Source organism: Chelonoidis abingdonii, chromosome 2 (assembly GCF_003597395.2).
Source record: "Chelonoidis abingdonii isolate Lonesome George chromosome 2, CheloAbing_2.0, whole genome shotgun sequence".
NCBI lineage: Eukaryota > Metazoa > Chordata > Testudines > Testudinidae > Chelonoidis > Chelonoidis abingdonii.
The window spans coordinates 300,519,946-300,590,905 of NC_133770.1; the positions used below are offsets into that span (position 1 = coordinate 300,519,946).

The following is a 70,960-nucleotide window of genomic DNA, read 5'->3' on the forward strand; positions in this document are numbered from 1 at the left end:
GTCTCCTCTGCCAAACTCAGAGTTGGATTCATTGTAAAAGTCCCTTGTAAAGGTGGCCTGCAAGGGTGGGGAAATGGAGCCTGTACCCTTATTTCTTGGCTACTTCAAACACTTTGGTGGGTTTTCTTAATATCAAAGGGAATCTGGAATATCCATTCCAAGCCGTGACACTAAATGGAGCAGGAACAACTAAGTCTTGTTAGCAGAGCTCCCAAAAGTCAGACTCCAGTGAGGAACCAGGTTTTGGAGGAAGGAAGCCCAACTCCTTCTGTTCATCGAGTCATAGACTCCACGGCCAGAAGGGACCACAGGGGTCATCCAGTGTGACCTCTTGTGTGACCCAGGCCAGAGACCTGCACCCAAATAACTCCTAGTGCAGAGCTTTAGAAGAACATCCCATCCTGATTTTAAAATGGTTGGTGATGGAGAATCCACCACCACTCTTGGTAAAACTGTTCCAATGTTTAATTACTCTCACTGGTAAAAATGTTACGCCTCCTTTCAAGTCTGAATGTGTCCAGTCTCAGCTTTGAGCCATTGGATTGGGTCAGACCTTTCTCTGCTAGATCGGAGAGCCCATCATCAAATATTTGTTCACCACGTAGGACTCATAGACAGTGATCAACTCACCCGTTAACCTTCTCTTTGGTAAGCTAAATAGATCGAGCTCCTTGAGTCTATCCCTGTAAGGGAGGTTTTCTAATCCTGGAATTATTCTCATGGCTCTTCTCTGACCCCTCTCCAATTTATCAACAGCCTTCCTGCATCTTGGGCACCAGAGCTGGACAAAGGGCTCCAGCAGCGCTCCCACCAGGGCCACATACAGAGGGGAAATAACCTCTCTGCTCCTCCTCGAGATTTCACTCTTTAGGCATCCCCAGATCACGTTCGCCCTTTTGGCCACAGCATAGCGCTGAGAGCTCACATTCAGCTGATTGTCCATCACCGCGGCTCCCAAATCTTTTTTCAGTGTCGCTGCTTCCCAGGATAGAGCCCCCCCTCCTGTAAGCATGGCTGACAGCCTTTGTTCCTAGATGTTCCTGTGACGTTGCTCTCCATATTCTTCATGGAAATACGCTCATGATATGGATGTGACATAACTGAGATGTACTTTATGCAAGATGGGTCTTGTAAGGTATCATTGGAAAGGTTCTGATTTACTGGATGTGATTATCCAATTTGTGTGCATGTGTCACTTCAGATCTAACGTTAGGCATGCGGACTATGTAACCATTACAATTGGATGCACATTGGGACGACACCCACCAGGACAGGCCATCAGATTTGATGGACCATTAGGAAGAAACAACAAGACCATGAGGATACTAATCTCTCTCCCTCCTGGGAGGAGTCCTGGGACCGACCTGTGACACTACTAGGACTTCTTGTAACTACACTAAAAGGGAAGAGGGGTCAAGATTGGGAAACAAAGGGATTTCCGCCTTGTGAAAATCTTATTTAAGGATGGGGAGGGAGGCAAAGGAGACTCCAGTCCATGGGCTGTCTGCCAAAGAAGAAAGACGGCTAAAGACACCTGAAGGGAAGGCGGGGGGAGAGTCCAGACTGAAAAGAAATATAACTGGAACTCTAAATCACAGAAACTTTGCAAGCTGCTTAAAACAACATGTAGGGTAAGAAATGACATTGTGTAACCTGTTTCTTAAGTATACTGAGCTTAGCTTGCGAGTTTTGTTTTATTTGCTCAGTAATCTGCTTTGTTCTGTCTGTTATCTCTTATACTCACTTAAAATTCACCTTTTGTACTTAATAAATTTATTTCTTGTTTATAATATAACCCCATTTGTACAACTCATAACTGGGGCTGGGGAAGGGAAGAGGCTGTGCATACCTTCCTCCACGTTGAGGAAGGAGGCAGATTTCATGATATACTAGGGCTGTCAAGTGATTAAAATAATTAATTGCGATTATTCGCACTCTTAATAATAGAATACCATTTATTTAAATATTTTGGGTTGTTTTCTACATTTTCAAATATATTGATTTCAATTACAACACAGAATACAAAGTGTACAATGCTAACTTTATATTTGTTTTTGATTACAAGTATTTGCACTGTAAAAAAACCAAAAGAAATAATATTTGTCAATTCACCTAGTACAAGTACTGTAGTGCAAGCCTCTTTATCATGAAAGCTTAACTTACAAATGCAAAATTATGTACAAAAAAAGCTGCATTCAAAAATAAACAATGTAAAATTTTAGAGCCTGCAAGTCCACTCAGTCCTACTTCTTGTTCAGCCAATTGCTCAGACGAACAAGTTTGTTTACATTTTCAGGAGATAATGCTGCCTGCTTTTTGTTTACAGTGTCACCTGAAAGAGAACAGGCATTCACATGGCACAGTTATAGCTGGTGTCGCAAGATATTTATGTGCCAGATGTGCTAAAGATTCATATGACCCTTCATGCTTCAACCACCATTCCAGGGGACATGCGTCCATGCTGATGACAGGTTCTGCTCAATAACAATCCAAAGCAGTATGGACCAACGCATGTTCATTTTCATTATCAGATGCTACCAGCACCAGGTTGATTTTCTTGTTTAGTGGTTCGGGTTCTGTAGTTTCCGCGTGAGAGTGTTGCTCTTTTATGACTTCTGAAAGCATGCTCCACACCTTGTCCCTCTCAGATTTTGGAAGGCACTTCAGATTTTTAAATGTTGCGTGGAGTTCTGTAGCTATCTTTAGAAATCTCACATTGGTACCTTCTTTGCGTTTTGTCAAATCTGCAGTGAAAGTGTTCTTAAAATGAACAGCATGTGCTGGGTCATCATCCAAGACTGCTATAACATGAAATATATGGCAGAATGCGGGTGAAACAGAACAGGAGATATATAGTTCTCCTCCCAAGGAGTTCAGTCGCAAATTTAATTAACACATTTTTTTAACGAGTGTCATCAGCTGATAACAGCAGTCACTGGCAATGCAGCCTTAGAGTGGGGGGAGGAATAGCTCAGTGGTTTGAGCATTGGCCTCCTAGATCCAGGGTTGTGAATTCAGTCCTTGAGGGGGCCACTTAGGGATCTGGGGCAAAAATCAGTACTTGGTCCTTCTAGTGAAGGCAGGGGGCTGGACTCAATGACCTTCCAGTTCTAGGAGATAGGTATATCTCCAATTATTATTTATTACAACTGCCTTTGGAATGGTGGCCAAAGCATGAAGGGACATACAAATATTAAGCATATCTGGCATGTAAATACATTGCAATACCAGCTACAAAAGTACCATGTGAATGTCTGTTCTTACTTACTGGTGACATTGTAAATAAGAAGCAGGCAGCGTTATCTCCTGAAAATGTAAATAAACTTGTTTGTCTTCGCAATTGGCTGAACAAGAAGTAGGACTGAGTGGACTTGTTGGCCTGAAGTTTTGCATTGTTTGGTTTTTGAGTGCAGTTATGTAACAAAAAAAATCTACATTTGTAAGTTGTACTTGCATGACAAAGATTGCACTACAGTACTTGTATGAGGTGAATTTCTATTTCTTTTATCATTTTTACAGTGGAAATATTTGTAATAAAAAATAATACACACTTTGATTTCAATTAGAACACAGAATACAATATACATGAAAATGTAGAACATCCAGAATGTTAAATTCATTTCAGTTGGTGTTCTATTGTTTAACAGTGAGTTAATTGCATGAGTTACCTGCGATTAATTGACAGCCCTATAATATCCCTTTGGGCTGCACTCCAAGGGAGGTAGACACCTGAGTGCTGGGGTGAGTCCCTTAAGCTGAGTCTTCCCAGAGCTGATCACAGTGTCTGTCTCATTCTGCAGTTGGGTGTGGCCCTGCCTGGGTGTATGTTGGAGGAAGCTTAATAGCCTGGCTCAGCAAGACTGGTAAAAAGGGGGCCCAGGCTGGCAGAACAGGCGGGCTCAGTGGTATCTCAGCACATCAGGTGGCATCCTAAGCCTGTCACAGCTCATTTACATTTCATCAGATTCAAGTGCATATTGTTTGCTTGCGCCCAATTTACCAAGTGATCCTGATCGTTCTATCTGTTCTGGAGGGAGGACTCCCACCATAACAGCCTCCAGACACCCTGCATTCCCCGTCCCCACACCCACTTGTATCCTTCAGCAAAACCAGGGGTAGACCTGATACACCTCTACCCTGATATAACATGACCTGATATAACACGAATTCAGATATAACGTGGTAAAGCAGCGCTCTGGGGGGGCAGGGCTGTGCACTCTGGGGGATCAAAGCAAGTTCAATATCATGCAGTTTCACCTATAACGCGGTAAGATTTTTTGGCTCCCGAGGACAGCGTTATATCGAGGTAGAATGTGTATTTCTAAAGGTAAAGAGAAAATATTAAAAAAAGAAATCCTTCAGACCATTTTCCTCCATTATAAAGAAAGGCAAAAGGTCAGTTTTAAAAATACTCTTTTGCTGGTCACTTTTTAACACAAAATATCATTCCAGGTCTTTGGGCAAAGACCACAGAACAGAGGAGATCCTTGGGCATCTTTCAGGGTTGGGGGCATTTCTTTCTTCTTTAGCAGGAGAACCAGGCCCTGGATGTCAGCCAGACGGATGATTACAGACTGAGAGGAGCTGGGAATGGTTGGAAAGTTAAAAGTAGCAACTCTGTGTTAATGCTGCAGGCCAGGAGAATGGCAATCATTTCTTGTTTGGTTCTGCGACTCTAGTATAAAACCAGCCCAATCCCAAATGGGATGGGGATTGCTGACCAGGAAAGTGTCATTAATATGCAAATTACTCTCCCTTTTTGTCTCAAGAATTCAACATCAAAGGAATATCATGTCCAAGCACAAGAGCACCCAAATGAGCCAGGAAAAACAGGCCGTTGTTCACACAGCTCCTGAAAGGCTCAAAGTGCTTCGGGTTAGACAGGTCGCTGCTATTTTGCAGCCAGTTGGTGATTTTTGTTTCTGGGTGTCCTTGCTCAAAGAAAGGTCACGCGGAAAACACTGGTCAGGCAGAAACAGCCATTATTCTTCCTGGGGCCCGAACAGCTTCTAACACGCCACATGTACCTGCCTGCCTACAGCTCATCGTGCACATATCCAGCATAGGCCGTGCAAAACCAAGGCGGGACATGTAGCAGCACACAAACGTCTGGCCCCTTACAGCCAGCAGGGCTGTTAGCCAAGGCCTTGTCTGCACTGGGGATTTTAGCCACCGGTGCAGTGCAGACCCCTAGGCTAGCCATTGCATTGCATTGCTGCACTGACTGGTGCAGGGGTCAGCAACCTTTCAGAAGTCCTGTGCCAAGTCTTCATTTATTCACTCTCATTTAAGGTTTCGTGTGCCAGTCATACATTTTAACATTTTTAGAAGGTCTCTTTCTATAAGTCTATAATATACAACTAAACTATTGTTGTATGTAAAGTAAATAAGGTTTTTAAAAGGTTTAAGAAGCTTCATTTAAAATTAAATTAAAATGCAGAGTCTCCCAGACTGGTCGGGGAAGGGGAAGTTACTTCTTAAGCTTCACAAACCAAACTGCCCTGTGAAACAAGATGCACCTAGGAGATGAGATACCCTAGCAGATCCTCAGAAGAGACCCACTCCAGTCCATCACTTAGGCGCCAGGGTTTGAACTGCAGCCTGGTAGCAGGTGCTGGTTGGACGTCTCTGCGGGCTCTAGCACTTACTGCAGAATTTAAGCTTTCCTTTGCAACCCCAAACTTTCTAATTGCTAGGATTGCAAGATCCACTTGCAAAAGTGACCCCCATGCATTGCTAACCCCAGAGTCTGCAGAATCCAGCCAGAGAAGAGCCTCCATCCATTTCGGGGAGGTGCAAACTCCCCCGCATAACCATGACCATTTAAGTGTCAGTACTGCTAGCCATTTCCTTGGGGTTCAGTTCAGAAGCGCCCAGCTAGACTGGGATAAGGCCAGTGCTTCAAGAGAGTCTGGCTTTATTGGGTTGGTCTGACTCCTGCTTTGTGCCTCTGGAACAACCAAGCTAATTCCAGGGACACCTTGCTGGGAAGCAGCTCACCCTAAAAATAAGTGTGTGCATGGCAGGTGGAGGCTTTATTCATGTCCTGTAGGAATCACTACCTGGGGGGGGTCCTTGCTTCCAGCCTTCTCTCGCTCACTAAGGACTGGATGGGATATTTTCCATTGACTTCAGGCTTTGGACAGCCAGTGTATGTGAGTCCAGGTGGAGGCTTTTGGGAGCCAGCAGGCCTGGCTGATTTCACAGCAGCTCCTCCTCCCAGCTTGGTGCTCAGTGGAAATGAAGGACATTCAGACGTGACCTTATCCCACCCAGCCAATGCCTTGCTCTCCGTGCAGGGGCCGGATGGGGGTGGCAGGGAGGGATCAGAAAGTGCATCTGGCTCCTTGCACGGAGTTCCAGTGACAGCATTTCTGAGCTGGCCTGGTTCCTCGCAGGCCCTGCAGGAGACCTCAGCTCTGGCAGAGCAGGAGCCAGGTGTGCGTTGTGCTGGGGAGAGCAGGCGAGGACAGTGACGCTTTCCCAGTCCACCTGCGTTTCTCATGGTCTCCCCACATCTTAATGAGGTTGGAAGCATCTCACAGAGTGGATCCTGCAGGCTCTCCAGTGTGGTGCTGCAGGGCCAGGCTCCCCCATCCCATCAGCTCAGCTCTCTGCTTAGTTCTTCCAGCCAGGAGGGCTTTGATCCCAGTAACCGAGTGGGGGTGAGCAGGCCCTGTGGCAAGTACCCATTTACAGTCAGCTGGGGGGCAGGGGGAGAGCAGGGAAAGGAGACAAAATACCATCCTGGAATCAGGCTTGATCAGGTTTCTGAAGTCAGTCTGGGAGGTTTTAGGCTGTTAAAAGTCCGGTTGGCGGTGCAACAGGGCTAAGGCAGGCTACCTACCTGCCCTGATTCCACGCAGCTCCTGGAAGCAACCGATACGTCTGGTTCCTAGGTGTACAGGTGGCAAGGGGGTCTCTGCGCACTGCCCCTGCCCTGAGCACCGACTCCGCAGCTCTCATTGGCTGGGAACTGTGGACAATGGGAGCTGTGGGGGCAGTGCCTGCAGGCAGGGGCAGCATGTGGAGCTGCCAGGCTGCCCCTGAGTCCAGGAGCTGGACATACCGGTTGCTTCCGGGACTTGCCGGAGGTAAGTGATGCCCGGCCAGAGTTTGCACCCCTCACCCCCTCTTACACCTCCTATACCCAAACTCCCTCCCAGAGCCTGTACCCCAAATCCCCTCCTGTACCCCTGCCCCAGCCCTGATCTCTCCTGCACCCAAACTCCCTTACAGAGCCTGCACCCTGCACCTCCTCCTGCACCGCAACCCCCTGTCCCAGCCCTGAGCCCCCTTCCACACACAAACTCCCTCTAAGAGCCTGCATCCCACACTCCTTCCTGCACCCCAGCCCCCTGCCCCAGGCTCAGCCCAGAGCCCCCTCCCACACTCTAAACCCCATGGACCCACCCCCAAGCCCAGAGCCCACACCTCCAGCTGGAGCCTTCACCCCACACCCCAACCCCAATCCCCTTCCCAGCCCGGTGAAAGTGAGTGGGGAGGGGGATGAAGTGAGTGGGGCTGACACCTTGGAAAAGGGGTGGGCCAGAGGCGAGGCCTCGGGGAGGGGGCGGAGCAAGGGTGTTTGGGTTTGTGTGATTCTACAGCTGGCAACCCTAGGGGTGGGATGTCTTCATCTGTGCTTTGCCATTGTCCTCCAGTCTCTGCTGTGCCTGCTGCAGGTCTGCAGCCCCTTCCCCCTCTCACTACACCTGCACCTGCACCACCTCCTGCTCCCAGTCCCTTCGCGCTCATCTCCAGCTGCACTCCAGCCTGTCTCCCTCGCCAGCCCTGCCCCTTCTTTTTAGCCCCTCCCTTCTCCATTAGCCCCTCCCGCTCCACCTCCTCTAGCTCCGCCCCTTCACTTTAGCCCCGCCTCTTCCCCTCTAGCCTCTCCCTTCTCTATTAGCCCCGCCTATTCAGCACCTTCCCTCTCTAGCCCCGCCCCCTCCCCATCTAGCCCCTCCCTCCAGCCTCTTCCCTTCCCCCGCCCTCTCTGCCATAACTCCTCCCCCTCCCCAGCCTCTTCCCGCTCTTAGCCCCGCCTCCCTAGAGATCCCTCTGCACTAGCCCCGCCCCATTCTGGTTCCCGCCCCGCTGTTTTGTTCTTCATTCGAGTTCGTGAAATTGTCATAAAAAAGCCAGTGGACGGCGGCGGGCCGCCCTAGGGGGCGGGGCGACGATTTGTGTTGTAGGTGGTGGCGCGGCGGGTCTAACGCCCTCAGCGCGCTGATTGGCCGGGCGTGGGGGGCTGGGCGGTCGCGTCGGCGGGGGGCGAGGAGGAGCAACAAACGAATGGGCCGGCGGCGGGTGCGGGGTGAAGACGGAGCGGCGGAGTCTGGGCCGGCGAGCGCGCGGGCGGGCGGCGCCAATGTTCCGGGCGGAGGAGCGGGAGCCCGGCGTGGGGCCCGGCCGCCTCCTCCTCCACGGGCCCCCTCCTCTCCGCGGGGCTGGGGGAGGCGGCGGGCCGGCGGCAGCGGGGCCCGATAGGAGCCGGGGCTGCTGCTCGGCGGGCGCCGGCCGCACGCGAGCCCGCCGCCGACCCGGTACGCGCGCCCAAGAAACGCTCAAGGTGGCGGGGGCGGCGGCGGCCGCGGGCAGCGTGAAGGCTGGAGGAGCGGCTGTACTCCGTGCTCTGTCTGCACGGTAGTGTGCTTGGACCTGCCCAAGGCCTCGGTCCAGGTCACGCACGGGGACCCCCCACAACCCCCGCACGGTGTGCCTGGACTGCCAAGGCCGGGTTACCAGGTACCCCCCGGGACGCCCCACAACCCCCCCACGGTGTCCTGGATGCCCAAGGCCTCGTGTACCAGGTACCCCCCGGACCCCCCACAGCCCCCCCACGGTGTGCTGGACCTGCCCAAGGCTCGGTGTACCAGTGGTACCCCCGCGGGAACCACCCCCAACCCCCACCACGGGTGCCTGGACCTGCCCAGCCTCGGTGTACCAGGTACCCCCACAACCCCCCCCGCAGGGGTTTTTGGGTGCCTGGCCGCCCAAGGCCTCGTGTACCAGGTACACCCGGGACCCCCCCACAACCCCCCCCGGCACGGTGGCCTGGACTGCCCAAGGCCTCGTGTACAGGTACCCCCACAACCCCCCGCCGTGTGCCTGGACCGGCCAAGGGGTCGGTGTACAGTACCTCCGGAGACGCCCCCCACATCACCCCCACGTGTGCTGGGACCTGCCCAAGGCCATCGGTACGCAGTACCCCGGGACCGCCCCCACATCCCCCGCAGGTGCCTGGACCTGCCCAAGGCCTCGGTGTACCAGGTACCCCCCCGGACCCCGCACAACCCCGCCACGGTGTGCCCTGGAACCTGCCCAAGGCCTCGGTGTAACAAGTACCTCCGCACCAACCCCCCCCCACGGTGTGCCTGGACCCTGCCCAGAGGCGTCGGTGTACAGTACCACCGCGGCCCCCACAACCCCCCACGGTGTGCTGGGACGCCCAAGGCCTCGGTGGTACAGGTACCCCCCGGGACGCCCCCACGGTGTGCCTGGACTTTGCCAAGGCTGGTGTACCAGGTACCCCACGACCCCCACCGGTGTGCCTGACCTGCCAAGGCCTCGGTGTTCCAGGTACCCCCACAACCCCGGTTGGCTGGACCTGCCCAAGGCCTCGGACCAAGGTACCGCCCGTGGCGACCCATCCACACCCCGTAGCCCCACCCACGGTGTGCCTTGGACCGCCCAAGGCCTCGGTGTACCAGGTACGCCCCCACAACCCCCCCTGCACGGTGTGCCTGGATCTGCCAAGGCCTCGTGTACCAGGTACCCCCCCACACGCCCCCAGGGTGTGCCTGGACCTGCCCAAGGCCTCGGTGTACCAGGTACCTCCCGGACCCCCCCACAACGCACCCGCACTGTGTGCCTGGAGACCGCCAAGGCCTCGGTGACCAAGTATCCCCACAACCCCCCCACGGGTGTGCTGGACCTGCCCAAGGCCTCGGTGTTACAGGTACCGCCCGGGACCGCCCCCACAGCCCCCCCGCACGTTGTGCCTGGACCTGCCCAGGCCATCGGTTGTACCAGGTACCCCCGGACCGCCCCCACATCAGCCCCCCCCCCGCAACGTTGTGCCCTGGACCTGCCAAGGCTTGTGGTACCAGGTACGCCCGGGACCCCCACACCCCCCCCGCACGTTTGACCTGGACTGCCAAGGCCTCGGTGTACCAGGTACCCCGGGACCCCCCCACAACCCCCCACGGTTGTGCCTGGACCTGCCCAAAGGCCTTGTGTACCAAGTACCCCCCCACAACCCCCCCTGCATCGGTGTGCGGACCTGTTCTAAGGCTCGGTGTACAAGTACCTCCCCCACAACCCCCCCCCCCGCACGGGTGTGCTGACCTGCGCCAAGGCCTTGGTGTACGCAGTACCCCACAACCCACCCACGTGTGGCCTGGACCCTGCCCCAAGGCCTCGGTGTACCAGTACCCCCCGGATCCCCACACCCCCCCCATGGTGTGTCTGGAACCTGCCAATAGGCCTCGGTGTACCAGGTACCCCCTGGGACCCACCCACAGCCCCCCCACGGTGTAGCCTGGACCTGCCCAAGGCCTTGGTGTAACAGTACCCCTGGGACCCGCCCCCACAGCCCCCCCCCACGGTGGCCTGGACTGCGCAAGGCCCTTGGTGTCGCAGGTACCCCCCAGGAACCCCCCATCAGCCCCCTGGGAAGCACCGCCCCACAGCCCCCCTCCACTGTGCCGGACTGCCACGGCCTTGGTCTACCATGTGTGCCCCCGGGACCCCCCACAGCCCTGGGACCGCCCCGCACAACCCACCCCCCGCATGGTGTGCCCTGGTTTTGCCCAAAGCCTCGGTCTACAGGCTCGGCCCCGCCTCAGTGTCCCCCCCCATGATGTGCCTGGACCTCCCCAAGGCCTCGGTCTACCAGGTACTACCCCCCTGGTAACCCCCACAGCCCTCCCCGCATGTTGTGCGTGAACCTGTCCAAGGCCTTGGTCTACCAGGTACTGCCCCCCCTGAAACCCACCACAGCCCCTTGGGCCCCCACCGGGAATCACCCGCCCTCCCTCGGAATCCCCCACAGCCCCCCGGGACCCCCCCCAACAGTGTGCCTGGACCTTCCCAAGGCCTCAGTCTACCAGGTACTGCCCCCCCTGGAAATCCCACAGCCCCCCCTACACTGTGTGTCTGGACCTGCCCAAGGCCTCGGTCTACCAAATACCACCCCCCTGGCCCCCACCTTGGTACTCCCTGCTCCCAGTACTCCCACAGCTCCCCCCTCCCCCCCCGCATGGTGTGCCTGGATCTGCCCATGGCCTTGGTCTACCAGATACTCCCCCAGCCCCCTGGGACACGCCCCCCCCGCACAGTGTGCCTGGACCTGCCCAAGGCCTCGGTCTACCAGGTACCCTCCCCGGGACCCCCACAGCTCCCTGGGACACCGCCCCACAGCCCTCCCTACCGTGTGCCTGGACCTTCCCAAGGCCTTGGTCTACCAGGTACCGCCCCCTGGCCCCCCCTTGGTACTCCCACAGCTCCCCTCCCCACCCCCCTGCATGGTGTGCCTTGGTCTACCAGGTACTGTCCCTACAGCCCCCTGGGACACTCCACAGCCTCGGGGATGCCTCCAAACCCCGCTGCCCTGCATGGTGTTCCTGGGCCATCCCAAGGCCTCGCTCTACCACGTACTGCCCCCCTGCACTGTTGGGACCCCTAAATCCCCCCCACGGTGCGCCTGCCCATGATCTTGTTCTACCAGGGACCCACCTTTGGGATCTCAGTCCTCTGTATACCTTCTTGGGACCTCTTCTCCATCTCCGCTGCCACTGCGTGGACCTGGCCATAGCCTTGTCTTCCTGCCCTCCCCCCCGGCGTCCTCTGGATGCTGTGCCTGGATCTAGACAAGCCTGTCTTCTGCAGAACCCCTCTGCCAAGGGCTGACCCCTCCTGTGCCCAGAAGACCTTATCTCCACCCCCTTGGTCTGCTAGTGTCCACTCTGCAGGGAACAGGACTGTCACACCGCAACCCTGCCTCTGGGGGGAAGAGAGTGTGCACTTGAGCCTGCCCAAGGCCTCTGTTTCACACGTGCGCTCAGCCTCCCTTTCCCCTTACCAAACCCAGCCTCCAGCTCTGTTCTGGGTTATCACTTCCTCTGAGACTTGAGGACTAGGCTCTGCTCCTGAGCAAAGTGATTGCCAAAGAGAAGATCAAGCAACTCATTTCTTCCTCAGCCTGATGATCACGAAGGGGGCAGGTGTTTTCCCCACGGTCACTCCCAAAGGGCCTTTCCCCAGACAGTATCTGAGATGTGCTCCGTGCTCTTTCTAGGTCACCTGGTTCCAAAGTCAAGGCAACCTCACTTCACCCTCCTGCAGGGCGTATTCCTCCCACCCCACGGCTCCCAGGCACCAGCTCCCAAAATACATCCCGTTCCTTCCCAGAATCTTCTTTGCAGAAGAAAACAGGGATCCAGTTGAACTCTGATTGAAAGGAGTGGGCTATGGTGCCTCTCCCTGGGAATTGTCAGCTGGTCAGGGTGTGTTTGCTTCCCCGGGAGACTTGTGTTCCCTGGAAGGAGGGGTGCCTTGTTTTAATCATGGAAGATCTCACCCTGTTTTGAATCTTTTTAGTGAAATAACTTGATCCCATTGAATGGCTCCAGTGACTGGTCCCTTCGCCTGAAGTAGGGCCAGGCCAGAGAGAGAGAAGACAAACCTCTATGAAATAGAAACAGAAGTACTACTCGTAAAAAAACCAAAACCCCATGTTACTGCCACCTGAGTGTGCCAGTGGGTGGGACTGGTAGAAAGCAGTGATTGTGGGCCAACTGCGTGTCTTACACAGACACTTGCATCACAGTGAGGGTTTCATTGGAACACCACAAGTGGAGGTGGCAGCAGCGCACGTTTGTTCTTGTTGACAAGACTCAGATCTGCTTTTTATTTTACCACCTCTTTTGCAAGCAGGCAGTTCTCTCTTTGCACTGCAAAGCGTCCACTTCTCCTTGTAATAGTGCTGCAGGAACGTGCTTTAGGCTGCAGACAGTCGTAAGTGGCCCTGGTATAGCCAGTGTCCATTTTGTGGGACACGGACCTCCTGGCGCAGTTGAGGCTTTGGCGAGTCGGGCAGGGCTACCCATCCCTTTCTAGATCTGAGGATCACTGAGAACTGAAAGAGTTGGATAGCCCTGTCATTTCATTCAAATCTATCTTTTAGCCGGGTTAGTTGGCTTTCCTGGGGTATGCTAACCATTCTGGCCTCTTCAGGCAAGCAAGAGGAAAAACAAAATGGACTTTGGCCTAGCCATTCCTCAGCTTACAGCTTCTATGCTGCACAGGCTGATTGTCTAGAGGAATTTTGATATAGGGTTGCCAATTTTGGACATATTCCTGGAGATTTCATCACATGACAGTCTTCAATTAAAGATTAATATTTAATTCTTGGAGACTCCAGGACGGTCCCAGAGGGTTAGCAACCCGGCAGGAAGGAGAATCGAAGAGATCTGGTGTTTGCAAGATTGACTCACAGTTAATTGTCACAGAGCTGAGCTGTGAAGCAGAATGTGAGCTGAAAGCCTTGAAATGGGAGGAGTATGTGACTTGAATTAGCCAAGAGCCTAAATGCAAAGGTCATTGCTTTTGTGATGTTACTTTGCTGATCAGGCCCTAATAATTTCGGCTGCAGACTGTTGCTGATGTGAGAGGGGCCTAAGATGGCACAGCTGTGCTGTCTCAGGGAAGGGGACTGTGTTCTGTGAGGTTTATTTCATGTGCCACTGTGTCTGTCATGGTAAGGGTTACAGGCTCAAGGGATCTTGTAAAATGGCTGCTTGCTCTCGAGAGAAGCAGTGTTCTTAGGAGCAGAAATGTCTGAGTATACAGTTAAACTGAATCCGAATGCATGGTGATAAACCCATGGCTCTTGCCTTTTGTATGTGTGCTTGCACTAAAACTGGCTTTCTTCTCTGAGCCTTTGTAGGTATTTGGCTTCATTGGGAGAAAAGGGTTGTGTGGGAATACAGGTCAGATGCCGATTCTAAAACTAACTGCCCCTTTTCCTCCTCTGGGCCCTCTTCCAGTCGTACTTGTCTGGTGCCCTAGAATTATTTTCCCTGAAAAAAGATGAAATACTTCAGTTTTAACTTCCTTCCCTGCAGAGAATAGGTAAAGCAGGACAAGCTGCTGCTGGCTGCCAGGCTGTGGGAGCTTTGGCAGCATCACACAATGCTCCCATTATTGATGAGGGCACTCAAGGTTTTGGATTGCCACAAAATTACTGCTGCTTTTACAGGCTAGCAAAGCAAGCATGATTATGAGTTTTTGGAAAGGCTGGTACAAACCAGTTCATGGCGCTTTGCTAGCTGTAGAATTCCCTGGGCATATTCAGTTAGGAACATTTAAAATGTTTTGGGAGAAACTAAACCAGCCATGAATAAACAGCAAGAGGTCTTCCTGTGTCTGCAGAGACCCACATGATGAAATCGGTGCTTGCTTGTACGTGTCTTCTGGAGTGGCTAGCGTTGTTTAGTTGCTGTTACTTGATTTGCTTGTGCTAGCTTTGTATGTACTGGGAAAAGCAGCTAAACAGTGCTACAGGGAGCATGTGTGGTTTCATTCCTCTTATATGCCCTCTTCTCTGAGGTGTCTCCTACGTCTCTAGCCCCCTGGCTGAATTTGAGGGGAAAGGTGGCTGTGTGGTTGAGACAACGCACTGGGCCTCCGGTGGAGGTGGGAATTGAACCCCTATCTCTGGATTTACTGTGACACCTTGGGCTGGCCCCTCACTCTCCATGCCTTGGTTTCCTCATCTCTAAACTAGGGGTCCCCATGTGGCAGTGTTGAGCATATGTTTATGAATACTTGCTAGGAGCACAGATGCTGCAGTTTACTTGGCTCACAGGAAAAAGTTGGAGCTTTCTGACATGGAATGCCCAGGTCTTGTCTAAGTGTGGGCTGTACTGGCAACTTACCAGAAGGAACAGATTGCAGCTATCCTCTGTTCTGAGACCTGCAGGTAGCTGCTTGGGATCAAGATGGTGCATTGTCTGTGATTATGGACTGCTCCTCTATTAAAGATGAAGGTTGACCTGAATGAGGAAGGAAGGTCTTGTGCTTAAAGCACAGGGCTGGGTCCGGGTCCTGGCAGTGCTACCAGCTTTCTGTATAATCCTGAGGAAATCCCTTCTTTGTGCTTCACTTTCTCCACCTGTAAAATGGGGATATCCACCTAGCATAGTGTTGAGACCTAATTCATAATTTTCAAAGAACATTGATGTCCTGGGTGGGAAGTGTTGTAGCTGGGTGTACTACGCAGTGTTGTGCAATTCTGTGGGTTCTCTTTGGCCACCCTTTGTTATGGTGTAGTGAACTCGAAATCCTTATTAAACCAACTAAACTTGGCAAAATGTTCTGCAAAGCAACTATTTTCCCATCCTATCTGGTCCAGTCTCTGCTTGCCTGGGGTGGCCACCCTTGTCTGTTGTAACTGAGGAGCAAGCTTGCCGTTTGTAATCCCTGTTTGGGAGGGAGGTGGAAGTGAAGGATAAATATGCTTTGTGCCGAGGCTGCTGTAAGGATTCTTATTGGGGCCCTAATACTAGTCCAGAGCTAAAGTGAGAAGCAGGAAAGCCAGTGCTAACCTTCTCGTGGAGTCACTATGATGTACACTTTAATGTCTGAAGCTTTTCATTTACAGTGCATCTTTGCTCAGGTACACCTCTACCTCGATATAACACAACCTGATGTAACATGAATTCAGAGATAATACGGTAAAGCAGTGCTCGGAGGGTTGGGGGGCTGCGCACTGTTGTGGATCAAAGCAAGTTCGATATAACGCAGTAACATTTTTGGCTCCCGAGGGCAGCATTATATCGAGGGAGAGGTGTATATAGATCAGGGGTCAGCAACCTTTCAGAAGTGCTGTGCTGAGTCTTCATTTTTTCACTCTAATTTAAGGTTTCGCGTGCCAGTGATACATGTTAACGTTTTTAGAAGGTCTCTTTCTATAAGTCCTATAATATATAACTAAACTATGTTGTATGTAAAGTCAATAAGGCTTTTTAAATGTTTAAGAAGCTTCATTTAAAATTAAATTAAAATGCAGAGCCCCCCCCGGACCAGTAGCCAGGACCCAGGCAGTGTGAGTGCCACTGAAAATCAGCTTGTGCGCTGCCTTTAGCACCTGTGCCATGGGTTGCTTCCCCTGATATAGATGCTGGTGAAACCCGATCAACAGGAGAATGAATGGAATCCCAGGTACCTTGCTCTTCAGTTTATCTGTATGTAAAGGCAGTTAGCCCAGGCAAGCAGGTAGGTGGGAGAGTAGATTTTTCCAAGGTTGCTTTGCAATCCATCACAGGAGAGGTCTGGAGGAGGGAGTAGTGCGGCTGCCTCGAGACAAACTAATTGTAAGCAATAGTAGCGTTAGCGCCGATAGGCAGTCATCCCATGTTCTGAGCGCTGCCTGTCCCTTTGCATGTTGTGGAAGGCTGGGATTCCTACCTACAGACGGGTGAGTGGCCTAGCAGGGTGAATAAGGTGGAGTGTGTGGTCTTTGTTTTTTCAGTAACGGTGGTCCTAGGATGGCTGATTTGCTGGTTGAAAGCAGGAAATAGATTATCCTGAGTATTTTAGCTGCTGGTAATTTGTTTAGTTCTCAAGGGTTTATCTACATGGGGATGATCAGGAAAGTACGGATGAATTAACTAAAAGTGTGAAGTTAAATCACTTAAATCTCTGTGTGGACCTTTCAGTCAGACATAAAAGGACTTGAGCTCACTCTAACTTAATTCCCTGAATGAAAGCATGCATACAGAGGTTAATGAGCTTTTACTCCACACCTTTAGTTAATTCACTTAACTTTCCTGTCTGTCCCTGTGTAGACAGCCCCAAGGATGCGGATGGGAAATGGTCCCTGCCCTGAAGGCCTTACAGTCTAATTCTAGACATGTAACAACAAGCTGTGTAACCGAGTAGGGAGGGACATCAATAAAATCATGTAATTACTGTGTAAGCATATGTGCAACTTGATGGTTCAGCAAGCTGGTTTTTCCATAATTATTGGGTCACTGTGAGCATCACAGAGGTGGTGTCTCAGGGAAGGAGTAGTACGGCTGCCTTTAAACAAACTAATTGTACACAGCTATTGTGTTTAGTGTTGATATGGAGTCATCACCATGTTCAGTCTCTTCTTAGCGATGACCGTCCCTTATGCTCATTAAGGAAGCCTGGGATTCCTATTACGTATCTAATCCGTAAATACACAACAAGCAGGAGTTTCCTTAGCACGCTGCCTCCATTATACCATATGGTGCATTTCTAGTGTCTCGGTAATATGTTCTAGTTCTCGCTCTCGCCCCCCTTTCCCTTGGTGGATCATCTGCTGTCAGTTGGACTTTTGAGGCCTAAAACGAAAATCCCCAATAAGCTGCTGCAGGCAGCTAGAATAGCTATGAACAGCTGTAATTGTACATCTGCAGAATGCAACTTTCTGTGTTTGTAGAATAATTTAGCTGTTTTGCCCACTCCTTTGGTTCAGTTACCAATTAGCCAGAGCTAGTTGGTATAACGATATTTTTAGTATAGCAGAATAAACTGGAAGCCATTTGGGGTAGCTGCTTCACCGCACGCTGTAGTCGCACTGGTGCGTTGTAAGTCAGCAGTGTTCACCTGTCCAGTCTCCATGTTTCCCTATACGCTAGGGGATCTGTACACTGCAGGCTTGAGGGTTTTTAATTAGCACACTAATCCAGGATTGTGGTCTTATAACTGAGATCCTAACATAAAACATCTAAAATCTTTCACACCTCTAAGAGCCATGGGTTGTATGAACACACATTAATATGCCCAGATAAAATCTTGAAGTTGCTCAAGAGATATGTGTAAAGGCAATATTTACTGCATAACCAGCATTACCATTAAAAAATCCCAAACTTAAGTATTAACTCTGAAAACATCCAGTTAACATTTATATAAATTACCTTATCTATAAATAAACCTTTTTTTATAGGTTGTCAACATGAGATGCTTAAAGTGAATGTTAATATTTGTTCAAGATGACCATACATACTCCAGCTTTTGAGATCATTACTCATGTACTTTATATGGTTGGATGTACTCCTAGATATGAGTTTATAAATAGGTATTACAGTTCAGTTAGGTCTTTCCAGGATGTCTGTAAGGTAATTGTAACAGTACTGGAAACTGAATGTACTGTTGAGTTGTATATGTGACTTTAATAGAGCATTTCTGTGCTTCAGTGCTTTGGTTTTTAATAGGGACTCTCATAGATACTTGATACCCAAGCAATCAAGCAGTCGCTTGAACAGTCTGAACTAAGTGAGTCTGGGGAGGGATTTCCAAGCTTTTTGAAGAAAAGGAAGTGTTAAGGCTTCTGCTCGGAGGAGCAAAGTAGCTTATAGCTGAGCTGGTTGCATGCTTAGACAATGTCTGTAAATGTTGGTGTTTAACTGGCTCAGCTGTTAAGCTGGCTTGGTTCTGGTTTTACAAACTCTGACCAGCTCAGTAAGGACCATGACCACCCTCCGTTTAGTGCACCCCATGTACTCGGCTCTCCTAACCCCAAGTGGTTTCATGCTTCCTCAGAGAACTTCACAGGCCAATGAGAACTAACAGGGTTGGGAACCCAATAGCGCCCCAAAGCACACGGGCAGCTGTACTCTGATTCAGCAGCTCCCGTCGAGTGGGGCTCGAAGGAAATGCTTCCCAGCTAAGGCAGTTTAGTGCATATGTTTAACCCTTTAAGTGCTTAGTGCCCTCTGTTGGCAGCTTCTGTAGTGGCAGAATGGTGAGTTAAAATCTAGTTGGACAAATGCAAACCACTGGATTTTCATAGTTGGAAAAACTGAAAAGTTAGGAAAATCCATCCCAGGGTTCCCACAGCCACTGACTAGGCTTTCCTGAGCTTACATGGTACACTGGGGTCCTGATCCTCATTTCAGCCTCTAGGTGTTAATGAACTACATGTGCGTAAAGTGTAATCTGAGATTTGTGGGTTCCCAAGCCAGAAGGGTCCACTGTGATCTCCCTGTGTAACACAGGCCGGAGCCCTACCTCCGAATCATTCCTAGAGCAGAGCTGTTAAAACTCGGCCCGTCTGGATTTAAAAATGGTCAGTGGTGGAGAATCCACCACCACCCTTGGGGAATTGTTTCCGTGGTTAATTACTCTTAAAACTCTTGTCTTTCCAGTCTGAATTTGTCTTCCAGCCATTGAAAGGTGATATACCCTTCTCTGCTACCTTTCTTACTATGCCCAGTAATGTACGCATTTACTAGATACGCGCTGGGGTTCAGTTAAGCTACTGCGGGAGCTCTGGCTTTTGAAATCTTAACACTCCCCACCTCTTACTGCATTTTTTGGCACTATAGACTAAAGCAGAAAATATTAGAACTTTTCGTGTGATCTTTTTCAGCTAAACATCTTGAGTGTAGGGAATACAGACTGGTAAGCAACACTTCAAATATAACCAAGGGCCTTGTCTCTTGAGACTAAGGGCTAGGTTTTCAAAGGTGGTTAGGCACCTAAAGATGCAGATACGCAGCTATATTTTCACATTAAGCACATAAATGCTGTTGGATTTCAGGCAGCCATTTGCTACTGTTTTGCTGATACTGAAGATGACTCTGTGCCTGCATTTAGGAGTTTACAACCTAGAGGCCTGACCCATCAGCATCCAGACCTTGCTGCAGTAGGTCTTGGATGGCCAGGGTTTTGGGGATCGGGCCACAAATTAGGTAAAGAAATGAGACCATGAGAGTAGAAGATTGGTGGAAAGGAGAGCCTTGTCCCAGAGAAGAGCGCTCTTCTTGGCGGCAGTGTATGTTTAATGTCCTCTGATTGGGTTTCATAGCAGTGTCGACTTATATGAAGGGTACATTTAAAAAGTTTAGATTGTCACTTATTGACCTTTTATAAACAGGTTTAGATCTTAGTATATTAGAGAATGTGTTGGACTCTTAATCTCTAACCATTTCTTTAAATATTAATAATTTATTAAGCCTTAACTGTAAATGTAGGCTTCATATAAAGTGACCAATTAATTTCCAGAGAGGAAATTAGTGGTGGAAAGATGTTTGGAGGAGAAGAGAGAATGGTGGTGGTTGCAGAAGACAACTGTCTATTTGTGACTTCTGTACGCTGCAGAGGTCTTTGATACATGGCTTTTTTTCAGATGTCGTCTTTAGGGCAAGAGTCTCATGTTTTACAACACTCTCCTTCTGCCATGCTGCCTGTGCTCTTGATCTACAGAAATATTTACAGCCTTTCAGGGTTGGGACAATTATTTAAGCAGATAAATCTCTGATCTTCACTATTGTGGGATCAATCAAGCCTTTCCAATCTCCCTTTCTGCTGCAGTGAAAGATTAAACTGCTTCCATAGCTCTGACGTGATTTGTTGTAGGCGAGAGCTTTAATTCCTCTGGGCTGACCTACTGGTTTGTCTTGTTGTTGGCTCTCTGGCTGAATCTTTAGAACTGCGTTTTTTACTCCTTGCTTTCGTCTTGAGAGCTTACCCTCACCTGCTGAGAATTGCTCTCCTGAGTAAGAGCGAAGGCAGTAGTGTAGCTAGGTGGGAGCGGCTGCTCCCCCACTGAGCTCAAGCGCTCCGTGTCTTCAGCGGCGCCTCAGCAGTGGGACCCTCACTCGCTTTGGATGTCTTCAGTGGCACTGAAGCTTCATTGCTGAAATGCTGCCGAAGACCTGCAGAGCGAGTGAAGATCCTGCTGTCGAGGTGCCACCAAAGACCTGGAGTGCTGCCCCGTCAGTAAAAGCGCCTCAGCAGGTGGTGCCTTTTTTCCACTCCCCCTCTTCCCTCCACCTGGCAACGCCACTGATTGAAGGTTGCCCAAACTCACTGCTGATGGCTCTCCTTGCGAGGCTGTTTGACAGCTGTGAATGTGAGGTCTGCTTCCACTTCCACTGTATTGTAGTCTCCAAAGTTTGGAGAGCACTTATGGTGAAGTGGGTACGCTTCTCCACGGGCTGCAGATGAGCTGGCAAGCTGCAGACCCACTCTTCACAGCATGTTTCTCTTGTCTCATGGATTCAGTAAGTGACTTGGTCTGTGCAGCTCTGAATAATTCACTGGTCTCACCAGGTGAGACAGCAGGACGAGTGAATGCTGTCCCTTGACTTTAAAGTGCTGCACAAGGATTTACTCTAAACAGTGGTTACCCAGCTACTTTAACAGACCTCTCCATAAATGAGCCCTTGTGAGCCACTTCTAATCCATATCCCGCTCCCAACTGCTCATCCTCAGTGTTTTCTCTTGCTGACCCTCAGGCAGGACTCTAGGGGTTACTAATCCATGGACCACAGGTTGGGAGCTACTGCTCTAAGACAGTCTTAGTGGTGTCTTCAGAGAGCTGCTCATGGCCCTGAGGCCTTCTTGAGCAGCAATGGTCTTATTTGCCTTTTGGGGGTGGTAGGGAGTGGGGGGAGGATGGTGCGTCTGTATTGGACTTCACATTTTGATGCAGATGTGTTCAGGGGCTTAGGCTGTAGGTGTGTACGTTACCGATCAAATCATAAATGCATCTTTCTCCACATTGGCAAAGGTCCCTGAATGAAATGAGGATAAAACAGAAAATGCAAAGCTATTTGCTCTGGTTGCACCTGAAGGCCTCGGTGAGGATCAGGTCCCACTTCTCCTGTTAATGAATGCTTTCAGACAAGCTGCCGTCCTTGGCAGATGGTAACTGAACTTGGGCTATGACAACTGTTTCAGAAGTTTGTAGATTCCAAGGTCAGAAGGGACCATTGTGATCATCCTGTCAGATCTGTCTAACACAGGCTGGAGACCTGTCCCCAGATCATTCCTAGAGCAGAGCTGTTGGAACACCCAGTCTTCAAGTTCAGGCCATTAGAATCCCATTCCCTGGACAATGGCATGACTCTCACAGCAGAGATGTTTCCTCACTTAGCCTGGGCCTAGGCACTTCACTCTGCATTTGGACTTTGTTGCACAAGGCTGGGTGTTTGTTCCAGCCTTACTGCATTTTGCTATGTCTGTTGCTCTTCCTTTGGTAGCGCTTGGCATTGGATGTGCAAACAAACTTGTTCCTACCCAAAGCCCAGAGAAATCTCCAGGTTTTTTCTCAACTTTCTCTTTTTCTGCTTATTTCTTGTACTGTGTGCCAGGTGGCGGCTGCCTTCCGCTCCCGAGAGGACTGCATTTCAAACAGGGTAAGTATATTGTGAGGGGCGATAGGCACCTGTGCTTGGGATTGAGATGCTTTACTGGACGGAGTCCATGGGTGAGATTTTCAGAACTGCCAGAGGGAATTAATGCCCAGCTTCCCCTGACTTCTGAAACATCTTACACATCAGCGTGGGGTCACAAGTTCAGAAGTGCCTACCAGATGTCCGGCTGAGTTCTTCCATGTAGACAAGGCCTGAATAACATGCTCTGCTCTGTGGTCTTGGAGCAGGCCTGTTGCATCTATACAAGTTCTCTCTGCGGTGACCGGTGTTACAGCCACCTTTTACTTTAGGCTTGCTGTGAGCAAGGATGAATGCCTTGTGGTCCTTCACTGTGCCAGTGCCTGTGTGCTTGGAGCTCACTGCTAATTGACCCAGAGGTGCAAATAGCCATCCTGCAGGGCCCTTGTTCCTTTCCAAACTCTGTTGACCTAAAGGGTCAGCTTGGCCAGAAGACCCCGATAACACCACATGCGTTGGAGCTCAGTTGCTAGCTTCACAGCAGCAAACATCTTGGTTTGTGACAAGACCCCACTGAGGGTATTGCAGGTTTGTCCTTGGAGTGCATTGCCTGCTGGCTCGGGTCAGACTCTCGTTTTCATCTTGGAGGAGGACAATGTTGAGGGCTAACTGAGTTCAGCCATATGCAGTACTTTGGTGCAGAGTCCTCAGCCTGTGGGTCTCAACCCAAAATTGGGTGGCAGAAGTGTCAAAGGGTCACAGGGGCTGGTTGGGCTTAGCTCCCTGCTCTGGGTGTCATAGTTTGGTGCATGGGTTGCAGTGCAGCCCAGGTTTGGCACAGCCTCCCTTGCATTGGTTGCAGAACCACTCACTCAAGTTTGGCCTGGCCTGTTTCCCTGCCCCCCATTAGCAGGGCCAGGACAAACCTGAGTGGCTCTGTGACCCTGTATGACACCCATCTTCTCTACATCCTGTCCTGCCCCCAGCCTGAGCCTGCAATGTAATGCCCCCTCTGGCATAACACCCATCCTGGCATCCCCCTAGATCTTTCTCCACGATATCCCCAGCCCCTTTTCTCCAACTCTTTCCGCCAGCCCCCACTTTACCCACAGAACTCACCACCCCTGCATCCCATGGACTGTGTTTTTTTAGGAGCCGTTGGCTCACTGCATCCACAAACTCCTCTGCCCCATATGCTGGGGGTGGCATTTTTCTTTGGGGGTGTCTTGGCTCATTGCCCTTCCCTCCAGTTGCTGGTGGAAAGTGTTCCCCAGATGGCCCATGTCTGGAATCCTAGCTCTGAGCCCCCATACAGGCCGCTGTGGGGTGGAGCTTTGGGTCTGGGGATCTCTGGGCTGCAACAGGCCAGCAAGGTTTAGAAATGGGTCCTGAATTAGAACCACTGCCGCAGTGTATGGCCAGAGAACTGAACAGCTAGCAGACATGGGAATTGCCAGGAGCAGCAGGCAGTGCTGCTGTTAAAAGGCAAATGGTCTTAAGGGTCCAATCTAGCTCACAGTGGGAAACTTGCTCATTGTACAATGAGCTGTACCAGATCTGGGACTGAAGCCTCTTCTGAGCCTGCTATGCCAATCCTTTTGGCCACTGTGTTGCACTAAGATCTCATGTTCAGCTGATTATCCACCCTCACCCCTGGTCTTTTTTCAGGATCACTGCTTCCCAGGATAGTCTGTCAGCCGGAAAGTGTGGCCTGCATTCTTGGTTCCTAGATGTTACTTTACACATGGCTGTTTTTAAAATGCATAATTTTTTTTGCACCCAGCTTACCAAGAGGTCCAGCTTGCTCTGTGTCTGTCCTGTTGTTTACTATTCACCTACTCTGTCATCTGCAAACTATCACTAATGATTTTAGGGACCTGGAATTAAAAAATGTTAAAACAGTGTAAGGCCAAGAACTGATCTCCTGGGTCCCTATAGAAACACACCTGCTTTATGACTTCCTGTTCATGATTACAGCCTGTTCTTAGGCCACTGAACTCAGATTCATGACAGAGATTGTTTTTAACCCAGTACAAAAAACAATGTCATGCAGCACCAAGCGAAATCCTTACGGAAGTCTAAATGTAAATGTCAATGCCATTCCCTTCTTATCACAATCTTCCTTCTGGCTTCAGCGTGAGGACACTGCTCAGGGAGTCTCTGTACACCAAGGCATGAGGAGATGGGGACTGGGAGAGGGTTGAGTGTTGGGATCTCTTTGGGGGGACCTAGAATCCTGAGATGGCAGCTGAGGTACTTAGGCTTGAGAAGGAACTTGGGGGACAAAACAGTTCTGCTGCAGGCCTGCAGCTTTTTATTGTGCAGCTGGGACTTTTCTGCCAGGGACCTGCACGATCTGGGCACATTCTGATGCATGTTGCCCCTGGTGTTTATAATAGGGCCAAAGTACCCACTTGTCCCTGTTCTGCTGTTCCTGCTGCGTGGCACAAGCAGGGTTGCAGAGCCTCTCCCCCCGCTACATTCCCTGCTCCTGGTTCTTGGGTTGCTCTTAGCAGTTAGAGTAGAAGTGCCAGACTCTTTCACAGGGCACCTGTCTGAGCTGTGTCATGTGGTCAGACTTCTGGTTAAGATGACCAGAAGCCATGGAAGAAACAAACCTCCACATCAGAAAATTACAGTGAGCACTAGGGGCAAAACATTGCTGCTACCTGGTGTACTTATTGGGCCATCTGCCTCCAAGGTGCACCTAGGGATCATGGTGCAATGTGTCTGTGTTTAATGAAGTGACCACCCTGTTCCCCACCCTTCCCCTTAATTGCCTCCTTCTTTACTAAACTAACACTCCACTCTCCCCTAAGTAGGTGTGAAGGATAAGGGATTCTAAGTAAGCAGGGGCAGGCAGTGCTGAACTGAAATTGCTTTGATCATATTCCCTGGTATTCCATGGGATTGATGGGATGTGGCTGTGACCAACTTCTCTTGTTTTAAGTTGTAGTCCTGCAGCCTGGACATCCCAGTGCAGGTACAGAGCGGAGGTGATGGCAATCCAGTTTTGGAACCACTTAAAAATATGAGCTGCAGGAAGAGGAAAATCTCACTGCTTAATAGTTGCATTGAGTGCTCCAGTCTCAGGCCTGCAAGAGGAGGGCCACTGCTGACTAGCAGGACCCAAAGTCTGGAAAACTCCTGGAACGTCAGGGCTAGTGCAGGCAGGAGGACAAGGCTGTGATGCATATGGACATGAGGAAGATGCCCAGCAAGGACAGATGCGCCCAATGGGAGTTCTTTAACAAAATGAGAACCTGCTGCTTTGCCCTTGAGGCTGGCCAAAGAACCACCTGCCCAAGTGCTGAGTATTAGGACAGTGGTTCTCAACTTTCTGTACGGGTGGCCCCTTTCACACAGCAAACCTCTGAGTGTGACCCCCCCCCCTTGCCCCCTCCCAAATTAAAAACACTTTTTTATATACATTTAACATCATTATAAATGTTAGAGGCAGAGCACTGTTTGGAGTGGAGGCTGACAGCTCGTAACCCCCTATCTAATAACCTTGTGACCCCCCTTGAGGGGTACCAACCCCCAGTTTGAGAACCCCTGAATTAGGATAATAGCTATTGTTCTGCTCTTCTAAAACATCCTCACAACCTCTTCTGCAGGAGGAGGGGAAAGAAAAATGTCTGAAAACAAACCACCTTTGGAAGAAGTGCTCTTGCTCTCGCTCTCATGCATGTTAGATTGTTTTTTTTTTGATAGTGAGGCAGTCTGTGAGCTTGTCTTTGGGTAATAAACATTTTTGAAAACAAATCTTGTACACGTTACACATCACAATTACTGTTGACTGCCATGACACCTCCGCTTCAATCCTCTGTCAACTCCCTTGTACTGGAATATAAAGCCCCCATCTGTGAAAAGTACAGCACCTCTATGAACTTTCCCCTACAAATAATAAAGAACATTTAATGCTTACAAAAACCCAGTTGCATCTCCCCCATAGAATAAACTCTACTAAAGTTATTCACGTAGCTTATGTGTGCTTCAGTCCCTCAGGAGTTTAGCAGTGTGTTCTGACACATGCTGTCTGCTAGCAGCTGCACGGGTAACTTTGCCTGCGCTGATTAATGCCTGTCCGGCTGCCTTGATACTGAACTCTTCTGCCTGTTGTGTAACGTGATACAGGCATCTGGGATTGTTGCATTAGTTGTGGGACTGCCACGGCAGGTCAGGAGCTCTCTCATCCTGCTTTGTCTCATGAATGCTCCTGCTATCTCCATCTGCTGCTTATACATTGGAGTTGCTGTGTGATATGGGTAGTGTCCACACACATCATGCTAACAGCAAACCCATCAATGTACAATGGGAATTGTCGTCCTGTGCCTACACATGAAAGTTTAGAATCTCTGATATGTTGTTAAACTGCTGGGTGGGGTTGAGGCTCATGGCTTCCAGCAGGGGCTCTGGCATAGTGGCCACCTTGATATCACACCCCTTCAGCAGTACGTGTACTGCCTTGCATGACTCCAACAGTAATGTTTGCTGGGGTATACTGACTGTGCCAAGGAGTTGAGTGTCCGGTAGCTCAGGGGTTCTCAAACAAGGGGTTGGAACCCCTCAGGGGGTTGTGAGGTTATTACGTGGGGGGGGTCATGAGCTGTCAGCCTCCACCCCAAACTCTGCTTTGCCTCCAGCATTTATGACAGTGTTAAATATATAAAAATGTGTTCTTAATTTATAAGGGAGGTTGGACTCAGAGGCTTGCTATGTGAAAGGGGTCACCAGTACAAAAATTTGAGAGCCACTGAGATAGCTGGTGTAGCCAGCTTCCAAGAGCAATCTCCACTCTTCTCTGGGGAGGGGAGCTCTCCTTGTCATGGTCTGCTCTAATAGTGGGGCCAGGTGGGTTTGCTTCCTCATTGTGAATGCATACAGCTGTTGGTCCTCATCTCTGCTATTAAACACCTCAGCCCACTATTCCATGGCGCAAGGTCTGGAGCCAACATTGGCATTGTACCTGTGTCCTCCAAGAAGAGCAGGTGTGTCCCAGCTGTGTTGGAGACAGTAGGTGCATGCGTGCTGCATATGTCTGGCTTGTTCTTGCAGATGCTGCCGGAACTGTCTCCACACCCTTCTTGCAGCTGGAGGTTTCCCCACTGGAGGGTGGGGGCAGTAGTCCAGCTGAGGTGGACTGGGACAGTGGGGCTAGTGGGACACGGGGGATACTTGAATCCCTGAGAGGGCAGCACAGATGAGGCCTCAGAATGCACCCATCAGGTGTTCCAAATAACTGTCACAAGCCACTCAGGATCTGCTGGGAGCAGATCACCAGTTGCAGCCTCTCTCCATCTTCCGTGGTTACACCCTTCAGATAACTACATTGGTCAGGTATCCTCTCTCCCCACGCCATCAATTAACTATTGCCCTGGGGATCCTTTGAGTGGGGCATGAGGCTTTCAGTTCCCATTGAAATTCAGTGATACTTGGGAGCATCTCTTTGCCTTCTGGTTTCAGAGTGGTAGCCGTATTAGTCTGTATCAGTAAAAGAAACAAGGAGTCCTGGTGGCACCTTAGAGACTAACAAATGTATTTGGGCATAAGCTTTTGTGGGCTAAAATCCACTTCAGCAGATGCATGGAGTGGAAAATACAGTAGGGAGGTATAAATACACAGCTTGTGAAAAGATGGGAGTTGCCTTTGGTTTCCAACAGTCCCAGCCATACCTCTAACAGGGCTATTTCTTAACGAGCCCTGCTTGCACATGGGTTTGCTGTAGTCCTGGGATCTTTAGTCATAGATGCTCGCTGCATAAGGCAGTAGAGCAGTCTGCTGCTGGTGGGTAGTCTGGCAGTTTTGGTTGAGGCCTCATCAGGGAGTGAACAACCGTTTATTTCTGCATTAAATCATGTTGACGGTCCTGTGTCCTCCACAGCCCAGTCAATCTAAGCTTCGCAGTGGAAGGCCAGGAACCATGGCCCTACTGCCAGTTCAGTACAGCATCCCTGGTGCGAACGTAACATAACAAATGTATTTTGCTCCACATACAAATTTTCAGTAATTGCAGAAACTGTTTGGGGAAGGGAGAAGCTGGGTGCTTTGAGAGCCCTCTGCTGTCTTACGAAGAGGGTCAATGGGTGGTGGCTTTGGGTGTCCAGAAGGGAGGGAGGTAGGCATCTGTTTGGGGTGGTGTGGAATACAGTAGGTATTTGAGGTTTTTTTCTTGCTGCTGTGTCTCAGCACTACAATGTATGTTTCCCTTTCCGACAAAGGTGGATGTGACTTTAAATGTGCTGGGGAGGGGAAGGTTTGTTCCTCAGTCCTCACCCTGCTCTCTTTCCAGTAACTAGCCCTTGCCCCATCACTGCACTTAGCAATGGATAAATGTATTAGGTTGATGTTTATCCTAAAATGCTCTAGCCAGGCCTAACACGTGCCCTTTGTCATAGCAGTTCTAGGCTGTCTGCAGACCCACGCAGCTATAACGTGAGTTTAAATCTGGTTTACTTCAAGGCTTGTTTTCCCCAACCAAAAGGACTAGAAACTCTTTTACAGAACTAGACGCATAGTTGCTGTAGTTTAATTAGGCAGCATGTATTTAAAAGAGGAGCGATGTGGCTATTTTTGCAGCCAATAATCACATTATTCATGGGGCTGTGGTCATGTTTGACTCAAAGTGCTTGTGTACCTAGATTCTGGCTTCTCCTCCCTGTCTTGTGGCTTCACTGTTACTATAAATTGTCTAGCTGCTGCCCTCTGAGTTTCTGGCTGTGATACACTGCATAATGAACAGTGCTGGGTCACTGAGCTCCGGCATGCTTTCCTTTCCCACAACCGTAACAAAAAACAAGTCAAACTTTCTGAGGTTTGCTGAAGCTTTCCAGGCTTTCTGGAAACTCATCTGAGCCTTGTAGTGCCGCCCCTTCTGCAGAGCACTGCCCCTGGTTGGTAGATGTTCGACTTTAGCTCTCAACCCTGGGGTGAGTAAAGACCAGTCCTGTGAGAATTACCAAGCTCCTTGTGAAGTTGTGCAGGCTGCTTCACAATTCCCAATATTTTTGACATGCCAGTGGAGAGCTAGCTCCTGCCTTGAGCTCCTTGCAGTGTTCTATCACAGCTGTTGGTGTGGAAAGAATGAAAAGTATGTCACACACTGGGATTAGCAGGAATGTCACAGTTTCACAGGTTTTAAGCCTTCTCCTGGAAGATGGAAGAGAAGCTTTCCCTGACTTGATCAGCTGACATGAGCACAGGATGGGGATAGGCTCCGGGTGTGGAATCTGAAGCTGCTCTTCTGGATTCATAGCTAGAGTTTATCTTCTGAATCAGTCCAAATGATCCATGTACACGTGCTCAACAACTTGAGTGATCAATGGGAACTGCTTTGTCAGACTCAAATTCCAATTAATATCAAGACTAAATGACTTGGAGGAGAATAGATTTTGCTTGCCTAAAGTGTTCCTGGGCAGCAGCCTTTCTGTGATGCTCCTGCCCAGGGAGACTGGATGTGGGTGTCTGGAGATTGTGGAAAGAGCTAATCATATTGGAATGCAAGTGTTAGAGTTTGATTCATTTGCAGACATGCTCGTTGTAAGCCCTTTACCTTGTCAATAGTGGGCGTTTCAGTGGGGGTGCAGTGTCCAAGTTCTGAGACTGTCTGATATCTGCTCACCATGGTATCTTAGTGCCTGCTTTGCCAAACACCATTCTTGGGAATGGCGAGTTATCCTGAAAGATGGCTTCAGCTTTTGTCCTAAACAGTCAGGCTTGGGCGCAGTCTTCTCTCTTCTGGCTGGGAGTTCCAGACCCCGAAGTCCTGCTGCAGAGACTCCTCTACCAGAGCTGGGCTTACTTCCACAGAGCCTTTCAAACCTACTCCCTCTGTTGCCACAAGCCCACCCCCCAGCCCATCTGCACAACGTGCGCGGGGACAGCCTGAGGGCATGGGGGAGGTTCCGAGAGGATTCTTTGGGAACCACATCTCTTACCATGCGTATGGATCATTAGGTCTCTCCCTGTGTCCTGCTGTGGAAAATTGAGGCCAACCGGTTGTACAGCATAGCTACAAATATCTCAAAAACTTCTTACAAAGTGTTCAGGTTCTTGTACCGTGCCTGTCGCCATGTATGTAAGCGGTATGGAAAACCCTGTTGGATGGGATTGAGGGTAATCTTTACGGTTTATCCTTGTTGGAGCGGGTCTGAGTGACTGGCTTCTCCCTGTTTACATTGGCTCCACTTGGCAAGTCCAGCAGGATCCTTACTCAGAGCATTTGGGATATACATAGGGTTATTCTCTGTCTTTGATCTTTTCCATTTGTGTGATGTGTGTGGAAGAGTACTGATACATTCACAGGGTTCTGTTCTTGGGGATCAATCTTCCACACAGGCGAAGCTGTTCTGTCTTTATTTCCTGACAACTTTTAATCGAAAGTCACGTACAGAAGAGTGATGCCAGCTAGAGCAAAGCCGTGCCGAGCAGTATCCTGTTTCTCAGCCTGTGAATGCTGCAGTGTAGAATTCCTAGTGGATTAGAGTAACCACATTTCTGGTTCCGCTCAAACTCCATTCACTGAGAAGATCATGTGAGCGGTTATAGGTCATGATGCTACATGCTTTTCATGAAAGCAGGAAACTGGATTATGTTACACAATCCTGTCTCTGAACACAGTGGAGCTGCAGAAACTTGTGAAACATGTTTTTCTGTATTAGTGAACCCAAAAGTGGCTTGCAAAAAATAGTGGTTTTTTCCCATCTCTGATTTATGACATGTAAGGCCTGATGAGGTCACCTTTTTAGGAATGTAGGAGTTGCCAGACTGCATGAGATCCGAGGTCATCTAGTCCAGTATGTATCTGTGACAGTGGCTAGTATCAGATGCTTCAGAGGAAGGAGCAAGAAACTTCCCATGAGACAGGTGTAGGATAACTTGCTCCCCACATTGGGTCTTGTCCTAATCCCTAATAGTTACAGATCCATTTCGGTGTGTGTTTTAATCTCTTCCAAAATGTGGAAGCTTTAACTCTTATTACTCTGGATACTTGTGTTATGCGTATGACTGTCCACTCCCTTTTGAACCTTGCTAAGTTCTTGGCCCTATCCTGTACAATGAGATTTTATGGGTTTTGAATTTCCCACCTTTTTAAAAAATTTGTTGAATGTCCCCTTATTCTTATGTTTGAGATGGAGATCATCAGCTCTTGGTCTACCCGCTAGACCACGAATTCTCAACCTTTTTCTCTCTGGGGCCCCTCCAACATGCTATAAAAACTCCATGGCCCACGTGTGCCACAACAACTGTTTCTGTGCATATAAAAGCCAGAGCTGGAATTAGGGGATAGCAAGCAGGGCAGTTGCCCAGGGCCCCATGCCATAGGGAGCCCCGTGAAGCTAAGCTGCTCAGGCTTTGGCTTCAGCCCCAGGTGGCGGGGCTCAGGGTGATGTGGCTTTGGCTTTCTGCCCTGGGCCCCAGTGTGTGTAATGCCGGCGCTGCTTGGTGGATCCCCTGAAACGTGCTTGTGGATCCCTGGGGGCCTTAGATCCCTGGTTGATAACTGCTCCTCCAGACTACTCGTTCTACGTGCTTTTATCACGTCCCCTCTTACTAGTCTCCTTTCGGAGGTAACAGCCACTCTTCATAGGAGAGATTTTCCAGGCCTTTGAACGTTTTTTTTGCTCTTCTCTGAACTCCCTTCAGCTCTGCAATATCCTTTCTGAGATGGGATGACCCATACTGCACACAGTATCCAGACGAGGCCTCACCATTGACTTATGTAAAGGCATTACAACGTGATCTTTGTTATACGCAATCCCACTCCTTATACATGCTAGTATCTTGGGGGGTTTTGAGCTCAGGTCTTCCTTGATGCTCAGGTTCCTTTCCTGAGTTGGTTGATAGGTTAGAACCCTGGATGGTGTGTGAGTAGTTTGATTTTTTTCCCTCTGATGTGCCTTACTTTGCGTTATTAATATTAGATTCTTTCACATTATGTTGTGCGTTCACCTACCTTGGTTCGCTTTCTCTAAAGCTTAGGATGGTCCTTTTCTAGTCTTTTTGTGTTTTGTTTTTGTTTGTTTTTGTTTGTTTTTTGACAGTTGAAGCTGTTTTATTTACACACGACGGATTCACACTCAGTACTATACAGCCCCCCCTGCTTTGTACACAGCCCCCTGGACACACAACACAGCATCTGCTGGGGATGCCCCCTCCCCTCTCCTGCCCCCCTGGGGCAGTACCCCCCAGCCAATCATAGCACAGTGCAGCACCGCCCCTCCCTCCCCAATGGTGGGCATTACCTGTCCTCCCCCCTCCCCCCCCTAAGAACACACATTAGTTAATGTTCAGTAATGTCCCCATGCAAAGTTAGGAGGCGGTGCTCATCTCTATGGAAACAGTGCAGCAAGATCCCGCCCCTTCATGGCAGTGGAGTGGTGGTGGTGGGGTCTCCATAGCAACCTTGAGGCAAAGCCCCACCTCTGCTGGATGGGGACCAGGTTTGGGTTGGGTCTCCATAGAAACGGTGTCAGAGAGCCCCCTCCTCAGTTAGGCCATAGAACTGATCCTGCAAGACCCCGCCTTGCTGCTGGTTTCCATGGGAACGGTGGTGCAAGCCTTGCCCCTCGCTGCAGTGGGGTTTATGGGGCAGGGTCAGTCCCAGCCTTTGTCCTTGATCATGTGGCTCAGCTCGACGATGTGTTTCCCCTCCTTGTGTTAGACATGTCAGTACTTTGCTTCGGCTTCCCTGGTTTTGCTGGCAGACTACAGAATTGGAATGAGGGTTATTACAAGGTGAGACTGAACTCAAGGTAATGGGAAAAGAATTAGGTTTTTTAATCAGGCCGCTTACAAGTTAGAAAACAAAACAAAAAAAACAACCCCGGGAAGAAGAACTCTGCGAATGATCCAAACCCCCTTCCCTTGTGAGTGCTGAGAAAATGTCCACCAACATTCTGCTGAAAGAGTGTTTAGAGCAGGGTGGGAAAAAATCATTGATTTTAAAAAATTCAGATTTTTTTTAAAAATTGAAATTAGATTTTCTGATTGTTTAAATTCTGAAGTTTTTTTCCTTTTAAAAAATAAATGTGTTAAACTGAAATTTGAATTTAATTAAAAATACATTAAGGCCCTAATTTATTATAATTCTTAAAACAGTTAAATAAATGGACATGCTCAACACATGGGCCTCTATCAAAAACTTTGCGTTAAAGACTGCTTTTCTATATAAAAGAGAATGGGGAAAAACATGTAACTTTTGAAGTCAGTCTTTATAAATATAGCACATCAGGTCACATACTGCATTAAGAGCTTGTTTTGTTTAACAAAATTAAATTGTATATGCTGTTTTGTGTGTTTGTTTAAATTCTAGTTACCATCCCGCTGCAGCTTGACACAAGCCATGAGCAAAAAATTAATTATCTAGTTAATAAGCAATGTCTGTTTCACTATTTTCTAACGGACTAAAATGTACAATTAGTTAATAAGAATCTGAAAATATTAAGCTATAAAATTGCTTAAATAAATATATATTGTTTTAATGTACCCTCCTAGTAATAAAAAGATGTACCAAATCTAGCGTTAACGCTCTATTTGTTGTAATTCAGCATGGTTTACCGGTTATATTAACCAGTGAGAATGCACCTTTCTTAAGAAAATAACTGAAGTACAAATGGAAAAATTGATTAAAATGGATGATTTAAATCGAGGCTTTCCACTTGGTGATTAAATCATGATTTAAATTGCTTATTAAAGCACCTTAATTTAAATCAATCTGCTGTGATTTGACGGATTAGAGAAAATGGTGACTCCTAATATTTCTAATGTAAGAAACAACAGAAAAGTTTCACTGTTAGCCCTTTATCTACCACACAGGAGCAAAAAGGTCACAGGCACAACTTATATTTATGGGTCACTTTTATGTCAGAACGAGTGCCTAGAAGCACCTTGCTGAAACAAAGGCCAGTACATTAAGGAAGATGAGGTAGGGCATGTTAAGACTTGATGCAAAACTGACTAGCTGTTGAGCAGGGCTTGGATAGTCGATTGGTTCCCATTTGATGCAAAGGAAGATGAATTTGTGCAGTTTTTAGCCCCAGTGGAAATATGGGGGCTTTGGCTGGAAACGTTTTGTGTTCCCTTATTTCTGTTGCAAATGACAAGTTTTGGCATGTACCTCCTCAGTTCTTGTGGACGGTAGTTTTAGAACATTTACCATAGTTACACCCTTATGTTTTCTGGAACGTGGGCCATTGCTTGAGAAGTGTCTTTGCTGCCTTTAGTGTGGAACAAGCCAGCAGCACGTTGTAGTGAGCAGAGTCTAGGAAACAGGTACTTTTTCCTGTGGAAAGTTGGGGGAAAGAGGAAAAATGACCCTCAGAGGTAAATCTGTAACTAAACTTTGTGTAAAAACATTGTGACTTCCTCATCAGCACCCTGACAATCAGAGGAGAGCCCTCATCTGAGAGTCCATATACTCTAGACCTGGACTAGCCAGAGGCAGACAAACGGGTTTAGAATTTGGTCACTTGGTGTCGTTGATTGTGGCACTCATCTTTCCAAGGGCAACGATGCAAAACGCAGGATGGGGCAGGTTTTAAGAATGCCCTGGTTGCTGGAAATTGGGATGCTTTGCGGAGGGGGGAGGAGTAGCTAAACTATCAGTTTCTGCAGCTGCATACGTGACAGCTTTAAATGAGCCTGGATAATGAAATTGCACAGTAATAACTGTCCGTTTGATTGTGCCATTGTTCCCCTGCATTAATGTTTTCTGATGGAGGCAGCTGAAGATTGAAACTCACAAAGACTAGTGAATTTCATATTGTTTATACCACAAGGAAACTACTTGTGGGCAGGAACTCAGCACTAGCTCTCAGGGCTTGTCTACACTTGCAAGTTGCAGCGCTGGTGAGGGGGTTACAGCGCTGCAACTTACTCGGTGTCCACACTTACAAAGGTCAGCCAGCGCTGCAACTCCCTGGCTGCAGCGCTGGCTGTACTCCTGGTCTCTACGAGTGTAGCGAATCCAGCGCTGTGATACAGCGCTGCTCATCAGGTGTGGACACTCACCAGCGCTGTTATTGGCCTCCAGGGTATTAAGAGGTATCCCAGAATTCCTGTCTACAACAAACCGGAAGGTACTCCCGGAGCTACCAAACACAGCTGCTCTTTGCTCCAGCAAGCGAGCCGAGCCGAGGCTTTTGAATGTTCACAGGTGTTTGCTTGAGGAGACAAACAGCACGGCAGGGGGGAGGGAGTCCGTCAGAGAAGCTGCTTATCTGTCTGAAGCCTTTTTACGTTTAAGAGTGATTGAGAGAGGGGTGGGGGAAATGGCCAGAATTTGCAAGGCAGGGAGCTCACAGTGTCTGCTCCAAAAATCCGCTCTCTCTGTCTCCCCGACGCTCCCTGTCACACTCCGCCCCCCCCCCCCCCCCGCTTTTGAACTTGCAAGGCAGGGAGCTGTCACAGTGTCTGCTCAAAAATCCGCTCTCTCTCTGTCTCCCCATGCTCCCTGTCACACTCCCCACCCACCCCCCTCTTCTGAAAAGCACGTTGCAGCCACTTGAACGCTGGGATAGCTGCCCACAATGCACCACTCCCAACAGCGCTGCAAATGCTGCAAATGTGGCCACACTGCAGCGCTGGTAGCTGTGAGTGTGGCCACACTACAGCGCTGTTCCTACACAGCTGTAACTCCCAGCGCTGCACATTTCCAAGTGTAGCCATACCCTTAGGCTATGCAAGGCTTCCAGTGCTACTGGTAATCTGATCATTTATAAGGACATTAAAACAGGCTTCTTCCCCTCCCCACCCCAAACCAATTATCTGGGAGTCGTTCTCTCTTCCCTGGCTAGGGGTGGACTGTAAGTAAGGGTTGCCCTGCCACAGGCAATTAAACTACAGACCTGCCGAATCCAAGCACCCACGGCCTGGCTGAAATGCAGTCAAATGTGTCTGCTTTAAAGTAAGCACCAGACACCCTGGAGAAACCAGTTCTGTCTCTTGTGACCTTTGACTTGCTAGTTTCTGTCTGATTTGCACTGGGGGAATAGAATCAGGGCTGTGTCAGCTGATGGTTCTGGGAGCTCCAGAGTCTGTAAGCTGCAGTGCTACCCAGAAGGACTGTCTTTCTCTTCTGCTGATGGGCTGCTTGCTCAGACCTCATTTCGGTCTCATTCCCCTTGCCCTGCGTGGGTCCTCTCCATCCTTCCCTGGCCTCAGTGCCCACTCGTCCTGCCTTTGTGGTGTTTGCTGTTCAGCTGACTCCTTTGTGCCTTCCCTCCTCTCCCAGCCCCCCTGCGAAACACTTAATATAATAAAGAGAAATAAAGGAGGACAAACCAAGCCCACTCATCTTTATATAAAAATAAATCATGGCAGTAACATGCCATTGAACTGTCACTCGGTTCCCTTTGCTTGTAAATTACACTACCTGTTTTTGACTCCTTATCTGTCTTGTGTATTTTGATTAGGAACAATCTTTTATTCTGTCTGTGCAGTGCCCAGCACACTGAGGCCCTGTTCTCTGTTGGGGCCTCTAGGTGCCTGTCAAATAATAAAAAACATGTAAGAGCAAGGGGTAGGTGAGAACCTACTCTGGAGACTGCTTGACATCCTACCTAGCCGTAACACTGGGCACCGAAGGCCGGTCTAAAATAATTTTCCACATAAAATCTCTAAGGCAATTTGACTTACGAAGGAAAACAGAATTGTAACATGGCAGCTCTCCAGTAGTGCAACAGCTTCTTACTAGCTGGATTTTGTTGTTTTCCAGTGTGTTTTTACACGATGGGTGAATAGTTGCTTTGTAGTAGCTCTTCCGTTTAACTTCTGTACAGGACACTCTCTCCACCAGAGCTTTCAGCCTTCCGAGTACTAGCCATGGGTCAGTTGAACACGACTCTGCTACTCTGAGGAATTTTACACTGGGACTTGCACTAATAAAATTTCTCTAAATCTCAGTGGTCAGGGTTGAATACGATTGCACCCTGGCTAGATGCAATTATGTTATACCCGCCTCAGTTTTCTGAGGATCACTGCATGTGAGAGGCTTTAGTCTCTCTAATTGTCTTGGGCTTGGTAAAACTTTATTTTTTACAAATAAGCTTTTACACGTAAGACAAAGAGGGAGGAAAGAACCAGCAGGAACCTACAAATAAATGTTCAGTTATGGATGGAAGCATGGTAGACTCTGTAGCCAAACATACAACCAGCTGTGGAATCCTAGAGCCTGCCTAGAGGGAATGTTGGTACCTTGTTGTTTCGTGAATATGGATCACCTCCGGCTATTTGGCTTTGGAAGTGACACAATGGCTCAAACGCACGTGTTTTAAGGTGACAGTATTTTTTACTTTACTTGTCTCTCAGGAAGGTGCTGCCTGTATTGGTTCCTGCTAATCTTTTTACTGATGCTTATTTCAGTCCTGTGGTTCTGCCTGAAATTCAGATCTCTAGCAAAGGACCAGCAAAGAGGAAGTGTAGGTCTTGCTACTGCAAGCCATGCTGGTGATATTTCTCTGAAAATGGATCAGATTAATTATACACTTGTTCAGGGAAAGGTGACTTGCATGGAAACTCTTAGGCACCCTCTTCTCCTGCAGCTTTCCCATGTCAGGTACACAGCATCAGTTTGATTTCCAGAATAGCCTGGCAAAAATAAAATAGCCAATCGGATTTGCTGCTACATAGCACAATGCCACATCTTAGATGTGACGGGTTCGGTCACAGAGACCCCCTCAGGACTGTCACCTAACGTGCTGGAATTACCTCTGAGCCAGTTTTCCCTGCCAGCTTGGGACTCCAGAACCCTGCCTTGTTGAGCCAGGCACGCTAGCCTGCTGCAACACAGACCCAGGTCTGGTCCACGCCCCCAAAGCTGCAGGCTTTAACCGAGAACCACTCAGCAGGTTACCTTTCTCCAGCACCCAGACACCCGGTTCTCAATGGGATCCAAACTCCAAATAAATCTGATTTACTCTGTATGAAGCTAATACAGGGTAAATTCATAAACTGTCCACCCTCTATAACACTGATAGATACACACAGCTGTTTGCTCCCCCAGGTATTAATCACTTACTCTGGGTTTATTAATAAACAAAAGTGATTTTATTAAGTATAAAAAGTAGGATTTAAGTGGTTTCAAGTAATAACGGACAGAACAAAGTAAGTCATCAAGCAAAAACACACAAGTCTGAGCCTAATACATTAAGAAACTGATTACAGGTAAATCTCACCCTCAGAGAAGGTCCAATAAGCTTTTTTCACAGACTAGATTCCTTCCTAGTCTGGGCCCAATCCTTTCCCTGGTACAGTCCTTGTCAGTTCCCGCAGACATCTCAAGTGGTAAGCAAGGGTTTTCTCATGACTGGCAGCCTCCTTTGTCCTGCTCCCCTCCCACCCCTTATAGCTTTGGCACAGGGCAGGAATCATTTGTCTCTCTGGGTCCCCACCCCTCCTTCAAATGAAAAAGTACCAGATTTAAGATGGATTCCAGTATTAGGTGACATGTCACTGTAAGACCCCTACTCTCCATTCTTCCTGGGTTGGCCCACACCTGCACAGGAAGACTTGCAGGTAAATAAACCAGTTACAACCAATTGTCCTAGTCAATGGGAGCCATTAAGATTCTAAGCCACCATTAGTGGCCTACACTTTGCATAATTACAACAAGGCCTCAGAGTTATGCTTTATATTTCTAGCTTCAGATACAAGAATTATAAATGCATACAAATAGGAGGCATGTCTTCAGTGGGTTAGAACCTTTGTTATGATACCTTACAAGAGACCTTTTGCATAACGCGTATTCCAGTTACGTCATATTCACACTCTTAAGCATATTTCCATAAAACATATGGAGTGCAACGTCACACTAGTATAGACACTTGTGTGAAAATGTGGAAACTGCTCTCTTCAGAGACTCAATAAGGGGAGTTTGAACACAGGCTTCCTCGGGATAGGCTGTCCTTCCTGGGCAGGGATAGATGGTGTGTTACGATGTGTTGTTATCCCATCTAACTAATGTGTTCTAACTTTCCAATTGCTGCAGGCTGAGGTGAAAACTAGGCTCCCCCTATGGTTCATCTTGCCCAGCTAACACGTTAACATACAATTTTCTTTTGGTTGTTTGGTGGTAACTGACGTGCTCTTCTGGACGTCGTAGGACTCACTGGTGGAAATCTGGCTTGCGCTAGACCAAACAATGCAGCTGTATGGCCCTCATGCCTTGGGGCATAAGTTTAGCGCTAAATGAGGTCAAGAAGACACGTCCTCTCATTGTGCAGAATTGCACAAGTAGGTGGGGTGTGATTCTGCTTTTGGGATGTTGCCATCACCCATCGAGGATAAGGGGTTCGGTGTGACTGGCCAAGAGATGTCTCCTTGGCTTCAGGGATAGAAGCCTGTGGGGTTTTATTTGTGATGTAAGGACCAGTATTCTTCTGGTGCTGTGTGTGATTAGTATAATAACTGTTGCAGCGCATGGCTCAATCTGGGGGTTTCACTTTCCTAATCACTTGGGAAAGGGACAGTTTATTGGAAGCTCTCTGGCTGGGTTCGGACTCAAGAAACTTTATTTTCCAAAACACTTTTTGTGAAGGTGTTGAAAACAGTTTCATCCTGTCTATGCAAGCAGTTAAATTGTTGTCAGCATCAGTCCAAGGAAACCAATAGTTAACTGACCTAAGGCTGAAAATAGCTGTCCCGTGGCATAGTAGGGCTCCAGCTTGTTGGAAAATGTGTGAACCAAAACTTGACAGTGCTCAGGAGTGCTGTTAGTCCACAGCTAACAGGCTTCAGTAGACAAGCTGTCCAGAGCTCTCCTCTGTCTTACAAGGCTCATAAATTGCTGTGAGTTAAGCTTGTGTTACAGAGGTTGGTTGGGAATGGCATATGCCTGGCTTCCATTCAGTCTACATTTGAGTAAAGGAGGAGTAAAATTGTCTGTTCTCAAATGAGCTGTTGTCCTTTTGCTGTGCCAGAGGAGAACGGAGGCCTTCCTCGGGGCTAGGGGTGTCACCTGCAAGGCTGTTACAAAGCAGTTGGAAGTAGGGGGGTGCCATTCACTTTCTGTTGTTGAGCTCCAAGAACAGTGGCAGTGAAAATGGCACTGGCTGGCTGGCCAAATCCTGGGAGCCAGGTGCCTTTTTCAGCATGTTTGGTCTCTGGCTGGTCAGTCCTTTGTTTGTTCCTGGTTTGAAGCTGCGCCATGTTTAAACAAAGCGAAAGCAGTAAGTCTTTCTTCCAGGCCACAGGATTATCTGAGTTGGGGAAAATCCAGCCTTGGCATTTAGCCCCTAACGTGCTATCCTCTGTGTGTAAACAGATGGGCAGATCCAGGATAATAGCACTACTGAGTCAGAAATTCATATTGTTTAACATCTTCCCCCCTCCCCACTGGTCGGTTTGAAGCTCAGGTGCTGATGAGTGAGAAGTGAAAGTCTCCTACTCTCTAGTTTCTGATCTATGCCAGGGGTACAGTCCAGCATTGTTCTCATCAGCGTGGAAGAGTTTTGACAAGTTTGCAATATGGGCCCCCATCTCTTATTACGGAATGGCTGTTTCTGTGTCTCCCTCAAGATTACAGTGGAACAAACCAGATTCCTTTGCTTTATTTAAAGATTAAATGTTGCGGTGTTAATTTAAGTGGCTAGGTCTTTTTCTGGTTTACCTGACACCTTTCGCACATTTGTGCATTTAAAAAAAATTCTGCTTGTGTTACTCTCTTGTCTAACATGTCAGTGGACCAGAGACCAACAGTACCTATATGTATGCAGCCAAAATTACATCTCTTTATAATCAAAATATAAGGGAGACTAGAGTGCAAGCCTGTCGGAGGTGTCGAGTGAACCTCTGTTAGGTCATTTCCCGCAAGGTCTTTGAAGCTTCATTTCCCTTTCCTTCTTCACAGTGTACTAATGGTCACTTGATGTGCGCTGGCTGTTTTATCCACCTACTAGCAGATGCCCGGCTGAAGGAGGAACAGGCTACGTGCCCCAATTGCCGTTGTGAGATCAGTAAGAGCCTATGCTGTCGAAACCTGGCTGTGGAAAAAGCAGTGAGTGAACTGCCATCAGAATGTGGCTTCTGCATGCGGCAATTTCCTCGCTCCCTTCTGGAGAGACACCAGAAAGAAGAGTGCCAGGACAGGTAAACAGTCTCACCTTCCATTCAGTGAGGCACGAGATGCTTTCATAACCCCTGCAAGGGCAACCCATCTTAGCTCATTGCAGCTTCTCCGCTGGGTTGGGTGTTAGTGGCTGCTCACCAGACAGCATTGTCTGAAGCAGAGCAAGAGAGTGTGGTTTAAAATACCTGGCTTAGTTGGAGTGTGGATTTTTTATGGTGCTTCTGAACTGTGATTCCGAACACTAGCAAACAAGACTAACCTGCCGTGAGTGTTTCTGACAGAAATGTTAGCATTGGTGGCAGCAAGTTCAGCTAATGGGTTTGGCAGACTTGCCTCATTCCACACTACAGAAACTTGAGTCCCACTTCAAGAATACGGGGCATCAAGTGAACCTTCATGTAACCAGTCATGACAGTTCTCTACCTTCTCCTGACCTTCCAGAGACACTAGCGTGGGCAGATTCAGAACACCTCTACTAAATGGTTGGATTGCCCTTCCATAATATTTAAAGGGAACTGAATGACGAATGTAAAAGCAGCACAAGGCAGGAGGAGGGACCCACATGGTCATTGGTCTTCTGCTGGAAAACAGCCTTCCAAAGCTTGTAAAACAGCAAGAACTGCATTTTCCTGATAAATCATCACTGCTGTAGGTCAGGCCAAAAGGTAGCTGAACTGTTCCTTGCTTACAGCTGAGGCTGTTTTGAGATTTCTCGCTCGCTTCCCAGTTCAGTGGAGGGCATCTCCCCTGGGTGTGTGGCAAGGTGGGGAGGGGGATTTCTTTGCCACAAAGAATGGTGTTTACTCCAGTCTTACAGACCATCTTCCTTAAGGACATGGTGGGCTAAACACACTGAATGTAGGTAACCCTGAACTGACAGATGTTATAAAACCCCAGGGAGGACAGAAGAATGGAGAGAAAGCGAGTAGGAACATGGGCAGCAAGTGTAATGAGATTCCATTTGTGAAAAATACATCAGAACAATAATACCCCAACAGTGAGATGTGGTAGGCTGCAAAATAGTCTTCAAAAGAGATGCTGTGGGAGCTCTATCACTGAGGCATCTGAAACAAGGAAATGGAGTGCGTTGGCCCCATGATGTGGGGCTCCCTCTTTTCATGTTCGTTGTTTGTAAGGTGCAGGTCATGCTAGGTGAAACAAGAAAGTGAAGCTTGTGACTGGCTTGGCCGCAAGTTGCTTTACTTCCCTAGAGTTGTAAAGCGGCACTGAGACCACAGAGATTTGCCCCTGATTCCTTTCTGTTGCTCCTGTCTCGCAGCCTTCCCAGCAGCATACGGGCAGAGGCAGCGCATCGTCCTAGCCTGTTGCATGCTCCCTCCCTCCCTCCCTTATCTTGTGTAGTTCTGAGAAGCCAAAAGCCTGCGGGATGCTTCTCTCAGGCAGAGTCCCTAACACAGAGAGCACTGGCTAGCCTGCAGCATGTCAGCTGGGGCAGAAGCTCCGGTTACCCAGCGCTGTTGGGAATTCAGACTTACTGTCCTGCCTGTCCACATGAGCGCTTCAGCTGTACTATCTAGTACTGCAATCTAGTGAAATCTAATAAACCAGCCAGGGTTGAGTGTCAGGATTTGGCTGGGAGGCCCCTGGCAGGAAGCCACATGCGTGCCCTCTCCATTTCAAATTCAGTCTGAAAGGCACCTCCCGTCACTTCAGTTGTACGATCTGTACTTTACACGAGTGCTTTTAAAAGGGAGTGTTGCTGGTATGGGATAGCTGCTGCTTTACTACTCCCCAGAGGGTGCCGCATTTCAGTGGTGGGTGAAGAGATCCCTGCAAACAGTCCTTAGAGTTCTTTGGCATCTCATAAAATGACAGGTGCTCAGTAAATCTTGGTGAAGATTTATACTGCAGTAGCACCCAGAGGCCCCCCTGAGTCAGGTGCTGTACAAGTGACACACTAAGCTGCCACCCCAGATTAGGGTTACTAACACCATTGCTGGGACCAGCTGGTTAGTTGGAGCATTAATGACTGCAGCCAAACATGCTGGCTTGGAACAGTCTAGGCCTCTTTGGCACGGATGACGGTTCTGGGATGCCGAGGCCCAGAGGTAGCCAGTGATGTCGTTACTGTTCCACCAGGTTGGGCGGGTTTTGCTTTCGGAGGCTGTATTCTGATCAGACAATAAATCATCTCATTTCTGGAGTGTCATTTGCCGTTTGTGCATCTCATTCCGTGGTGCAAGTACTACTGTTTGTACTCTCTTTGTAACAGGGTGACTCAGTGCAGGTACAAGCGGATTGGGTGCCCATGGCAGGGTCCATACCATGAGCTGACAGTTCATGAGGCGGAGTGCACTCACCCCACAAAGACTGGGAATGAACTGATGGAGATTCTGGATGAAATGGACCAAACCCATAAAAAAGAAATGCAGCTGTATAACAGCATCTTCAGCCTGCTCAGCTTTGAGAAGATTGGCTATACAGGTAATCACTCAGCCAGGGCAAACACAGCCTCCTCCCAATATTTTCAATGTCTTGCTTTTGGCAGTCATGTTATTTACGTACTGATGAAGCCTGTTTTTCTTATGTAATGCACAGTGCCGGTCTGTAGATCAGAAGAGCCTGGGCTTTGCTGAGCAAACAGTAGCTGCAGTGCATCTGTCCCAGTAGTGCTCTCCAAGAAACCTTCCCTGTCTGCTTGGCAGTTGGGTTAGCTCGTGTCTGTGTTCCTTGCTTGGTGCTGGGCGGAGATGGATGGGGTAGTCAGACATGTTAAGAGTTGGCTCAGCAGCAGCAGATTTCATTGTCCTGGTGTCAGGTGGGATTTGGATTCAGGAGGCGAATGCAGGATTCCGGGGCCTCGGAACTGGTGAAGACTGGACCTGTTTCACAGGTTATGTGCCTGGGCTCTGGACAGTAGCTGACCTCAGTTCTTATGGCACTGCTTCCCTTGATGGCTAGTCCACGGAGCAGCACTTGTGTCGAGTGTGGAGGAAGGCCACTTCCTAGCTGCAGGTAAGGTGCTATAGTTGCATCCACTGGATTGACGAACAAGACCAGAATAATAAGAATAAAAAACCAGTGTTGCCTGTGATGTTTCTTTGTTTTACTGCAAGTGAAAATTAAATTTGACAGCATCCAGCTAACAGACCCCTTATCTGTCATCTGATACATCCTTCCAGCTGGAGTCCAGTGTATTAATAACAGAAGTGACCCGCCCATACACACTGACCCTACGTGATAGGCCTCTCGTTTCCACTGCATGGGAATTACAGCTCCTCACATTCCGTTCTGGTTCCTCTTCTTGGGTCACACACTTAGTGAGCTATTCAGAAAGCTTAATTTATCTTTCATGAGGGTCTCTGTGCTGTTGGTTTTGTATCCATCTCCTAGAGAGAGCTCTTCATAATACGTAGTCATTTCTCATATTTGAGAGTCTCCTGTTCTTGCTTTTCCTTTGGTAAAGAAAAGCCCCAGTGCAGAGCTATCTATTGTCTGCCTCAAATGGCAGCTTGTGAGGGTGGGGAAGGGGGAAAAAGAGGATGAAAATCAACTTTGAATTAACACCTTTGACACAACTAACCAATGCAATGAAACACACAGGGAAGCTGGTTGCTCTGTTGGCACATTAGTGCTAAAGTTGGGCCCCGAGAATTGCTCTTTAAGATTAGTTTGTGCTTGTGGTACTTGCAGGAAAATAATATGGAAGAGAAACTCTGAAGCGGGTATGGAGGGGGAAGGGTGTGTCGGGGGGGGAAACACATTTCGCTTACCATAAATATTTAGCAGCCCCACAGAGGGAAGCGTAGAGGGAAGATCTCCTGGTCTTGGCTGGCTTTCCTCCTCCCCTCTGAGGAGCAGTGGATAATCTGCTGTTCCAGAAGGGAGCTGGAGGCAGAAGCGTCTGATAACCTCGTTCTGTTCGAGGTCTCTGCTTGCCTGTCCCATGTGAGGCAGAAAGATGATTTTTGTAGTTGCTGTGATAGCCACTCTAGCATCCTGCTTCATTGATTACTTTGCTTTTAAATCTGGAGCTGAGTCCTTAGTGAAACTTACCTAGGCCGGTGTGTGGCAAATGGATTGTGCTAGGAGCTCAGATCATGAAAAATGGAGCAGTCTTGTTAGCTGATCCAGCATTACATCCATTGCTGCCTGCAGATACACGTAAGTAGTTGGTGCTGAGGAGGGGAGCAAAGTTCTGTAGCGCACCATGGTAGCATCTGCACTTTGAGCACAAGACTGAGTTAGAACCATTGCCTAGGGAGTGAGATAGCCCAAGCTCTGCCCTGATGCTGCTTTCCGGGTCCAGTCCTTGTAGGATAAGTTAGCTCCGGCAGGCACCTTTGAGAGCGAGGCAGAGCAGCAGCATTCTGTGCTGCAGAACACTGCGCAGCAGCTCTCCATGGCACTGGAGATAACACCCCTATGCCTAAAGCAGTTACTGCCTAGGAAAAATGTCTTCTCTGTGTAGAGCTGTGTGTTAGCAATAAGAGCTGGACTCTGAGCTCCTTTACTGTAGCATTCTGTAGTAAAATGATGGTGTATGTCAAAGCGCTGACTTACAAATGCTGTGTAGCTTGAATAACTGCTCACCTCCTTTGTCCAGGTATTGCCTCCTGTGCTTTCCTAATTCTTCTGGAAACTGAAGAATATGTAACCCTGTATGAAATGCACCCAAAGGGTCATTGTACCTGTAGTTATGCTGTGAGCTTCCATGGTTTGTACACTAAAGACTTCACTGAAACTATGTGCTTGTTCAAAAGTGATAGATTTGACAAAGTCTGTGTGCTGGCAAAGAGTTTATTGGACTGACAGCGGACTGTGCCTTGAGCGGGGCTGGATTTCAGATTGTAGAGTGCATTTTCAAAAGTAAATTTGGACCACTTCTACCCAATGTATTGTTATTTCTTTATGTATTTGAACCCGGAATTTTCTGTACCTTTCAAACCTGAAGGTCTGTGTTTCACGTGCCCTGTTCTGGTTTTGCACTGTGGTAATGCATAATTGTGCCTTATTACCTTGATTACAGATTTGTATGCATAATCCCAATAAAAGGTGCTTTGTTATCTGACCTGTATCCTGTCTGTGTGTGATGCTTGTTTTTATGCACTCCAGACCTCAGTTCTGGCATACCTAGGATCAGCTACAGCTTCCCACAACACTGACCTCACTACGTGCTTATTGCCTGTTCCCCCTGCTCTTTCTTCATCAACAGATCACAAAGAAACAAGTGGCAAGGGCCCATCCATCTTGCCATTCTTGATGGCATGGTTTATAACCAAATTAATGTCGGTCATTTGCGTCAGTCAGACCCACTTAGGCAGCTGACTGATGCTTTGTAATTGTGTGCTGTGTGCACCACCCACCCACCACAAGCTAACATTAGCGAGTCGTTTACCTTGTAACAACAAATTTGGACTGATATAGGGAAATACAACTTTACACAACAACCAGTTGACTTGTGAGACTCTCTACCACACGATATTACCGAGACTAAGAATTCAGAAAAGGATTAGACACTGATACTCAGAATAGCTACAGTTACACTAAATATTCAAATATCTTTGGCATATAAACCCTCAAGCCTCCAGACCTAAACCCATCAGAGACTGGGGATTCTTCAGCCTTCCTCACAAACATCTGATTCTGGCCATTGTCAGGGAGAGGGTGCTAGACTAGATGGGCTGACCCAGTTGGCAGTTCCTTTGTTTACAAGGTGGTGTATTCAGTGGATTTGATTAACCTTGTTTGTATTTTATTCTCCCCCCTCTCCTTCCTTCCCCTCCCCTCAATTTTATGCATCTTGAAAGTGCTTCCTGTATTTACGGTTTTCGATGGACTGTTAAAGTGCATTGAGTTCCTTCCCAAGAAGTCCCGTTTCTCCTGACACTAGCTGGCTTTGAGTGGTCACCCCCAACCCCAATTGCCTCCTTATGCCATGTCAAGAAAGGTCCTGCACAGTAGCTACAGGTAACTTGAGCTCGATTGTGCAGGCTGCCAGCTGCTCTGGTTAATTGTCTGTCTGTGTTTTCTCCCCCGCCCTCCTTTGTTGTGTTGCAGAAGTTCAGTTCCGTCCCTATCGAACTGATGACTTCATCACTCGCCTGTACTACGAGACACCCAGGTTCACCGTGCTCAACCAGACCTGGGTGTTAAAGGCCCGCGTCAACGACTCCGAACGCAACCCCAATCTGTCCTGTAAGCGCACCCTCTCCTTCCAGCTCATTCTGAAAAGCAAGATCAGCTCCCCCATGGAATGTTCCTTCCTGCTGCTGAAGGGGCCCTACGACGACGTGAAAATCAACCCTGTGATCTATCACTTCATCTTCACCAATGAGAACAATGAGACGGAGTACGTGCCGCTCCCCATCATCGACTCTGTGGAATGTAACAAACTGCTGGCTGCCAAGAACATCAACTTGCGGCTTTTTATATTCCAGATACAGAAATAGGCAAGGCTGAGTTATGCTGAAAGTTACCAAGAAAGCACCACTGAACCATAGTTACCTCGTACGACTGCCTGTGCCCGTTGTGATTTCACAGTAATTTGATCATTTTAAAAGGAAAAAAAACAACAAAACATCTGCATGTGTATGCAACAGCGTAAGCAGTCACAGCCTTCCTTCCCTTCCCTTCCCTCATCCTCCCCAGGGACAGCCAAGAATGGAGCCAGGTCCGTGCCCAGGACTGGCACATGGGGGTGACAGCTGGGAAGCCTGCAGGTGCTGGCAGCATACCAGAGCTCTTTGGCATGCTGTGGTGAGGACGAGCTGGGGAGCCAGCGATCCAGGCAGTTCAGTATATTGTGAATAGACAGAGTTATGTTGTCATGGTAAAGTGCACAGTCTACATTTGGCAGTTGGGGGGGCTGTAAGGGAGGCCCCTCCCTTCAGGCAGCATGTGGCTTGAATGAACCAGATACATTTCAGTTTTGGGGTGGGGCGCACAGAGACAAGTGTAGCTGCAACTGAGGGCTTGGGAAAGCCTCGTTCGTTATTACTTGTGCAGTCTGGTCCTCTGTCTATTTTATCAGTAGAATAAAACACATGGGGCCCCCTCTCGCCCTGAAAACACTAATGAGGTGTTTGAGGGAGTTTGTGGAACTTGTGCGGGCTGGGCTGATGTTCCACTCTTCTGTGGGACAAGGATGGAGGTGGGGAGGAATAATGGCGCTGTAGTTCATTACCTATGAAAGCGTTCCAAAGAGCCAGACTTCCACGTGTGTACAGTGTGTGTAAACTAACCCTTCGTTCCAGGTTCCTTTCGCCCCAGCCTTTTGGTCCAGTGGAGCTAACCATTGCCATGGTTTGTAAATGGACATTTAAGATGCAGGGCGAGGATTATGAAAAGCGGACATGCTGAGCATTGCATGATCTCTCACGGGATTGTGACGTGAACCTCTTGGACTGAGTGGGCTTTCCTGGTAATTCCCAAGCGAAGATGCTCTTGTTCTCGACTAACTTAGAACGGGTTAGTGGAGCATTTTTGTCAGGACTGTGCTAATGGTGGATGGATCAGAACGGTTCATTGTTCCCTCTTCTTCCCTTCCCCCACAAACACCACCCTGGAATGCTGCAAACAAAATACTGTATCTCTAGTTAATTTTGTATTGCACATCGTGAAGAAACAATCCCAAGGTCATTGTTACAGTTTCATGCTTCCTCCAGCCCTGCAATATAGCACAGGTTGAGATTTTATCTAAACAAGATGAGGACCTATGTAGAAACCAAACCTAAATTCTTGCAGACTTTTCGGAATGCAGGGTGAAATTCTGTCCCTTCACAGTTTTGCCAAAACTTGAGTTTCTTGTGAAACAAGAAAAAAGAAACGAGTTGCAGGCTCTTCTAGTAATTATGCAATTTTACAGTGTGAGAATATTTTTTATATATGAAATATATACAGCTTGTTTATGGACAGGGATAGTGCAGCCAGTCACCAAATTGTGAAGAGATCTACAGGGATGTTTCACTTGACACTGTTTTTAAGAAATGTAAATGTGGGGTGTTACTGGTGGTGGATGAAAATGGTCACAAGCTCATTAATGCTGTGTATTCAAGACCAGCCACCCAGTAAATATGCCCATGGAAGTCAGGCTATCTAATTTTGTTTTTACGGAATAACTGGATTGGGTATGATGTAAATCGTGAAAACCTCTCGCAGATGGTGCCTACAGTCAAGCTATTACTGTTTTACTTTCTGTAATGAAGCTTTTTCTGCCACCTGGGTTTTCATTCTGAATCATGTCAGCTTTCCAGCCCAGCTTTCTCACCTCCCACTGGCCGTTCTAAAGGCAGCGGCCTATGGGAGTTGGAGCCCTTTGATTGGTAACTTGATGAGTCTTTCTGCTGAGCCCCATGGAATAGGAGAATGTTTGTAGCATGAAGCCTAGTTAATAGTCTGAATAGTGTCTTGAAATCTTAGTGATGTCTTGTAAAGAGGCCTAGAGTTTCGTAGGATGAAGGGTATTACTGCCAGGTTAAAAGGTGTTTGTTCAAAATGCCCGATTGGAATGGATATGAGATTTACAAAGGGAAAATAACTTTCCATTCGCTGCTGCTGTTACTGTCTAGTGCGGAGGTTGGAGCCTGAGCTAGTGCTACAGGCGCAGCCCCTTCCTTCACGTCTCCCCTCCCTCACCTTGAGAGTCTCCGTTCCTAGAGCCCCAGGTGTGTGAAATGTCTAACACTGATTGCTAGAATTGTGAGCTGTCATTTTACGTAGGCTTTGCTGCCGCGTCAGAGGAATAACATCTGTTATAGCTTTCTTGTGATTGAATACCAAAGAGCCATTTTCCCGTTAGCCCCGTTACGCTTCGTTATTGTCACATGCTACATGTTAGATTGACAGACTAAATAGCCTGCAAAAGGCCAGTCTGTGTTTGACAGTTTTGTGTGTCTAAAAATGACCCCAACACTACAGGGCCTGGAGGGCAGGACAGACCCACCTTGTAAAACGTCAGAGGAACGGGTTTTTTTGGTGATGAATTTAAATTTTTTTTATAAATGGATAGTCTCGGGGTTGCCTGTCTTCTGTTCAACAACAGTGAAGGGATCACCAAAGGCTGACTCCATTTAGGGCTGTTCTCTGAGATCTAGTCACTCACAGGATAGGTTGGAAGCCAGTTCAGGAAAGATGGTCCCCTCAGGAGGAGCCTTTCAGAACAAGTTGGCCAAGATCAGAGTCCTTGCTTGCCGAAGTCTAGAGTGGAGTCAAACACCACGGGCAGACCGAGACTTCCCCTTGGTTATGGTAAGGGAACTTGCATTGCATGTATCTTCCCATTGTCCCAGCCTGCAGTTGTTCAGTTTGTAGCCCAGTTTATTCCTTGGTGTCAAATGCGTAAAGGCTTGTCGAGGAAACAAAAATTCCCCTCACTGGGGGCCGTTGTGTGATCGCTCACTGGCTTAGACAATGCCACACGAATAGAGCTTGTTTTGTTATGAGGAGCAAGAACTCCAGTGCAATCTGGTCAGGCCACTACTTCTTTCTGTGAATAGCAATAGCTCTTTCAGCCTGTCCTTGTTAACACTTACTGTTTTGAATGGGACTAGATACCCACCAGATTATTGATCCTACTGGAGTATCGGGGATTCCGATGTTCTGCAGACCCTCCATGAGAATAACATAGAGTGGCCAGATTTGGGTAACATGTTAGCATGACAGAGCATTACCTGCTGGATTACATGGACACTTAGACCTCTGTTCACTTTATGCAGAGTACGCCGACACTGTGGCAGGTATCTGCAGAGTAGCATCGTTGGAATCACCAAAAGTGATCTAGAAGTGTCTTGGCTATAACCTTTGGGAAGTGAAGACCACCAGCCCTGGCATTTGTGAAACTTAGACTTGCCTTCTCCTAAGGCTCTAAGAGGCTCACACGAGTGAAAAGTTGAGTCCCCTTGAAGAAGGATTTGCCTGTCCTAGTGTAACTGGAAAATACCACGTGTGGCAGATAAGCACAGTGCATGTATCTGGAAGGAGTTGCTACATTCAATCCTGAGAGTATGAGAATTTAGTTAAAGCCACCTTGAAAACTAATCAGTGCACAAGGTAGGCATATTTCTCTTGTACCAATGCCCTTTTCCCACTGTTGCAGAGGCAGGAGGGTGAGTATTTTCTAGAGTCATTAAAGGTCATCTTAGGAATGTTCTGCAGTATCTGACAGTTTCTATTTAGTATAGACTAGAAAGCATTGATCACTCTATAACCAGTACCACTGGGGTGCTAATACACCTGGTATGTTCCTGTGCTTTCTACTGAGGCAACTGTTTCTGAACCTGGTGACCAAAGAAATCCAAATTCTGGCATCAGCCATGCTAGTGGTAGAACTTCAGTAACAGCTTCATGGAACGGGCTATTGAGAAGCACAGAATCGAAACACAAAAGTGCTCTGCATTAATAGGATCTATTGAAGCCATGTATAGTTCTCACCCTCCCTCCAAGACCTAAATTAAGGGGTAAAATCTTTCCAAAGTAAATGGAGCCTATGAGAAACTTCAACAGAAGAAATCCTGTCCCCAAGGAGTTCCCCTTCTATCCTGAAAGCTCAGAACAACTTGGGGCTTAGTTCAGGGGGAGCCTCTTTCCCAGGAGGCTCGAGAACCCATCAAGAGATGGCAAAGAGACATCATTCCATTAGGAAACTTTGAAGATCCTCCTAGAGAATTTCGGGCAAGTCTTCTGGAGTGTTCATTCTGCTGCACAGAGGATAGGCAGGTGTAGAGATCTTTGTACAGCTTTGTTTTAATGATTCACTTTTTTAAAAATGGGAAATGTTCAATGCCCACGTGCCCCTAAAAAGAAAAGACTCATTTGATATTAATATCAGCTCTTGACGTTTCTGGGTTTGATCCATGTGTAGTTTGCAGGCTGGGTTTTCCCCATACCAGCTTCTCCTTTCAGCAAGTTGCCTGTGGATTTACTCATTTTCTAATACATTGGGCCACCGAAGGAGAATTTGTGGCAACCTGCAAACTTTTCAGGGTAGAATAATTTTACCAGGTCTCCTCTTCCCTGTCCCGCCCCCTGTGATTCTAAACCTGGTATAATCCTGCAGGTCTGAACTTGTTTGTGGCCTAATCTTAGTACACTAGTCCAGGTTATCTTGTTTTCATCTCTGAGAGTGTTCGTGCCGTTCCCTGCGTGTGTAGGGTGAACGCTGATGCGTTTCTGAAGGTAACTTGTTTTGAATTTGGTAACTCTTATCCCAGGTAACTGGCTCCCATGGCAGAAGGTAGCTTTGCTTATCTTCACTTGGTTAATGGGAAGAATCTGGCAGGTTTTGTGCACTTTGCTTTAGATGATACCCAGCGGCGGTGGAGTTTTCCTATGCTGCTGTCAAAGGGGGTGCCCCTGGCTTGCCCAGCTGCGTGACACACTGGCTACTTTGCAGGGGTCCGGGGGCCCACCTAATTAATCTGTAAAACGGCTGCAGCTGTCCTTATCCCTTTAATTGAGGGATGCCGCTTGGGTAGGATGGTTGCCAGTGCACAGCGCTGCTGCTTAGAAAGACTAGCCCTACATCCAGGGGCCTGTAATCTCCATGTCGTATCTTTCCCATGAAGCTAAGGGAAGCCACAGGCATTGTATGCAACACAGGGATAATCAGTGTTGAAATATTAGTCTTCTCTCCAAAGACAACTCCGTTAGGCCTTGAATTCAGATGGAACAGACTCTTCTATAGATTCAGGCAGGAACCTCCATTTTGCACATTTAATGAGATTCCTTTATTCTCTGTGCGATAGTTGCATGAGGTGAGCAGAAAATGTCGTCAGACAGCAACTACGAGTGAAACGGGCACGATCTCTGAGAGTTCCCGATATTAAGACAAATTAAGATCTGGCCCATCAGCTGTGATTTAATGCAACTTTGCATCTCCTGCGCCATAGGGTGCTTCCCAATAGTATGCACAGTGCCATGGGCTGCACGTGACAAACCTGTCATCTCATCCTCCTCTGTGTGTGTAGATCTCTCCCTACTCCTCTTTGGTGTCATACTGTTTTACATACTGTTTGCTATGTGCCTTTAATATGGACTGTTGTTTTCAAAGGGTGGCTATGGGAAAAGGGAACCCGTTCCTTTCCCAGCAACGTTCCTCTGCAGATGCTAGTTGAATGAATGCGTCTGCGGGTTTTCACTGAAGAGGTTTTGCTGCCGACACTCTTCTGTCTCTTCTCTTGTTGCCACTGAATATTTCTGTCCCCTTTTTTTTGCCTCTAGATTCCTCTCTCCTTTGTGCTTTGGAGTAGCCACATGTTCCCCTTCCTGAAAGGTGGGACTGAGATCATTGGTCAGATGCGGACTTAAATTTGCATAAGCCTGGGCCAGTCTTTGTGGCCCAGGCCTGGGGAGTGAGGTGAGCAAGTTGTGTGTGAATGGGACTGACTGCACAGTCTTCCCGTGTGGTTACTGTTTGTGGATGTTTTCACTAAGACAATGGCAGGTAATCTCTTTGGCAGCCAAAAGACAGGGCCCTTGTACAGTATTACAAAAGTGCTTGTATATTAGCATTAGTTCTAACAGTGTAAAGTGAAGGGAGGAGCAACTGTATATCCACATCTGACCGACGCGTTAGCCTGAGCAAAGGACATTGCAGTGAGGGGGAGTACCTGGAAAAGTGGGGACTCCAGCTGGGGTTACTCATCAGAGTCCAGCTGCTAGAGATGGCGTTCCATAGGAGCTGTGTCCATTGCTCCCTTTGGATTCGCGCTTCTAAAATCCTTCCTGAATCAGTGTCTGTGGCGGGGAGTCCCTGGCCAGCTGCCAGCCAGACTCGACTGAATGGATTTCCTGGGTGTGATGGTCAAAAAATTCTAAATGATCAAATTTTTTGCAAAGCTCTTTTCTCTCTCCTCACCCTCGTCCCTCAACTCCTTTGCATAGGTCACCCCGTCCTTCCTGGACATTGGAAAATTCATACACAGTAGCTGAGCCTTACGTGTCTAGTTCAGTACTAGACAAATAAAGATTGTAGCATGTCTCTTCGTGCCAGGGCTGAAGACTGGCAGACCACAAACCTCCTTACAGTATTTACTGTGGGTAATTTATTTAACTAGTGAATGTAGAATTAAAATAATTTAAAAGCTAATGGTTTGTTTGCGGGATCGTACATGGCCTGACTTTATTTGTGTTCTCGTTCCTTTAGTTCATTCTATATAGCGGGAGTAGAACGGGCGGGACGGGGGGGGGGGGGTGAGAGGGTTAATTCCAAGGCCGGAGCCTGGGACTTGGCTTGAGGCTGGTGTTCACAGTAGGTGAGGGTAGATGGGTGTCAGTCTGGCCTCTGGACACTTGTCTCGCAGAACCACCCCCCAATGTAGCACAATTGGCAGGCAAATCAGGGAGGCTCGGGACTGGAGTAGCAGAAACTGCTGCAAGTCAGGGCTGAGGAGCATTGGGAAGAGAGCACGTGCAGCCCCTGGCTTGGCTGCTGCTACCGCTCGCCTCCTCCCAGTGGCAGAGCACTACACGTTCGAACACCGTTTGAGAGGGCTGGTTCTAATGCCGGCGGGAATGATTTCTTCTGTTCCTTTTGTGGTCTGCGTTCTGTTTGAATAGTTTCTGTATGTAACTGTAGTAAAAAACCAAACCAAACCACTTGTGTCTGTGTTTACTTGACCAAACCGTGCTGCCAATCATCCTCCCTGCGCTCTAGGAGATCTGCGGTGCAGAGGCTCTGTTCCATGGAGCAGGCCCGCAGGGCAGATCAGCTTTGCTGCAGCGGCAGCTCCTGACCATTCTAGGTATGGTTTCCTTGGGCCTGCCTCAGCGTAGGGGGCTGGACTAGATGACCTCTCAGTCCCTTCAAGCCCCACGTTTCTGTGACTCTCCCTGGAGGAAACTTGAGCCCCACAAGGTCCCATACTTTATCAAAGGAGTTGATTCCACCTGTGCTGTTACGGTAGCCAGGAACGGTGATAACATCGGAAAGGGACCTCTTGGAATCCCAGCCCTAAGCTTGCTAGGCATGGCCCAGTTCTGCGCCTGCTTGGACCCCAGCAGCCAGATTCACCCGGCGACAGCCCTGTATATAACATTCCTGACAGGTCCAAATGGAGGCACCATGGTCTGGAGGACTAACAGCCATGCCACCCAGTAGCCCAAATATGGCCACTCCCCTCTCATCCCTGCTTCCCCTGCCCAGGGTCTGGGTCTCTGAATCTGGGGGAGAATAGGACTGCAGGAGTGAAGAACCCAAAGCTAAGTGGATAGGCCGTGTAAAGACAGAGAGATCACGGTAATAACAGGAATCCCTCAGGCACAGTGCTGGCTTCTAAATCAAGGGGGGCCACGAGGATACTGTGGATAGTCCAGTGATGACATCTGCTCAGTGGGTCAAAACGCAAACAGCATCAGGATATAGAAAATAATGAAAATAGGTCTTTGTATATCTCCATGGTGGGGCCTCAACCCAAATGCCGTGTTCAGGGCGGGTCACCCCATCCCCTTAATGGCCCAGCAGGAAGTGAAGGGGTTAAGGGATGGACAATGAAAACGGTTAGAGGCATGAAGAGACTTCTAGATGAGCAGAAGTGGAAAGGCCTGGGGGGAGGAAGAGGTTTGATGTAGGTGTCCAAAATAATTGAATAGAGAAAGTGACTCGAGCGCTGTTATCTTTTCTGATACAAGAACAAGGGGACAAACTGAAATGCAACAGAAACTGAAAAAAGAGAGACTTTTTTACACAATGCATTGCCTGTGAAACTCACTGCCACAAAATATCTGAGTCCAGAGTTCAGCAGGATTCAAAAAAGTATTGGACATTTGTAGGGATACCAGGAACACCCATGATTTAAAAATAAAATGGCTTGTTGGGGTAGAGATTGTATCTCTGTAATTATTTATACAACACCTGTACACTGGGCCCTCATCCTGACTGAGCCTCTCAATGTTTGTAGTTAAAATAGCGAAGATCGTGATGTTTCAGATCTAGCTTAATGTCCGGGAGTTAGGAAGAACTAGGAGCAGATTATCTCAGAACAGCATTCTGGAGTTTCTGGCTCTCCCCTGAAACGGCCAGTCCCAGCCACTCAGCACACTGGACTAGATGGAGCCGAGTCCTGAGCCGGTAGGGCAGTGCCTGCGTCTCCTGCTTTCATCTCCTTTTCTTTGAACCTCTTGTTGTACCCTGTACCTTCCACCTTTGTCCTCCCAGGCCCTCTCTGGAGATACTGAAGTTGTGTAGCTGCCTTTGGCTTTAACACAAGTCAGTGTGATCAGACTAAATAGCTGGAACATTGACTATGTTCATTACCTGCGTTGTGAAGTGCCTTGAGCTCTGCTGATGAAAAGCACTAGACGAGAGCGAGGTCACATTATTACTCACTGATATTGGGTGTGCTGTGTGTAGAGGGTAGGTTTTCATTAGCAGCAGCAGCAGCAGCACCCTTTGTGATGGATGGTCAGTGTATTTGAATAACACACTGTCATTGCGATGTTAGATTTGGTACAACCTGGAATCCTCTAACTAGTTTGGCAACCTGTTACTTTTTGGTACAGTGCAGCCTATTTGTGTATGCCCCTTGTCCTGCTCCACTGGGTGTGCTCGGGGTATGAGCTCACGAAGCAGGATCCATCCCTCACATTACAGCAGCACAATCCTGATTTGCTGCTTCTGATTGAGTCACTGGTTTCTTTCTTGACCTGAAGGTGAAGCTATTTAATTTCTCTAGGTACTGGGTGTCACTCAGGCTGTCCAGAGTAGCCATTTTATTTATATCCTCTGTGCATGAAACCTCACCAGGATCCATCATCCCATCAAGCATAAGAAAATGTGAACCTACCCCCCCCAAAACCCTCTCTAGCTATATGGTCCTCCTGCACCATAGCACAGGGGTGCCTCCCAAACTCCCCCTCTCTCCCACCTCCCAGAGGCGAAGAGACATAGCTGGGTTTTTCTGTAGGTGATAAGTTGATTGGGGTTTGTGTGTCCATTGAAGCGCTGCCTGACGGAGTGTTCAGTCACCAGTGCAGATCTGCGTGTGGTGAGGTGCATGAAGTATGGAAGAGTGTTTTAGTTCAGCTGTGTCAGCTCCTTCTCCCACGCGTCAGGGTCCTCTTGGTTTGTTTTCCACAGAACAGAACCATACTGGGAGGGAGCAGTTGTGTGGGGAGAAGTGACCGTTTGCTAGCGCCAGTTCCATGGAGAGCTCTCCATCTTGGCACAGATGTTTTGGCCTGGATTCTGGGGAGCCAGTGAAGATAGAGGACACCAGGGGACGTGCTGCCGATGACCTGCAGAGCTGCTGTGTGTTCTGCAAGATGGAGGGTTTTCAGAGTGTTTCTAGATAGCCGTTGTGATGATCAAACGTGGAGGCCACAAACACACAGATCCTGGCCAGGGCTGTGTCCTATTGGAGGGGAGTGATCCTCTGGCCAACCACAGAGGCAAGTGGGCGTCTCTTGCTGCCGTGACTCTTTGGACACTCAGTGGTCATGAGTCCTAAAGAACCCCAACGTGATGGACTGACAAGGTGGGTGAGGCAATATCTTTTATTGGACTGACTTCTGTTGGGGAGAGAGATGAGGTTTTGAACTACACAGAGCTCTTGGCAAAGCAACATCCACAAAGCAACTTCCCTCTTCTGACAGCAGCTCCTCAGTCTGGCATGGAGTCATCTTTAGCCAGAGTTTTGCTCCACTTCTAGAGATGGGTATGGTCGGGGGGCTTGGCCCCCCTAAATGGAGAATCTGTAATAGGGCCTCCCTTCTCAGCTGTGTCTGGGGCTGTCTACGTGAGACCAAGAAACTAACTCTCAAGCACTGGCTAAGCTCAGAAACTTCTTGCTCGTGTTCAGCCTGATCTGTGGAGGTGATTCAGATCTGCCAGAAGGAGCCAAGCAAAATCCCAACGGCCCCTGGCTCCTCTGCGCCCAAACCCCAACGGCCCCCGGCTCCTCTGCTCCGAGGATTCTCCCTGGGCAAGAGGACTGTTAGCTGCAGTGTGGAGCTACGCTAGAGACAGAGGCACTGGCAAGTTTTCTCAGGCTGAGAGAGTTTTGATTTTCCTCCCCATTCTCTGCTCCAAGAGACTTGAACATTTCTCTGAACTAGACACTTTCACTCTGCCCTGCAGAGAACTGACCCACCGGGCCTGGGAGCAGCCCCCTCGGCGAGTCAGGTTACAGTTCACCTGCCTTCCCTAACACGTACTTCGGATCCCTCCCCCAGTGAAGTCGAGCCAGACAGCATTTCCTCTCCATGCCATGTCCTCTTCTTAGCTAGGGTGTTCAGACCTGTGCTGCCAGCAGTGAGCCAGGCCCTGCAGTCCTGGCCCTGCACTGGATCCTGAGAACGGGCAAGAGGCTCTCAGATATCCCTCCCCTATGTCGGTCTGCGACACTGGCCCTTTTCCACTTCCTGGAAAGCCTGTCCAATGAGCCCTGCCAGTTTCCAGGCCACAGGGGGCCGACTTGGGCAGCGTAGGCAGGTATTGTTTAATCTGGTCTCTTCTCCCAGGAAGAGTTGCACTGCTCCCTGAACCCCAAACTCTTCTCTCTGCGCTGGTGCCTCTTGTATCCTGCCCCCAGATTGGCAGTGAGTGGATCTCACAACTTGGCGCTGCAGTGGCAGAAAGATGGCATCAGCAACAGCACAGTGCTTCCTAATGCCATGGTGGAGCGTTCCTTCCGTCGTGACTCAGAGCTCCCTGCATGTCCCGTCCACGTAACCGCCTGGCACTGCTTCGTTATGTGAGCTCTGACAAGGCCGCAGGCTGAGAGCAGAAACACTGCAAAGAGATTGAAAGAATCCAACATGAATGGGGCTGTATTCTCGTGTGTTCGTTGTGCACCTGTCTGTTTTAGGAGGCCCACATCTTAATCCCCCTGCCCTCCAACTGTGGATGTTCGGGGCTAAAAATAAACACCAGACCCCTATCATCCTACAGATTAAAGCTGTTTGCCGTTTGGGAAATGCCGTTGGCCAGCCTGTGCCTCCCCAAGCCACACCGAGGCATGGCACAGAAGCTGGAGTATTTACATCCTGGCAAATCGTATGTTCAACATGTAGCAGGATGTCTTAGTTTGGTTTGAAGGGAGGATCCCTGCTGCTGTTTATCGCAAAGAAACATGCGAGAGCCAGTGAGGAGGAGACGTGGCTGGCAAAATAACAGGCCGTGTCAATCCACCTCCATCCTCCGTTTCTGCCTAATCTCTGAGCCCTCTGGCCTGGAAGTCTCCAGCTTCTCTCTAGTAGCAACAGAGATGTGATGTTCCCCTCTAATCCCAGCAGCTGCCACCTCCACTTCGCTCTTAGCCTGTTCACCGGAAAGGTTTCGCGCCCATTGTTGATGGTGCCAGCGGACACGCTAGGTGGAGCAGATGGATGATGCATATGTAGGGTGAGGGAACAGAGTGCTGCCATGTGCAGTAGGACCTTGGGGGTGAAATAGCTGCTGCTGTTTGGCTCCATGTAATTCTTTGAACCAGCCCCCTGAAGAGCTCAGCGTGTGACAGCAGCTCACAGAGCGGCCGCGAGGGGACTCCCAGCAGTGCCGGAAAGACTTCAGCCAGTGGAATCCTGGCACAGACGTCACCATCTGACCAGTCCAGTAGGAACCAGTGTGACTTGCACTCCATACTGTGCATGCCGGCCTGAGGGCTCTGGGGCACGTGCTGGAGAGCGCTAGCCTTGGAAACATCGTGCGAACGGAGATGGGGCACTGGCTGTGAGTGGCTGAGCATGGAGATAGGAGGTGAGCAGATGGAGAGGCTCCACTTTGGAGTCACATTTGAATACTGAAACTAAACTAATGAACGTACCCCTGTCTGCCTGGGGAGATGGGACCTTGCCGCTGCTCAGGCCATGCAGCCGCCAAAGCCGGACGTGCCTTTCATCAGGCATTTGGGGGAATGGACATGAACAAACGCCTGGAGCGGTTCTCGGCTGGCTGGAGGTGGTTTCACACCAGCCCTGCCCAGGCTATACTGGTCCTTTGAAAGGGCGTGGTCCCTTTCCCACAGGGAAGTCCCTGGGGAACCGCACTGCTGGGGTTCTGCAGGGCCTGTAAGGGCAGAAGGGACCATGGTGCTCAGCTAGTTTGGCCAGGCACCCCAGTTCTGAGACAATCGCACCCTGGAGGTGTGGCTCTGGCTCCCTCAAAGGTGGGTTCAGGTTCCTGGGGCAGAACCCAGCCCACACAGCAGGGGCTTGAGCCCTATTCATGCAGGTCATTGCCTCCTCCGTGCCCAGCTCCTGCAGGGTCTGGCGCTGGCTTGGCTGTGGCTTGAGCTGGGCAGCCTGGAGCCCCTGGTTGCAGGCTGCCCTCCCCAGGTTGTCTGCTGGCCACTGGCTTCTGGGTGCTGGCAAGGAGCTCTCCTGCACGCCCCTGGCTGCTGAGGTCTCTCGAGGGTCTGCCCCTCCTGCCCACTGGGGCGGTTGCCCAACTCCCCTCCCACAATGTGGCTGCCCCACTCAACTCCCCAAACCAGGAACAGTTCCTCAGTTGTCAAGGTGCCCACCCATGTCCCATGCCTAGGGCTCAGGGCGTGCTCGGCTGCGGGTTTACAGGATCTTTTCCCAGAGAAAGAGCCTCACACAGTAATATCCTTAACCTCTAGTTATTAACAGTTACCAAAACCAAACGCACACACCGAGCACACCCTGCTCCCCAGGAGACAGAGGCACTTTCCCTGCTGGCCAGTCAGGAGCAGGTCATCCGGGGACTCCAGTCGCTGCCCGGGGTCATTGGCAGGCGTTGAGGGCTGGCAGCTCTGATCCTGGGCTGGGTCCCGCCGTTGGTTCCCAAAGAACTTTCTCTTGGACCCCAGGTTAGGCAGTGAAACCTGAGTCCTGCTTAGCTGTGCCGTAACCAGTCATTTTACTCAAACCCTGACCACTCCTAAGACTGTCAGACAGCTCTTTAGCCAATCATACTCCAGCAACAGGATTGTTCTACGCCCAACAAAATCAGTTGTGCAACAGACCAAAACAAAGAACCAGCTGGAGACCCTGCGGATAAACCATAGAGCCATAGGGACCATACTGGCAAACCAATAGGAGTCAAGGTTTTACAATCACAACCGGTGGGATGTGGTTCCTTGCCACCCAGGATGCATCAAACAACATTTTCTTTAACAGCTTCAGATGTGGTTTTTGTCTGGTGATGGTGGGTGCTATGGGGCCAGGAGCCGCCTTATCTGAGGCTGTGGCTTCCTGCTGCTCAGCTCATGGCTGCTGCTGCTTACTCAAGGAGAAGGCCTCAGACCTCACACTATGGCTGCGGGAAAAGCCCTTATCCTCACAGCTGAGCACCTGCTCTGGGGGCTTTCCCCAACGCCATCAGGCACTAGCAGGGGCGAGCGTGGTCACCTAAGTTCCCTCCAAGCTGGGCACCCACCTATTAAGTGCCACGGCGGTGCTCAGGGCTGTGGCAGGGAGTGATTCCTCTCTGCCAGCCCCAGACCTGCCACAGCTGAGAAAGAAATGCCCCTCCCCCGGCCCAGCCCCATCCTGGACCTTCCACGTCCACGGGAAGAGGCACCTAGCCCCAGAGCTGCCATGGGGAGAGAGAGCTGGGGGGAGCTCTCTCCTGCACCCCAAACCCCTCATCCCCATCTCAGAGCCTGCACCCCCATCCGGGGCCCTCACCCCCACATCCCACCCTCTGCCACAGCCCTGAGCCCCCTCCTACACCCTGAACCCCTCATCCCTGGCCTCACCCCAGAGCCTGCACCCCTAGCCAGGGCCCTCACCCCCACACCCCAACCCTGAGCCCCTTATTGCTGGCCCCACCCCAGAGCCCACACTGCTAACTGGAGCCTTCACTCCCCACATCCCAGCCCTGAGCCCCCTCCTACACCCTGAACCCCTCAGCCCCACCCCCACCACGTGAATTTTGTTATGTGCACCAATATGAGGTGATATGTCACACAGGGTCGTGTCACGTCACCTCCATATAGGTGCACACAACAATATTCATTCCTTGCATGGGTGGGAAAAATTAGAGGGAAAGTTGGTGGTCACCCCACTGGCTTTGATCGGGAAGGGCCGAAAGCACAGGCATCAACTCTATGGGTGCTCCAGGGATGAAGCACCCATTGGAAAAAAAATGGGGGGTGCTGAGCAATCACTGGCAGTCCCCCATCAGCTCCCCCCCCAGTGTGTCCTGCCTGCCGGCGGGCCCCACCAATCAACACCTCCACCTCCCTTCCAGCGCAGGAGATGCTGGGGGGGAGAGGGGAGGGAGGATAAGCGAGGCCGTGGCGCTCTCCGGGGAGGGGTGGAACAGAGCAGGAGTACGCAAGGTGGGGATGGGAGTTAGGGGGAAGGGATGGAGTGGGGGTGGGGTCAGGAGCATAGTGGGGGGTCACGCACCCACCCACCCCCCAGCGCCTCAGAAAGTTGGCACCTCTGACTGAAAGCCCGGGGCTCAGACAGTTTTGAGGGGTGAGTTCTGTTTAAGAAGTGTTATATGACAAAGTGAACACGAAGGCCGGGACATGAGCACAACTGCTCCCCTCTGCGTGTCTCCTTCCCTCGCAGCGCATGATGGGGCTGGTAAACCTGGGTCGCAGTGCACAGGCTTGCAGGCAGGTCCCCTGCACCTCTGGGGCCTCGGCTAGGGCTCCCCCAAAGTGGGTGAGTGCTTCGGAAAAGGCTGCGTTCCTCTTCTGATGGTGCCAGGCTCTGGCTGATGGGGATGGCCCAGGCTGGGGAAGCCGGAACTTTAGCCTAGTGGTTTTGTCTTTATGCGGGCTTAAAAAACCAACAACATTGAAAATACAGATGAAACGCCACGGCCTCACCAAGGGCGCTGATTATAACGTGACACCCACAGGTCAGCAGCACTAGACTGCAAGGGGGGTCGACATAAGTGTCAGAGAGGTGCCTAAGCCTGGGATCCTTGCTGTGCCCCTGCCCCCCCCCAGTCTAAATATGACCAGGTTTTCAAGTGTAGCTGCGCCCTGGGCTTGCTGCGCAGGCCCCGCTTGGATTCATAGATTCATAGACTCTAGGACTGGAAGGGATCTCGAGAGGTCATCGAGTCCAGTCCCCTGCCCTCATGGCAGGACCAAATACTGTCTAGACCATCCCTGATAGACATTTATCTAACCTACTCTTAAATATCTCCAGAGATGGAGATTCCACAACCTCCCTAGGCAATTTATTCCAGTGTTTAACTACCCTGACAGTTAGGAACTTTTTCCTAATGTCCAACCTAAATCTCCCTTGCTGCAGTTTAAGCCCATTGCTTCTTGTTCTATCATTAGAGGCTAAGGTGAACAAGTTTTCTCCCTCCTCCTGATGACACCCTTTTAGATACCTGAAAACTGCTATCATGTCCCCTCTCAGTCTTCTCTTTTCCAAACTAAATAAACCCAATTCTTTCAGCCTTCCTTCATAGGTCATGTTCTCAAGACCTTTAATCATTCTTGTTGCTCTTCTCTGGACCCTCTCCAATTTCTCCACATCTTTCTTGAAATGCGGTGCCCAGAACTGGACACAATACTCCAGTTGAGGCCTAACCAGCGCAGAGTAGAGCGGAAGAATGACTTCTCGTGTCTTGTTTACAACACACCTGTTAATGCATCCCAGAATCACGTTTGCTTTTTTTGCAACAGTATCACACTGTTGACTCATATTTAGCTTGTGGTCCACTATGACCCCTAGATCTCTTTCTGCCATACTCCTTCCTAGACAGTCTCTTCCCATTCTGTATGTGTGAAACTGATTGTTCCTTCCTAAGTGGAGCACTTTGCATTTGTCTTTATTGAACTTCATCTGGTTTGCCTCAGACCATTTCTCCAATTTGTCCAGATAATTTGGACCAGCCTTGAGGTGTGAGCGTGACAAGGGCGTTCTGCCTCCAATGCCCTTTGAAGCCTGGGCCCTTGGCCTCCAGTTCTGCAACTGGACCTGTTGCTCTCATCCAGATGTGGGGCCCAGAGGCTGCGCCCACAGATACTGGAACTAGGGATGGGGTGGGGAGGCTGCAGCACCTCCAAACTTGAAGTGGTTTCAATCATATCCAGGGTTCCCAGTTTGGTTCAATGGCTCTCAGCACCCCTCACTACACCCTGGGCTGCACCATTCCATCATTTCCCTGGCCACCAGGCTTGGCAGTGCTGAGAGTTACTTTTCATTAACCCCTGCCTCGCAGATGTTAGCTGTATTGCATGCAAAGAGCAGCACGAAGATGACACCAAGTGCTGGTACGCCCACAGGCTGCGCAGCAGGAACAGAGAGTTTATTAGAAACAGAAAGAAAAGTTCAGTTAATGGCTGAAGCCCCAGCTATGTGAAAGACTGACTTTTGATCTATAAACCACCATGACAGCTGTGTCTGACACAACGCAGGTCACCCAGGCAGGACAAAGCTTCAGGTCCAGGAGCTTCAGGTATGGAGCAAACTTCCAGAGGCAATCAGGTGAATCTAGTCTTGAGTCGGTGGGAAACACAGCAAAGCATTCCTCTTCAAAAGGCTTGTCCATCAAAAGAAAGACTCATAACGACACTCCCTTCTACCCAATTAACCCCCCGAACCCAATAAATAGGGAGAGTGAAAACAAAATCCCTACCCTAAAATCCCTTCTTTTGACCCTGAAAAGAGCCATGTGCCCGATACGTCATGAAGTCAAGTGGGGGCTTCACTGTTGCTGTAGATTTTTGCATGAAAGGTGCTGAGAGAGGGTGGTAATCGGCAGGAGCATAAAACCAGAGAGTCATAGAATATCAGGCTTCGAAGGGACCTCAGGAGGTATCTAGTCCAACCCCCTGCTCAAAGCAGGGCTAATCCCTGACTAAATCACCTCAGCCAGGGCTTTGTCAAACCGGGCCTTAAAAACCTCTAAGGAAGGAGATTCCACCACCTCCCTAGGGAACCCATTCCAGTGCTTCACCACCCTCCTAGGGAACTAGTGTTTCCTAATATCCAACCTAGACCTCCCCCACTGCAACTTGAGACCATTGCTCCTTGTTCTGTTATCTGCTACTTTGCATGTTTGGGAAGGGTGATTAGCACAGAGGTGTTGCCTCTACCATCCCAGTTCAGGCCAGCAGGCTGTGGGAGTCACACCTCACACAATTGCACCACGTACACACAGACTGCACGTGACTCTGTGCCGGTTTGAAGTGTGTCTCTGACGTGTAGGAAGTCCGCAGCGAACGTGTCTCTGACACCGGACAGACGCACGTCCAGGGACATGGGCAGCGGAGGGTTCCCTGTGCGGACCCGACCTGGGGCCGTGGCTGGCCGCCCCGGGGCTCCGTGTCGAGGCGGGGTCCCCCCAGCAGAGCCACGTGCCAGGCAGGGACCCCAGCGGGCCGGGGACGCGTGACCAGGCACCGCCAGCGCTGCCCCACCCCCGAGGGGCGGGTCTCGGGGCCCCGCGGGGCTGGCCCACGGGCGGGGGCTCCGCTGCCTGCCCGCTCGCACCTCCCCACTGCCAGGGCGGGACGCGCGTGGGCCGGAGCGCAGAGCAGCGCATGCGCCCTCCGGCTGTTTGCGCCCCCCCGCCAGGCGGGCAGAGGGTCACGTGCCTCACTTCCGGCCGGATTCACTTCCGGTGGCTCTGAGCGGGCGGAGCTCCGCGACGGGAAACCGCCCGTGTCCGGGGGGCCATCGCTGGGGGGGCTCCATGCAGACAGTGGGGAGCGATGGATCTCCGTTATCAGCCCCGGGGGGGGGCCATCACTGGGGGGGGGCTCCATGCAGTCAGTGGGGAGCGATGGATCTCCGTTATCAGCCCCGGGGGAGCCATCACTGGAGGGGGCTCCATGCAGTCAGTGGGGAGCGATGGATCTCCGCTATCAGCCCCGGGGGGGCCATCACTGGGGGGGTGCTCCATGCGGCCAATGGTGAGCAATGAGTCCCCGTTATCAGTCCCGGGAGGTTGAGGGGGCTGGGCAGGCTCCAGCCGGGCTCTCGGAATTGGCTTGTACCTGGGAAACGGGCCCTTCGCTCCGGAGTCCAGTGGAGACCCGAAGCCTGGAGCCCCACGGCCCCCTCGGACGAGCCGCCTGCCAGGGGGGACTGGCCCCGACCATCCATTTAGTGACGCGGGGTAACTCTCCACCCCCGTGACCGACTCTGGGCCTGGTGCTGCCCTTGCTCGTCCGGTCTGTGCTCAGAGTGGCTGTTAAACCACAACGTGCCCCCTCCTCCCAGGCCTGGGGACAGGTTGGGGTTTTGCCTCTCTGAGTTCGAGCTTCTTCGCATTTCACTTGTTTCTGCCTTGCTCTTTGCAGTTTTCCTTTCTGAGATCCCCTTCCTCCTGCCTGCTGGAAGTGATCGTGCCTGGGTTCTCGCTCTCTGTTCCACAGGTGACAGCGAGAATGAGAAAACTCGACGGGAAGACCCTGCAAAGGTGAGAGCCAGAGATGTTTTCAGACTGCTCCATGGGCAGTGTTTCCCAGAGTCTGGACCAGGGAAAAGACAGTGAAAGTCAGCATGGGTTACAAATGCAGCAGAGAGAATCCACAGGGAACTGGGGGGGCAAATCCACTCCCTGCAGGAGACGTCTCAAGAAGTGCAAAGATGTGCCTGTGCGCCAGAGCCCAGCTCGGAAGAGAGAGTGACCCTATAAATGTGGTGAATGGGGCAAAAGCTCTTGGCAGCGCCCAGCCCTTATCAAACACCAGAGAATCTGCATGGGAAAGAAGCCTTACAAACGCACTGCGTGTGGGGAAGCTTCGGCTGAGCTCAGCACTCCCGAGACACCAGAGGAGTCATGCTGGGCAGATCCCCTGCCATCCCACTGAATGTGCGGAGAGCTGTCAGCAGCCCCTGGGCAGAGAAAAGGTCTGAGTCTGCTGACTCGGGGAAGGCCTTTGGGCAGAGCTCAGAACTGATCAGACATCAGAGAATCCACACTGACGAGTGGCCCTGCACGTGCTCCGAGTGTGGGAAGAGCTTCTCTCGGAGCTCAACCCTCGTCACGCACCGGAGGATCCACACAGGCGAGAGACCCCATCAGTGCAGGGAATGTGGGGTGCTCTTCAGTTGGAGCTCCACCCTCCTCATCCGCCAGAGGATCCATACGGGGCAGAGACCCTACAAATGCACCAAATGTGGGAAAGGCTTCAGTCACAACTCGGCTCTCATTCAGCATCAAATGACGCACATGGGAGAGAGACCCTGGACCTGCTCCGAGTGAGAGAAGAGCTTCGGTCAGAGCAAATCCCTCCTTGCCCATGAGAGGAGCCACCCGGGGAACAGGCCCTACGGGTACAGCGAGTGTGGGAAAGGCATCCAGCAAAGTGCAGAGCTTCTCCGACACCAGGTTATCCACCTGAAGGACAGACCCTACAAATGTAGCATCTGCGGGAAGAGCTTCAATAGCAGCTCAAAACTGACTGAGCATGAGTGACTCCACACTGGGGAGGTGTGGGGGAAAGACTTCAGCCCAAAATCGTCCCTCGCGGCCCAGCAGCGAACCCACATGGGCGAGAGGCCCTATAAACATCCCGGTTGTGAGCAAAGGTTTAGGTGCTGCTCAACACTTACTAGACATGGGAGAATCCATGTGGAGCCAGTTGCTCTGGGGGGATTTTTGTAAAACTGCCAGGGAGCTGTGTCCTGTTAAGCAGGGAGCCTGGGGGCTGCACCAAGAAGGGCTGCATTTGTGCTGGACCCCTCCCAAGAAGGAAGTAAACGGAGGCAGTCCAAGCCTTGAGCACTCACCTGCTGAGAGAGGAACTGTAGTTGCTGTAGAGGAAAAAACATGTTATTGATAAAAACTTATCAGCTACTTATCTCTGAGCTGCTTGGATAACAGGTTCAAGCCAGTGTGTTGGGGCCAGTTTTGGGGTCACTTCCTGATTCTAAGTGGACACCAAAAAAGTCGTCATAAAAATAATATGGTGTTTAATGATAGTCTAAATGTGACTTGTGAAAAAATACCTGGCAAAACCCGTGTGCTGTGGCCGCGAGAGACTGTGTGGAGCAGAGGTGAGTTACTGAGGGGAGAATGAGCTGTGAAAGCAGAACTGCTAAAGTCAAATATGTGGAGCTGTAGCCCCTTCTCATTCATGCTGGCGCAGCCATGTGGATTTCTCCGGCTGTGTTGGCCACAGCTGAGTGCAGTGGAATTTGCATCCTGTTTGTGCCCAGGTGTGGACTGTTCCATGACTTACATAAACCGAATCCATACATTGGAGGCGTGCTTAGGCCAGTTGGGATGGGATCTCACTCCTCCTGGGGACTGAGAGAACAAATGACCGGCTGTGCCTCCAGACTGCAGAGAGGGTGATGCTGATCACTGAGACTGGCTGCTTTCTCTTAGGAATGGCATGAAACCATTTGATCCTGTTTGAAACATGTAAAATAGGTTTGTGGGTTGTTGTTTTATTTAAAAGCCCCCCTCCCCCAATTTCTGCAAAGGCTACCTCTGATCAAGGTAGCCACCTCTCCCTTTTCCTTGGGCCATATCTGATGTAGGGCCCATTGCACAGGCAGTGCTTTTAGCAACCTTGGTGCTGTCTCACCCGAACAGTCAGAAATGCCTTGTTTGGGGACATGGGATTTCACTGGGGAAGAGAGAGTTTCCAGTGTTAGCAGTGGCTGGAAGGTGCAGGCCTCCTGCAGCTGGGACCACTCAGGAGGTTCCTGGTTGGTTTGATGGTCAGATTAGTTAGTGTGTGACTGTGCTGGAGTTAGCGTATTGAATGATCCCTGTGGCCATAGGCTGTGGCAGAAGTTCAGCACCCCCCTTTGCATGCAGCTCCCTGGTTCCCTGAAACGGTCACTGCCCTGCTTATGCCACCCACCCACCTGCAGCCTCAATGGGGAGATCTAAGACTAAGCCATCCCGTGGTCCAGAACCTCCCTGAGCTCTGAGTTGAGTTCTGGGTAGGGACGGGGAGCTGCCTCCTCCTTGTGAGACTGGCTGGGATGCTGCACTGACTCCAGTGTATTCTGGGAGCAGCGGGGCAGCCACCCTCTACAGCATTTCTCTTCCTTGAGGATATTTCTCTCAGGGCCAAGAGCAGTGGTTAACAGGCTGGGGGTTTGCTGGAGGGGGGGATTGAACAGGCAGGAGGGACCAATGAAAGTGCAGAATTGCTGAGCCTGGAGACTTTTGAACACTTTACACAATTAACAGTCACGTAATCAGTGAGGTGACAGGCAGGCTTTGAGACCCAAAGCTGGGGCAATTGCTTGTCAGAGAAACTTGCTGGTGGAACCAGTCCAAATGCCCTCACACCCTCCTGCTAAGGGTTGGTCCTGGACCAGTGAGCAGGAAGGAAAGCTCCTGCTCCCTGAGTCCTCGTAGCTACATCCCCGAGGCCCAGAGGTGTGTGCCTGCCTGGACTTAGGGGGGAAGAAAAGAGGCTGAGTGCTTCCACGCGTTGATGGGGGTGAACTGCCTGCAGTGGAGTCCAGTCTGCTGTGACGCACTGACTGGTCGTGAGTTTGGGAGGCTGACTGGTGATTTTTCCATTCGTCGGGTTGGCAATGCTCTTGCTTACCAGGGAGCTTCTCCCGAAGAGCTTGCAGCACTAGTTGTAAGTACCAGGTAACTCAGTAGTAATAGCCCCTGAGTAACAGCACTGTCATGCCAGGGCTAGTTATTGCTATTTAGCAATTACACTTTCACGCATCTGCTCATTGGTCAGGTCTTGTCTACAGTCATAGTTTACAGTTTAACAGAGTCGAATACGCAAGGGACAGTTTAGTCACTTAGAATTATGACAATCTCCGTGAACAGAATATTGCAGTGTACACCATGTGCGGATTCTTTGGTCATCCAGCTTATTATTGAATGATGAGACAAATCAAGAAGATGAAACTCTTACACAGTGGCGTTCCTTTTTCCTTATGAGTCTTATTTTCAATTCTAAAAGGAGACTTTAATTAAGCTTTAACGTCTCTCCTATAAAAAACAAAAACGTAAAATTCCCCAAAGCCCCCTAGTGTGCTAAATCATCCAATCCAACTCCAACCAAGTGACACCACCCATGTTAAACCCACACTGAGTTCTAAACTGAAAACAACCCAATTAAAGCAGAGCTTAGTGTGCAAAGCCTAGCGTGAAACCAAAATTCAGGTTTTTTACAATCTTCAGAAGAAAGTACCCACACTGTGTTATCAAACGCTGCTAATTTCTGGGGTGTTACATTGACGTTTACAGACAGAATGACGATGATAAATTCTTCAAAGCAACAATGCATCAGTGGGCAAGAGGTAAGAGGGCTTTGTTCACAAAAGGTAAAATCCAAAAGGTGAGTCCCAAGGCTAATTAAAGTGAAACTGCCCATTAGCAGATGTATGTAAGAGTTAGTAAGTTTCTTTAATTGTGGAGCTATACACCCTGAACCCTGGCCCCACCCCAGAGCCTTCACCCCTGCACCCCAAACCTCTGCCCCAGCCCTGAGCCTCCTCCCACACTCTGAATCCCTCCGCCCCACCCCTTCCCGCACATAACAAAATTCATTCTGTGCACGGATGTAAAAAATTAGAGGGAACATTGGCTGTTAGGTGCTAGTACAGTCAGCATCACCTACCAGTAACATGGATGCTCTTGCAGTTAGAGCACTGGACTGGAACTAAGGATCACCTGGCGCATTTCACAACTCTGCCAGGTCATTTCTGTGTGATCAAGGTCAGGCAACTTACCTGTTCGTGCCTCAGCTCCTCATCTGTAAAGTGGAAATCAGTGATACTGTCCTATTTCACAGGAGTTTGGTGAAGATAAACTCATCATTGTTCACAAAGAGCTCAGATACTACAGGGGAACAAGACCCTTGCCCACGAAAATTGTTTTATCATTCAGTCCTTTCAAGACTAACATCTTCACGCAGGTTTATGAATCGCATTATGACTTTAATCCGCACAA

The 70,960-nt window shown here is 49.6% G+C and overlaps 1 protein-coding gene across 3 annotated transcripts; it reads left to right on the plus strand.

The window, feature by feature from the left end:
- Nucleotides 1–11,338: 11,338 nt before the first annotated feature.
- On the plus strand, nt 11,339–54,777 carry ZFTRAF1 (zinc finger TRAF-type containing 1). 3 transcript variants are annotated; one of them, XM_032782015.2, is made up of 4 exons: nt 11,339–11,380; nt 41,005–41,243; nt 43,457–43,668; nt 47,245–54,777. In XM_032782015.2, exons 2-4 carry the CDS (start codon nt 41,023–41,025, stop codon nt 47,634–47,636), a joined length of 825 nt encoding a protein of 274 aa, XP_032637906.1. In that variant the 5' UTR covers nt 11,339–11,380; nt 41,005–41,022; the 3' UTR covers nt 47,637–54,777. The 3 variants fall into 3 exon arrangements, with proteins under 3 accessions (XP_032637906.1, XP_032637883.1, XP_032637898.1); XM_032781992.2 differs by lacking the exon at nt 11,339–11,380 and adding an exon at nt 16,130–16,230; XM_032782007.2 differs by lacking the exons at nt 11,339–11,380; nt 47,245–54,777 and adding exons at nt 16,150–16,230; nt 45,791–46,261.
- Nucleotides 54,778–70,960: the final 16,183 nt, after the last annotated feature.

Excerpts from the sequence above, each read along its gene's own strand:
- ZFTRAF1 (XM_032781992.2), top strand. Across the intron at positions 41,244-43,456 it reads AAAGAAGAGTGCCAGGACAG|GGTGACTCAGTGCAGGTACA; the intron begins GTAAACAGTCTC and ends TCTTTGTAACAG. Across the intron at positions 43,669-47,244 it reads TGAGAAGATTGGCTATACAG|AAGTTCAGTTCCGTCCCTAT; the intron begins GTAATCACTCAG and ends GTTGTGTTGCAG.